This window comes from Amblyraja radiata, chromosome 27 (genome assembly GCF_010909765.2).
Source record: "Amblyraja radiata isolate CabotCenter1 chromosome 27, sAmbRad1.1.pri, whole genome shotgun sequence".
In the NCBI taxonomy this organism is placed as follows: Eukaryota; Metazoa; Chordata; class Chondrichthyes; order Rajiformes; family Rajidae; genus Amblyraja; species Amblyraja radiata.
In genome coordinates this window covers 24,566,223-24,624,808 of record NC_045982.1, presented here as the reverse complement: position 1 = coordinate 24,624,808, position 58,586 = coordinate 24,566,223, and the positions used below count along the sequence as shown (strand labels likewise).

Here is a 58,586-nt window from a genome sequence, read left to right as displayed (position 1 = left end):
CAGTTTCTCATCCCCCTCACTGACAGGGTAATGGGTTCAAACTCAGTACACAAGAGTCTCGGCCATTCTCCGTCACACATTGAGAGAGGGATGGGGAGTAGGGAACCATGGTGATGACTACATGGATCAGCAGGGTGTAAACCCCAGGGCACTGCCTCACACACTGACCCTTGACTGATGCCCAGGGACTGCTCAGAACAGACAAGTTCGCCCTCTTTAACCAGACTCCCCTCCTCGTCCATTCTGCTGGAGCCCTTCCTCAAATCCCACTGGGAACAGTTGGGCATTCCAGTTAAAAGATGTAGCAGTACAGAGCAGTGTCCAGGGCATTTGGTGCCATCTCTCTGACACACACATGTAGACAAGAAAGCATCAGGGGCACGGGGGTGGTGGTGATGGGCAGACACGGACTGTGGGAAAGTCCCTGTCGTGGAGGCTGATCCTGTCTTGATTTAGATTGTGCTGATTGGAATTATTACTGTCTCTCTCTGTATTTAACCTCTTGATTTCACATTATTTGTTACACCAAGGTTTGGAAAGCTCACAATGTGTTCTGTGCTACCAGTGATTGTGATTGGACTGCAACATTGCAGTTTCATCTGCTTAATAAATGAGCATCAAAACAGAATGTATTATGTGTTTGCGTACGTCAATGACTGTGTTTGAGTATCCGGGTTCCAAGTAAGGTTCACTGCATTCAGTGTCCATTACTAAGTCTTAAAAACATCCCTAAATACACCTATCAAATTCTGCACCATCTAAGCCTTTTGCACAAAGTTCAGTAGAATCTTGATCAGCAAGGCAAGTAGGCAATGGAATGGTTAATGGAGTTGAATGCAGATAAGTGTGAGGTGTTGCATTTTTAGAAGTTGAATCAGGACAGGATCTTCACCATAAATGGAAGAGCCTTTGGGAGTGTTGTAGAGCAGAGGGATCTAGGAGTGCAGGTACATAGTTCCCCTAAAGAGGCACAGTGTAACAGGTAGAAGGGGTAGAAAATAAGACTTTTGGTACATGTTTTTAATACATTTGGTACATTTTGGTAATAGGTCAAATAGAAACATTAAACGAGAACTTGCCATTTGAAATTTGATTTTGATTTTATGAGAAGTTGCGATGAGGGATAACGTGAAGAAGCCCACCAGCCCGCATGCACGTCAACCTTTAAAGCAGCCATATGAAATCACAGAACAATCGCTGACCTAACTATAGGAAGATTTAAGATACTAGAACTACCGATGATCTTTCTGAGAATAGGGTTGGGAGTGGAGGGCACGTAATTCCTCATCGCAATTTCTCATAAAATAAAGATCAAACTTCAAACGGCAAGTTCTCGTTTAATCTTTCTATTTTATTTCGAAGTCACGTGAGTGACTACGTGAAGATTTCAAAGCTCTGTGATTTCATGCCGTGAACCCGAGTCCATGCAAACACACTGCATCAGTTGACCAGATATGGTTGAAAAGATAGTGCATTCAGACATGATATAGATTAAAAACATGCTGATGCTATTAATGAAAGTAATAATAATAATAGTGGTCGCTTACATCCAGGAAAATAAAAATGTATTTAACAGAATTCAAAATTGTGTTGGCAAACGAACCAGGCCTGGCAATAGGCATTTTGTAAAAGGCTTGGAAAGTCTGCTCATTCGACCATCCTGCTGTCGCTAGGATGCGGTCCAGCGGAACCTCCATGAACCTCGCTGCTGATGTTGTTGCAGCCCTGGTGGAGTGAGATTTAAAAACATCAGTGTCCACTCCTGCGAAAGCCAATACATGTCTCAACCACCTAGAGATGGTCTGCACCGATACCCTCTTGTGTGGTTTCCTATGAGTGATGAACATAGCCAGTTCAGTGCCTCTAAGGTTCTTTGTAGCCTTTATATATTGTTGAATATATGTGACAACACATAATCTACGATCCGTTGGATATGCTAAAAACTCCAGCTTCAGACCCAAGACTCCTAGGTCTTCTTTGCTTAATTAACTCATTTATATAGAACGTTATCTTATTGGTAGACATAACCGTCCTGTCCAGCCTTAGCTTTTGCAACGACTGGACGTTGCGCTGAAACTAGCGCCATGATCATTATTACCTTATAGGTGAGCCGGACCAAAGATAATTGATAATAAAGATAATAAAGACCTGGAATTCTCTGCCACAGAAGGTAGTTGAGGCCAGTTCATTGGCTATATTTAAGAGGGAGTTAGATGTGGCCTTTGTGGCTAAAGGGATCAGGGGATATGGAGAGAAGGCAGGTACAGGATACTGAGTTGGATGATCAGCCATGATCATATTGAATGGCGGTGCAGGCTCGAAGGGCCGAATGGCCTACTCCTGCACCTATTTTCTATGTTTCTATGTTTCTATAAAGGTGCAGCTGGAGCCCAACTGCGAAGCAATGTTAACACAACGTTAACGTCCCATACTTCCACGTACCTGGGCCTGGGAGGATTTATGTTAAAGATACCCTTCATGAATTTGGATATCAAAGGTTGAGAACCAACAGAGTGGTGTCCCGATCCCAGCAGCAAGTACGATGATAAGGCACTTTTGGCAGTGTTGATGGCACTATAACTTATTCTTTTATCAAAAAAATAACATTGATAGAAACTCTAGGACATCAGCTATACGTGCAGTATTATAAGTTATATTTGAATTTACACAAAACACTTCCCATCTCTTGATGTAGGAAATGTATTGCTTCTTGGTATTGTCCAGCCAAGCTGCAGTGATCACGTCCACCATTTGGTCGGATAATCTCAGCCCCAGTAAAAGTCTTCTTAAACTCTGCAAATTAATATGTTGATTTTTATCATGCAGAGGGTGAGATTCCAGAGTCATGGGATGAACAAGCAAATCTTTATGCTTACTAATAACCATATATGGTTCCGTTAACATTCCTAACATCAACGGGAACCATGGCTGCGTAGGCCAGTCAGGCACTACTAAAATACCTGAAGCTGAATCTTGCTTGATTTTTTGCATGAGGCAAAATGGAGGAAAGGCATAAAAGAACATTCCTCCCCAGTGTAACGAGAATGCATCTATCGCTACTGCCCCTGGGTCTGGCTACCATGCAACATATTTTGGTAACTGGTAATTAAGCCCAGATGCAGGTGCAGCAGGCAGTGAAGAAAGCAAATGGTATGTTAGCATTCATAGCAAAAGGATTTGAGTATAAGAGCAGGGAGGTTCTATTGCAGTTGTACAGGGTCTTGGTGAGACCACACCTGGTGTATTGCATACAGTTTTGGTCTCCTAATCTGAGGAAATACATTCTTGCCATAGAGGGAGTATAGAGAAGGTTCACCAGACTGATTCCTGGGATGGCAGGACTTTCATATGAAAAAAAAGACTGGATGGCTTGTACACGCTAGAATTTAGAAGATTGAGGGGGGATCTTATAGAAACTTACAAAATTCGTAAGGGGTTGGACAGGCTAGATGCAGGAAGATTATTCCCGAAGTTGGGGAAGTCCAGAACTAGGGGTCACAGTTTAAGAATAAGAGGGAAGTCTTTTAGGACTGAGATGAGAAAATCATTTTTTACACAGAGAGTGGTGAATCTGTGGAATTCTCTGCCACAGAAGGTAGTTGAGGCCAGTTCATTGGCTATATTTAAGAGGGAGTTAGATGTGGCCCTTGTGGCTAAAGGGATCAGGGGGTATGGAGAGAAGGCAGGGATGGGATACCGAGTTGGATGATCAGCCATGATCATATTGAATGGCGGTGCAGGCTCGAAGGGTCGAATGGCCTACTCCTGCACCTATTTTCTATGTTTCTATGTTTCTATGCTACTTGTTTTAACTACTTCCTCCGGCAGCTCATTCCATATATCCACCACCCATTGTGTAAAAGAGTTACCCCTCAAGTTTCCATTAGATCTTAGAGGACCAAGAAACCAAGAAACTGACAAGATAACTTGACAGCTCGACGATGGATGTGGGAGGTCAGCAGTCGGTAGCACAGGCTTCATCATGTAAGATGCAGCGTAAACAAGAGCAGCGAGTTCGTCTTTTTGTCCCGTCTTTTTCAACCACCTGTCTGCTAAAAAATGCTTCAAAGCTTTGACTTTCCATTGCAGAAAATCATCAGGTGTCATTTGGTCATAATTTGTGTCAGCCATAACCAATATAAGATTCAAAGAAGACAAAAACACAGACTGAAAATGTACTCACAGTTTATACAGCGCTGCATTTGTTTTTTTTTTAAATCCCGATGACCTTTGACAAATCCCATGATTCCTTGCATTTATCGAGATACTGAACTCGTTTAACCTCGGTCAATTAGCTCACCTTGGATCCCCTGACATTTAACCTTCCAGAGTCACCTGCAAATGCCCTTATCAAATGCACTGCTGATGTCCGTATCAACAACATATATGTCTTTGTCCTTGTCAAAATTTTTGGTTACTTCTTCAAAAAAGATTCATAAAATACTTTCTTCCACTTACAAAATCATGCTGATTATCCCTAATCAACCTTTGTCTCTCCAAATGCATTTGTATCTAATCCCATAGAATCCTCACCAGAAACTTGTTTTCCACAGATGTTAGGTTCACTAATCTATAGTTCCCAGGCTTTTCCAGCCCCTTAAATAGAGAAAAACATTAGCACCCCTCCAGTCTTCTGGCACCTTACCCTTGTCTAATAATGATTCTTATCTCTCAATCAAGTTCTCCTGCCATTTCTTCTCTAGCTTCCAGTTCCAGTTGCTCTAGCTTCGCCATTCCAGTTACCGGTTTTTCAGGCGACTGCCGGCAACTTGACAGTCGCCGGCATTCTGCTAAAAAATTGCTTAAGTGGGACAGGCACATCAGGGACTCCAAAAAGTATACAGGGAGCAAAAGAGTAGCTGTGGAGGGAATATTGTTGCCCTGAAGGATCAACATCACTGTCAGTGGTCGGGATAGGATTTGCTTGCATTTGAATGAGAATAGGCTAAGTAGGGAAAATCAGCATGACTTTCTTGGCGGCATGTCATGTCTTGACATAGTTTTTTGTCAAAGGCAATTAATGAGGGTTGGGCAGTGGATCTTGTTTACATGGAATTTGATAAGGCACATGATAAAATTTCTCAGTCATAAGCTGGGGCAACACGAAGAACAGCCTGGGGACTAACTCCCTACATCAAGGCATGTCGAAGGAGGGGTATGAGATTTGAGGATCTAATCAAAATCCATGAGACAGGGGATGAAGCAGATGGATGGTCTCCTGGACTATCCTTGCTGATTAACCCTGGGAGTGATTCAGTGGGACTGGGGGCCAAATGTAGAGGGAAAGGCTGAGATCAGGAGTGGGCATCAACCATGGGATGGGTTCCCAGATGGAGGATGGATGAGGATCCACAAACCTGTCTATGACGACGGGACAATGGTGGAGTCAAAAGCTTCAAATTCCTGTGCGTGTATATTTCTGAAGATCTTTCCTGGACACAAGATAGACACAAAAAGCTGGAATAACTCAGTGGGACAGGCAGCATCCCTGGAGAGAAGGAATCGGTGATGTTTTGGGTCAAGTCCACACTAATGCAATTATAAAGAAAACCCATCAATGCCTCTGCTTCCTGAGGTGATCAGGGAGATTTGGTATGTCAGAGAGGATTCTCTTGAACTTCAACAGGTGTACAGTAGAGAGCATCACGGCCTGGTTCGGCAACTTGAATGCCCAGGAATGGAGAAGACTGCAAAAAGTTGTGAACACTGCCCATTCTATCACTGGTTCTGACCACCCCAACATCAAAAAGATTTACAGGTGTCGCTGCCTCAAAAAGGAAGCCAGCATCGTCAGAGACCAACACCACCCTGGCCACACACTCATTTCATCCATATCACCGGGAAGAAGAAAAAGTACCCTGAAAACTGTAACGTCCAAGTTCAGGAACAGTTCCATCAGGCTAGTAAACAGTACAACTGCCATTAAGCTCTGAATTACATAGATTATCATTGTTAGGATTGCTCTACTGTTGCTTGTTTTTTATGTACGTATATTTTATTGTATGGCAGTATGCAAAAACAAATTTCAGACCTCGCTTTGACAATAAAGTGTTATCCTATCGTATATGTGGTGTGTGAGTATATGTATACATATATATATATATATGTATATACATTTGTGTGTATGTGTGAATAAGTGTATACATACACACACTGAACTTGTCTTTCTCATTTATTATATTGCTTACAGTGCACTATGTTTATATATTCTTTGTGCTGCTGGAAGTAAAAATGATCTATCTGGGACACATGACAATAAAATATTCTTGATAATCTCCTGTTCTAGACTATTGAGCCGCAGCTCCATCCCCTTAGATTAAAAGTGTAAAAAAGGCAAAAGATTTTGAAATTAAAACCACCAGCTTCAAATGATGTCACAATGGCTCAGCTAGCAAGCACCTGCCTCAGCAAAGATATCATCCTGTATTTGACACGTTATTTGCGATTATAGCTTTAAAAACGCCAATTTTCACAAGATTGTTACATATTCTGATTCACATTTTCCCCCTCGAGGCAGCGACCACTTTCATTAAACCTTTTATGCTTTATTTCTTGACTTATTACTGATTAAAGTTTAATAAAATCAAAATACCTTTAATTTCAAACAGAACAGCTTTAACTGATGACGTCATAATGGCCAGACTAGCAGGTGGAGGGCAACTTCCTATTGCAACAGTCAGGGCAGGTGCAATTGGAATTTTGTTTAAAGATCACTGTTGAGGAAGGCTAGGGGAGGGCTGGAATCTTACGTTCGGGAAAGGTTTGAGTTGGAGGACCACGCCTCCCGTGGGGGTTATGGGTAGGGAATGGGTGCGTTGGGGGAGTCTGCACTTGGTCTAGTCTCCTTTAAACTTTCTCTGTCCCACTGTAAACCTGTGCCCTCTGGTACTTGTCATTTCCAAGTAAAGACGCTCTACCCGAACTATGCTCCACGTCATTTGTGCTTCTTTAATGCTCCAGTGAAAACAACCTCAGATAGTCCAATCTCTCCTTGTACCTAACGCACAACATTGTGGCTAAAAGACATTGAGGTTTTTACTGATAGTGCTTGCAATGTGCATTTATCTGCACTGTAGGATACTGCATGGATAGTGGCCATTTAGCCCATGCTGTCCATACCTGCTCTCTCTGACCTTTCCCAGAATTTGCCTTTCATTTCCTGACCTACTCTCCTCTGGGGGAGTAGCAACAACCAAAGATCCTATAGCGAAGCAAGATAGACCACTTCTTCTAAATGCAATGGGCTGACGTGTAGTACGCAACGGAGCAGAATGTGGGCCTTTTTTTCATCCATTTCAGTAATCCGACCCGACCCGACTCGCAGTGTAATCAACGTTGCGGGGGAACAGTTTGTGTTAATAAATTATAATTCTGAAAATGAGGAGAAGATTTTTAACAAATAACTTTTATTTTTACGAGGATTTTTCCGTAACCGGCTTCCGTCTCCGCACTAGTATCTTTGCTCCGCCATGGGATCTTTGGTGCGGAGACGGAAGCCGGTTACGGAAATGGGTCCGAAAATTACCATGAATCTGCCCATGACCGTACTACGTCTTTTTCGTTGAGTGGTCTATCTTGCTTGCTATAGGATCTTTGGCAACAACCTCCATTTCTATGCACGGATCTGCATCCTGTTAACCTTTAGGACGCAGTAATCTCTGTTTCCAAGGTGCTCCATGATTTGCTCTACCAGTTCTGGCTAATTTACCAGAACAATTTCAGCAATGCTGCCTTCCTTGTAAACGAGAAACAGGCTGAAGAGCGGGTTCTGCAGAATGCACTTCTGAAACTCCATCCCTGTCCCTAAGATTTCAAGAAAAAATCTTTTTGCAGAAAACTGCGCCCTAATTATCCTGTGCTCCATCTCCGATGGCAAAGGTGCAATTTCAAACAGAGATTGAACATTCAAACTTCATATTTTACAGGTATACAAAAAAACTGGAGAAACTCAGCGGGTGCAGCAGCATTTATGGAGCGAAGGGAAAAGGCAAAGTTTCCTGCCGAAACTCTTCTTCGGACTGCAGTCTTCGATTTTCCAGCATCTGCAGTTCCTTCTTAAACACTTCATATTTTACAGGATTGATGAAGAAATCAGTGATATTCCCAAGCAAAACAGCCAACAGCTTTGTCAGGTTGGATGCACCCGATTTCTCTGATTTGACTGCGTTTACTGTCTGCCTCAGAGCAGCCTCAAAAAGGTGAGATAACAGTCTGGGTCAATGGGAGACATAGTCTTATGCCCCTGTCCCACTTAGGAAACCTGAACGGAAACCTCTGGAGACTTTGCACCCCACCCAAGGTTTCCGTGCGGTTCCCGGAGGTTGGAGGTGGTTGCCGGAGGTTGCAGGTAGTGGAAGCAGGTAGGGAGACTGACACAAACCTCCTGAAACCTACGGGAACTGCACGGAAACCTTGGGTGGGGCGCAAAGTCTCCTGAGGTTTCCGTTAAGGTTTCCTAAGTGGGACAGGGGCATAAGGAAGGCTGGTGGATTGGGTGGAGTTGTGAAAAACGGTGGCCAGTTCGATCTTCACCATAAATGGAAGAGCCTTTGGGAGTGTTGTAGAGCAGAGGGATCTAGGAGTACAGGTACATAGTTTAGTTTATTGTCACATGTATCAAGGTACTATGATGCTATCCCGTCAATGAAAAGACTATATATGTTCATACATGTTCACAATCCAGCTGCCCAGACTGTACAGAATAATGTTCAGAGCAAGATGGAGACGAGAAAAGTCGATTTAAGATAGTCTCTACAATGAAGTAGATGGTAGCTCAGGACCATTATAGGATGGTTCAGTTGCCTGACAGCAGCTGGGTAGACAATATCCCTGAATCTGAAGAATGCCTCAGCTATAAGGAAAGGTTGCACAGGCTCGGAACTGATTTCCTGCTCCGAAGTATGAGGGGTTATCGTATAGAGGTGTATAAAATCATGAGGGGAATAGTTAGGGTGAATACACGCAGTCTTTTACCCAGAGTAAGGGTATCAAGACCCATTGGACATGGGTCAAATGTGACAGAGGGAATATCTAATAGGAACCAGAGGAGCAACTTTTTCCCTCGGAGGGTGTTGGATGCACAGATCAAGCTGCCAGAGGAAGTGCAGGAAAAGTAAGTATCTCTATGAAGCTGAGGACAGGCACCAGCACTCAGACACCTCCTCATACCTACCCTTTGACCAGGAGCCCACAGTTGAAGACTAGGCCCTCTCTGGCGAGAAGGAATGGGTGACGTTTCGGAATGAGTCCACACTAATGCAATCATTTGTCAGAGAGATAACTGATGGTAATATGTGAGATCGTGTTCTAAAACCCAATGCGATTGAGTTGATCAGCCAGGGGTGTTACAGTGATGGAGGGAACATCATTGACTGGGGATCAACAACATTTACAACAGGAGGGAATGTCATAATTAAAGACAATAATGATTGTACACTTTAAATGTTTTGGCTACAAAAAGCATTTAAATGTGCAGAGGGGAACAAAATCTCCTCAAACTAATCTTGCTAAATATGGCCTCGCTTTGCGATCTTTCCTCTCTAAACCAGATCAGTAGTCGAAGTACTGATGTTGATTCCAGAATAAAGGGCTGCTTATGTCAGGGTAAGGGACAACTCACTGTCCTTCCAGTTTCTCATCACCCTCACTGACAGGGTAATGGCTTCAGACTCTGTACACAAGAGTCTCGGCCATTCTCCGTCACACATTGAGAGAGGGATGGTGAACGGGGAACCATGGTGGATGTCTACATGGATCAGCAGGGTGTAAACCCCAGGGCACTGCCCCACACACTGACCATTGACTGATGCCCAGGGACTGCTCAGAACAGACAAGCCCGCCCTCTTTAACCAGACTCCCCTCCTTATCCATTCTGCTGGAGCCCTTCCTCAAATCACTCCGGGAACAGTTGGGCATCCCAGTTAAAAGATGTAGCAGTACAGAGCGGTGTCCAGGGCATTTGGTGCCATCTCCCTGACACACACATGTAGACAAGAAAGCGTCAGGGGCTCGGGGGTGGTGGTGATGGGCAGACACGGACTGTGGGAAAGTTCCTGTGGTGGAGGCTGATCCTGTCTTAATTTAGACAGCTCACAATGTGTTCTGTGTTTCCAGTGATTGTGATTGGACTGTAACATTGCAGTTTCATCAGCTTAATAAATGAGCATCAAAACAGAATGTATTATGTGTTTGCGTACATCAATGACTGTGTTTGTGTATCCAGGTTCCAAGTAAGGTTCACTGCACTCAGTGTCCATTACTAAGTCTTAAAAACATCCCTAAATACACCTATCAAATTCTGCACCATCTAAGCCTTTTGCACAAAGTCCAGTAGAATCTTGATCAGCAAGGCAAGTAGACAATGGAATGGTTAATGGAGTTGAATGCAGATAAGTGTGAGGTGTTGCATTTTTAGAAGTTGAATCAGGACAGGATCTTCACCATAAATGGAAGAGCCTTTGGGAGTGTTGTACAGCAGAGGGATCTAGGAATTCAGGTACATAGTTCCCCTAAAGATGCATAGTTTAACAGGTAGAAGGGGTAGAAAATAAGACTTTTGGTACATGTTTTTTAATACATTTGGTACATTTTGGTAATAGGTCAAATAGAAAGATTAAACATCAGTTGACCAGATATGATTGAAAAGATAGTGCATTCAGACATGATATAGATTAAAAACATGCTGATGCTTTTAATGAAAGTAATAATAAAAGTGGTTCCTTACAATAGGGAAAAAAAAAATTATTTAACAGAACTGAAAATTGTGTTGGCAAACGAACCAGGCCTGGCAATAGGCTTATTGTAAAAGGCTTGGAAAGTCTGCTCATGCGACCATCCTGCTGTCATCTGCTAGGATGCGGTCCAGCGGAACCTCCATGAACCTCGCTGCTTATGTTGTTACAGCCCTGATGGAGTGAGATTTAAAAACATCAGTGTCCACTCCTGCGAAAGCCAATACATGTCTCAACCACCTAGAGATGGTCTGCACCGATACCCTCTTGTGTGGTTTACTATGAGTGATGAAAATAGCCAGTTCAGTGCCTCTAAGGTTCTTCGTAGCCTTTATATATTGTTGAATATATGTGACAACACATAATCTACGATCCGTTGGATATGCCAAAAATTCCAGCTTCAGACCCGGTCTTCTTTGCTTAATTAACTCATTTATATAGAACGCTATCTTATTGGTAGACATAACCGTCCTGTCCAGCCTTAGCTTATGCAATGACTGGACACGTTGCGCTGAAACTAGCGCCATGAGCATTATTAGCTTATAGGTGAGCCAGACCAAAGATAATTGAGAATAAAGATAATGAAGACCTGAAATTCTCTGCCACAGAAGGTAGTTGAGGCTAGTTCATTGGCTATATTTAAGAGGGAGTTAGATGTGTCCCTTGTGGCTAGAGGGATCAGGGGATATGGAGAGAAGGCAGGTACAGGATACTGAGTTGGATGATCAGCCATGTTCATATTGAATGGCGGTGCAGGCTCATAGGGCCAAATGGCCTAATCCTGCACCTATTTTCTATGTTTCTATAAAGATGCAGCTGGAGCCCAACCGCGAAACAGTGTTAACACAACGTTAACATCCCATACTTCCACGTACCTGGGCCTGGGAGGATTTATGTTAAAGATACCCTTCATGAATTTGGATATCAAAGGGTGAGACCCAACAGAGTGGTGTCCCGATCCCAGCAGCAAGTACGATGATAAGGCACTTTTGGCAGTGTTGATGGCACTATAACTTAATCTTTTATCAAAAAAATAACATTGAAAGAAACTCTGGGACATTCGCTATACGTGCCGTATTATAAGTTATATTTGAATTTACACAAAACACTTCCCATCTCTTGATGTAGGAAATGTCCTGCTTTTTGGTATTGTCCCGTCAAGCTGCAGTGATCACGTCCACTGTTCGGTCGGATAATCTGAGCCCCAGTAAAGGTCTTCTTAAACTCTGCAAATCAATAAGTTGATTTTTATCATGCAGAGGGTGAGATTCCTGAGTCATGGGATGAACAAGCAAAGCTTTATGCTTACTAATAACCATATATGGTTCCGTTAACATTCCTAACATCAACAGGAACCATGGGTGCGTAGGCCAGTCAGGCACTACTAAAATGCCTGATGCGGAATCTTGCTTGATTTTTAGCAAGCACCGGCTGATGAGGCAAAATGGAGGAAAGGCATAAAAGAACATTCCTCCCCAGTGTAATGAGAATGCATCTATCGCTACTGCCCCTGGGTCTGGCTACCATACAACATATTTTGGCAACTGGTAATTAAGCCTAGATGCAGGTGCAGCACGCAGTGAAGAAAGCAAATGGTATGTTAACATTCATAGCAAATGGATTTGAGTATAAGAGCAGGGAGGTTCTACTGCAGTTGTACAGGCCTTGGTGAGATCACACCAGGAGGATTGCATACAGTTTTGGTCTCCTAACCAGAGGAATGACATTCTGGCCAGGTTCACCTACTGGTGAGCATAATCTCCATTTTACTTCGGAGTCACGTGAGTGACTACGTGAAGAACCCGCTTCCAACGCATGCGTGTCATATCGCTACACGCATTGCACGAGTCAACAGAAGGGTGGAGGACATCCCCCAGTAACGGGAGAAGGAAAAAAGGTCCAGCAAAAGGCAGGTAAGGACTCTGCATTTTTATTCACAGAAAAATGGACAGAGTGAAAAGGAAGCGGTCTGCAAAAAAGCTGCCCGAGAAACGCGTTGTAAACGTGGATGAACGGCAGAGACAGCAGCCGTCGGCTCTAGAGGCCTCGGTAGAGGAATCAGCTGTGCCAGAAATCATTCTGGCACCGACGAAACTTACTCACCGGCCGGGAGGCAAAGTTCAAACAAAAACGCACCATCTAGCAGAGCCCGACTTGGAGCAGCAGCGGGCGACCAGCCCGTATCAATATCGGACCAGGGCTGAACGGGTGCGGGAGACGGAACAAACCCGTTATGAGTGGCTGCATACGAGCAGCCAGGAGAAACGGCTGACCGGGAACAGACATGGACCGACAGTCAGGACCGGTGTGGCCAGCGGCGGGACGAGGAAAGCCCGCAAACCAGCACCCGTGAGTACCGGGGACGGGAACAGCTGGGATACAGAGAAGAGCAGCACTCTGCTGAAAGGCTGCAGGAATGGGAGCAGCCAAAAATAGCAAGTGCAGCTCGCCGTCTAAAGGAGCTGCTGGAGGAGCTCCTTCACAGTGGCAGTCCCATGAATGTGGAGACTAGCCACAGTGGGCAGACAAGCCCCATATGGGTACCCCGTGAGGGACCCCCTGAAATCTCAACCTCTTCGGAGGAGAGTGGGCAGGACCCTGATGGGCCAGACCCTGATCACACAGCTTCCCATGATCCTGAATCTGCAGAAAAACATACACTGCTGGACATGGTGGCTGATTACTTCAAACCAAGTCAAACAGGGGCAGACTTGGATTCCAGGATGACAGCCAGTATTAACTACATGTCTGGCCATCAACTCCAACAACAAATATTCACAGAGACACTGGCCAGACATCTGCCACCTGGTAACTGTGATGTATTACAAATCCCCAGTGTCAACCAATGCATTTGGAAGCATATGGGGAAGGAAATCAGGAACCATGATCTCAAAATCCAGAAAGCCTTAAAGGGGCTTACGGCAGGGATCACAGCTTACATCTGCACCCTGGACAAAACAGAGCAAACTAAAGGCCACCAAGACGCACTAGCCCTGTTCTGTAATGTACAATATGAGCTGAATAGCATGCGGAGGGCAGCTATTCAGCCAGTACTGGATCCTAAATATGCAACAATTTGCAAACAAAGAGCCGTTAAAACCCCAACCCTTTTGTTTGGGGAAGGCAAGACACTGGGGCTCATCAAAACCAGCGCAAAGGCTTATTTTGGATCACGGTACCAGCCACATGGAAGACCGGAAAGTGTGACTTATATCAGTGGCAGTGCCAGAACCCAATATAACCCGCAGCAGCCTTCTTTTAGGGTATGGCCAGGGACGGCCACCCTGGAAGATGCGGAAGCCTAAACCTCCAGTACAACCACGAACACGAATAAAAACAAAACCCCCTTTTTTCAAAAAACAAAGAAAATAATACAACCACCAGTAACCATGGAGGTAGGTGGGTGTGGTTCTTTTGTAAAAAAGGGACCCACGACGGTGGGAGGGAGGTTGCAATACTACAGTGACGAATGGTGTAAAATCACTACAGACTCGTATGTTCTAAGCAGTATTCAGGGTTATCTGATAGAATTTACTCATCCCAATAACCCCCCAGTACAACATACACCAGAAAGGCATTTCGTCCTTACAAAAAACGAACGATCTAAAGCCCACATGGAGCTACAACGATTGTATACAAAAGGTGTGATTGAGCATACTACTCATGAACAATTAAAATTTGTATCAAACATATTTATTAAGAATAAAAAAGATGGGGGTTGCAGGATTATCATTGACCTTTCAACCCTAAACACATTCGTTCAATATGTTCATTTTAAGATGTATACCTTTATCACTGCTAAAGAATTAGTATCAGCTGGTTTCTATATGACAAGCATTGACTTAAAAGATGCATACTATACAGTACCCATCAGAGGGGAACACAGACGGTAGTTAAGTGTAAATTGATACCAGAAACGAATATGGATTATCTAGGATTCACCATTAACACGGTCAATATGTTAGTAACTTTACCAATAAATAAAGCCGCAGCCCTACAGGAGGATTGCAGCGAGCTTCTTAACACCAACAGACCCTCCATTAGACGGGTAGGCCGGATAATTGGGAAGATTGTGGCTTCATTCCCGGCCACACATTTTGGGCCATTACATTATCAAAATTTGCAAAGAGCAAAAATTAGAGCACTCAAATTTAACAAAGGTCATTTTGATAGACCTATGGAGCTGCCTACGGAAGCTATAATTGAACTACAGTGGTGGGAACATAGCATTAGGTATTGCTCCAACCCCATCATTATTGACAACTCGTCTATGGTATTACAAAATGGTGTATCCAAAGAAACATTTGGATATCGGCAACATACCTACCAGGTAAGCTAAATTCAGTGGCAGACACCAGCTCACGCAAATTTAATGAAAACACGGAATGGATGTTAAATAAAAATGTATTTGCTGAAATTACAGCAAAATATGGTAGACCAGATATTGATATTTTTGCGTCCAGGTTGAATCACCAATTACCAAGGTATGTTGCCTTTGGAACTAGACCCTGGGGCAGAAACTACAGATGCTTTCTCACTGCATTGGGGGAAATGGAGTTTTTTATGCTTTTCCCCCATTCTGCATCATCAATTGGGTACAAAGGAAAATTCAACAATATTCGGCATCTGGGATTCTCATAGTACCCGATTGGCCTACTCAACCGTGGTATTCGGTCATACAGGGGATGGTGTTAGAACCATGTTCCATTATTGGACATAGCCTGAATTTATTAATTCATCCAGTAACTGGAGGGGGGCAGTCACCCATGCCATAAGACTATGGATTTGTTGATTTGTAGAGTCTGAAAGACCCACTACACGGCATGGGGCTGTCAGACAGGACGATGAATCTCATCACATCCGCACAAAGACTGTCAACACGGAAGCAGTACCTCGGACACATCAAGAAATGGGGCATATACTGCTTTGACAACAACCTAGACCAAAGGGCCAAGAACATTCCGGCCGTATTGGAATTCTTAACAAACCTCCATTATGATAAACGATTGGGCTACAGTGCCATCAATAGTGCCAGAAGTGCACTCTCCAATTACCTATCACAAGGAACGGAGCGGCACACGGTGGGAACGCACCCCCTGGTAACAAAACTTATGAGGGGCATATTCAATGCAAATCCCCCTAAAACCAGGTACTCCAAAATCTGGGATGTGGGTGTCGTTTTAAACATGCTGAGGAGCTGGTCGCCCATAAACAGCATTATCACTGCAGAAACTGACCATGAAGATGGTTATGCTCATGGCGTTAGTTACTGCACAACGAGTCCAGTCATTAAGCAAACTGAGCCTGGACTCCTTGATCATCTCACGAGAGAAACTGGTGTTTGTCATACATGAGTTAATAAAACAAACAGACCAGGTTCATCGGGTCAAGTGATTGAATTTATGGCATATCCATATGACGAACGTCTGTGTATAGCAAGACATATCCAATTATACATGGAATATACTAAGAGCATTCGAGGTCAGGAAATGGCTTTGTTAATTTTCTTACAAGAAACCGCACAAAAGGGTCACGACCCAAACTATCTCAAGGTGGCTCAAATGTGTCCTAAAGATGGCAGGAATAGACACTAATGGTTTTAAATCTCATTCCACCAGGGCTGCAGCAACATCCGCAGCAAAAATTCTGAGGTACCCACGGACCAAATCCTCAGAATAGCAGGATGGTCATCCGAAAGGACTTTCCAAAGGTTTTATAATAAACCAGTTTTGGAGCCATCATCATTTTCGGAAAGCATTTTACGTTCAATATTATAATTTGCCCGAAGGGTTACAGGGCTATGATTTCAATTAATAAATGTATTTTCTCGTTATATCACACAAGTCTTTGTATAAGTGTGTCTAAAATTGCTAATGATACTCTCTCCCGATACCCAAGGCAGTTGTGAAGCATGGACTCGTTCCACGGCATGAGGTCACAGAGCTTTGAAATCTTCACGTAGTCACTCACGTGACTCCGAAGTAAAATAGTAAGATTAAACGAGAACTTACCAGTTTGAAGTTTGATCTGTATTTTATGAGGAGGAACGTTGAGGGAATACGTGCCCTCCGCTCCCACCCTCCTATGATCATATCAAAACTGGTATCTCTTTGATAATCTTACTATGTTAGGTCATTATAGTTTCTGTGACCTCACACCGCTGCTTTGAAGAATGACACGCATGCGTTGGAAGCGGGTTCTTCACGTATTCCCTCAACGTTCCTCCTCATAAAATACAGATCAAACTTCAAACTGGTAAGTTCTCGTTTAATCTTACTATTTTTATCCATTCTGTCTGTTGGGCACCCATAGTCAAGATCGAACCTGGGTCTCTGGTATGAGGCTGCAACTCTACCGCTGCAGCACAACAAAATATGTAATTTGTTTGTTTATTATGTTATCTATGAGCACTGCATTTACAGACCTGTTATGCTGCTACAGTCACATAGTGTATATGACAAATAAACAGTACATATGACAAATAAACATTTTTGACGCTCTTGACTCTTGAAGGCTTCACAATCAGGTATTGAATATTTATCACAGTTATTGCCATCTTTGTTCATATATTTATGATTTTTTGCTGTTGCTAAGAAAGCATCTTGGGATCTTTTACTGTCAATATATAGACTTGGGAACTTCACAGTGGCTCCGCTGCTGCCTCACATTGCCAGAGAACCTCGGTTGTTATTGGTGTGGAGTTTGCACGTTCTCCCTGTGACCGTGTGGGTTTCCTCAAGGTGCTCCGGTTTCCTCCCACAGCAGAAGACACATGGGTTTGTAGGTTAATTGATCCTCTCTAACATTGCCACTGGTGTGTAGGGACCGGATGGAAAAGTTGGATGACATAGAACTATTGTCTTGAGGACATTAAGTCCTGGATGGCCTTAAACTTTCTGGGACTTAATGAAGAGAAGACAGAGGTGATTTTGTTTGGCCCCAATGGCTGCCGTGAACCTCCCTTTGTTGACTTGGGTCCACTGGCATTGTCTGTAAAGCCAACTGTCTTGAACCTGGGTTTTAGGATGGACGGTGATTTTAAACTAGACAAACAAATAGGCGCGGTGGTTAAGTTCAGCTTCTTTCACCTAAGGAAGCTGGCAAAGGTGAAGCCCATTCTCGAGCGGGAGCATTTTGAAACAGTAATCCATGCCTTTATTACATCTAGGCTGGATTACTGTAACGCACTCTACTCTGGAGTCGCACGAGCTTCATTGGCTCGTCTCCAGCTTGTTCAAAATGCTGCCGCTCGCCTTTTGACTGGAACTCGAAAGAGGGAGCACATTACGCCAATTTTGGCCTCCCTACACTGGCTCCCAGTGCACTTTCGAGTTCATTTCAAAATTATTTTATTTGTTTTAAAATCGTTGAATGGGCTCGCCCCGCCTTACCTCTCTGAGCTGCTCCACCTATATGCTCCTGCCCGGTGCCTCAGGTCAGCTGATCAGCTGCTCCTTGAGGTACCAAGGTCTAAGCGGAAGCTCAGAGGGGATAGAGCCTTTTCTGTTGCTGCTCCGGCACTCTGGAACACCTTGCCGCTGCACATCAGACAGGCCCCCTTCACTGTCCATCTTCAAATCCTCCCTAAAAACATATTTTTATTCTTTGGCTTTCGACACTGGCTGAGGCATTGCTCCTGTTTTTAGTGCTTTTAATGTCTTTTAATTTTTAGTGTGTTTTTTATAGTCCTTCGTTTTACGGTTTTTAATGGTTTTTAATTGTTTGTAATAGCTTTTTGTTCATGATTTCTCATGTACAGCACTTTGTGGCAACTGTAGTTGTTTAAAGTGCTTTATAAATAAAGTTATTATTATTATTATTATTATTATTGTGAACGAGTAATAGTTGGCTGGTGTAGACTCGATGGGCAGAAGGGCCAGTTTCCATGCTGTATCTCTGAGTTACATTAAATATGTCGACTTGGATTTCACACAGCTAACCAAGTGCTAACTATCTAATAAGAGTAGAAAATGCAAATTTGAATGGGAAATGTTGACATAACATACAAAGGCAAATGTTGATAGAAAATCATGACCAGAGATTTGAATGTCAAGAAATATTTTTTTATTGTCAATTAGAACTTTACAATAAGTGACATGCGAATATTTACACAGATTTCCAGACTTCAAACATGCAACGCATTGTTCTCAAAATGCAAAAATATGGCAACCAGTGATAGCTGACCCGTGCAATATTATTACAACTTAAGTAAATCCAAATGTGTTAGCAGCATAGTCTTCCTGTGACGGAAAGCAGTTTATGAATATTGAAGGATTTAAGAGAATTTTGATGAACGTTAGGACATGAAATAGCAGTAAAACTGAGCCATATAACCTCTCAAACCTACTCTGTGATGGAATAAGACCATGAATGATCTAATCTTGGTCCAAAGTTTCACTTTCCTTCCTTTTCCCTTGACGATTCTTGGATCAAAAATATGTCGACTATGACCTTGAACATAATCAATGATTCTGCTTTCACTACATTCATTGGTAAAAACCCCCCAAAGATTTGCAATTCACTGAGAGAAAAATCCCTAATTTTAATCTCATACTGAAGCTATGTGTCCTAGTTCTACCTTTGAGGGGAAGCCTTCTTTAGTTTAGTTTAGTTTTAGTTTATAGATACAGTGCGGAAAAAGGTCCTTCGCATTGTCACCTAGCCCACAGCTAAGAATGGCCTGTTTCCTTTATCGTGGTTACTTTTTTGCATATCTTTCATTCATTTGTTCTGTATCTCTCTATATCACCGTCTGTATCACTCGTTTCCCTTTCACCTGACTCAGTTTGAAGAAGGGTCTTGACCTGAAACTTCACCTATTCCTTTTCTCCAGAGATGCTGTCTGACCCGCTGAGTTACTCCAGCTTTTTGTGTCTACCTGGGATGTTTGTTAATCGGTTACTAAAACTGGAGAATTCAATGTTCATACCGTTGAGTTGTAAGCTACCATCAAGCTCTCTCTGAATTATATATGCTTCAAAAAAGCTCTCAATCCTCTACACTCCAATTACTAAAAATTTGCCATCCTAATTATTTGCTGTAACTGCATGTTAACTTACTGAACGTTGTGTAAATGGAAATCCAGCAACTTTGTGTCCAGCAGAGGGCTTTCTTTCATGGACAAGTTGATAATGGGCACGAAAAGCTCGGGGTATAAATGAATCTCAGAGATTTTATGACCGACACAGTCACTAATGAATTTAGACCAGATGTGGAATGAAAAGTGAAATCACATCTGGTTAACAGATTAAACGTAATGGTACACAGAATAGTACTACCAGCACTCAAAACTGCAGACTAGAGGAATTGGTTTCTGCAGCGTGAACTCTTTTCTCTGATATATTTAGCCAGGCTGTGCTGGTGTTTGATGCAAAGACTGGATCCCATCATTACACTAGTCATCCAAACTTTACAAACAAACACAATCACACACAAAATTGATAAATATGAACAAAACAGTGGATTTATATAGAAGGGTCCCGATCTGAAACGTCACCTATCCATATTCTCCAGAGATGCTGAGTTACTCCAGTACTTGGTGTACACTTTATCCTTTATCTGTGCACTGATTTGATTTGATTTGATTGATTTGATTCAACTTTATTGTCATTGTGCAGAGTACAAGTACTGAGACAAGAAAATACTTTTTCCCATACAGCCATATGAATAAAAAAAATAAAAGCACAGAACACAATAGTCTATGACATAAACATCCCCACATTGGTATCAACGTTTCCAACTGTGAGGGAAGGCACCAAAGTTCAGTCAACCTCCTCGTTGATACTCTTTGATGTTCTTTGATGTTCACCTGTGGTCGGGGCCTCCCGAGCCCCCCGCAGTCGCCGCTACGGGTGGCCCGATGTTCAGGCCCTCTCGCCGGGATGATCGAACTCCGACGTCGGAACGGAAGAACATCCTCAGCGGCTTGGACCGAATCGGCTACTTCCTACCGGAGGAGCCCGCGGCTCCCGAAGTCCACAGGCCGAGCTGGGCAGAGATTCAACGCTGGCGGCCCTCGGCAAAGGGTCACAGGACTCCGCGATGTTGGTCAGCTCCGCCCGCGCTGGGAGCTCTGCAAACCACAGTTCTGCGATGTTGATGCAAGCAGGCCCAACACTCCAGAGCTTCAAACGGCGATCCCAGGTGAGGCATCGCCCGCTCCCCGATGTATCCAACGTTGCGCCGCCATTGAAAAAGATTTTTCTCACCTCAGTCTTAAATGACCTTCCCTTTATTCTAAGACTGTGGGCCCCTGGTTCTGGACTTGCCCAACATTGGGAACATTTTTCCTGCATCTAGCTTGTCCAGTCCTTTTATAATTGTATATGTTTCTATAAGATTCCCCCTCCTCCTTCTAACGCCAGTGAAACAAGCCTAGTCTTTTCAATCTTTCCTCATATGACAGTCCCGCCATCTCAGGGATCAATCTCGTGAACCTACGCTGCACTGCCTCAATCACAAGGATGTCCCTCAAATTAGGAGACCAAAACTGTACACAATACTCCAGATGTGGTCTCACCAGAGCCCTATACAACTGCAGAAGAACCTCTTTTGCTCCTAATTTGAAATCCTCTTGTTATGAAGGCCACCATTCCATTAGCTTTCTTCACTGCCTGCTGTACCTGTAAGCCAACATTTAGTGACCGGTGTACAAGAACACCCAGGTCTCGCTGCACCTCCCCCTTAACCTAACCTAACCCCATTGAGAAACCCAAATATATAGACCAGCAAATGTGACTCCAGTGGTGTTATCTAATTGGCAATGGTCCACACATCATGTCAGAATGGGTCTGGCAGGATGGCCCCATGTACAGTGAGGCTGTATAAACACTGGGATCATTCGATTAAAATAACAAACAACCTCCCCCATTTCACATCAAGGAATTACAACAGAAATGCATGGTAAATACATTTATTATTGTTAAGAACATGCTAATATTAATATTATTACTACTCTTCGAAAAAAAGTAAAAAATTAAAACATAGCAGCTAAAGAGTAAAACATTGCTGTCTGAAGAAGGGTGTCGACCCGAAACATCGCCTATTACTTCGCTCCATAGATGCTGACTCACCCGCTGAGTTTCTCCAGCATTTTTGTCTCCCTTCGATTTTTCCAGCATCTGCAGTTATTTCTTAAACAGCTAAACTAAAAGATGTTTGCACTCTCATCTTCTCCATCGATCAGCTTCTCTCTCGTATATTTATCAAAGTAATGTAGCCAGGTCTCCTCCAGGTGCTGAATCCAATTGCAATACATTGCAACCGGATACTGTGCTTCACTGCTCCTTTGAGCACTGATGTCTGCTTTGTCGTGGGTCAGTAGAAGATGGCGGGATTCGGTTTTGGATGCTTAAACATGGTGGTGCTTTCATCTATTGGCCTTCAAAGTGGAGCGCAGTCGATGCTGCTCTCCGCGATTGTTGGTGCGTTTGTATCGGTCACTGTCACTGCCAGTTGCTCCACGATGTCACGTTGCTTCCTGGGCTGCAGCATTGGCTCGGCAGAACGTTCTTTGGCTTCTCTCATCTCCCAACAGTTCAATGATTGTATAGTATACAACAAATGACAGAGAGCCATTCTCAGGCTAACCCTCTGCCATTGGCTTGGATGGTCCTGCCACCTCCTGAGGCATTTTTGCATCGTCTCCAACTGCTGTGTTTTCACCACGCTCCATTGCTGGATTGCTGCTGCTGGAGTGGTGTTGTGCTGTTCAGTACTTGCACCCAGTACGATCTTCCCATCGTCAGGGAGTGCGGCTGCTTCACATTCACAGCGGTCATCAGGTACGCAAGCCAAGAGGAGAAAATCATCCCCGATGTTTAGTGACACACAGCAGAGATGGAGCTGTGTCTTAATGCAGGATCTTCAGCTGTTGCCGCTATTTATTGGTTGGGGAACAATTCCATTGTGATGAAGTTTCACATCGACATTGGTCACCGTTGATCATATTTGGTATTAAGGCATCACCATGAATGGTTCAGGGCTTTGACTTCATCCTCGTTAAAAATTAAAACATTGCTGTCTGAAGAAGGGTGTCGACCCGAAACAACGCCTATTCCTTCGCTCCATAGATGCTGACTCACTCGCTGAGTATCTCCAGCATTTGTGCCTCCCTTCAATTTTTCCAGCATCTGCAGTTCTTTCTTAAACAGCTAAACTAAAAGATGTTTGCACTCTCATCTTCTCCATCGATCAGCTTCTCTCTCGTTTATTTATCAAAGTAATGTAGCCAGGTCTCCTCCAGGTGCTGAATCCAATTGCAATACATTGCAACCGGATACTGTGCTTCACTGGTCCTTTGAGCACTGATGTCTGCTTTGTCGTGGGTCAGTAGAAGATGGCGGGATTCGGTTTTGGAGGCTCAAACGTGGTGGTGCTTTCATCTATTCGCCTTGAAAGTGGAGCGCAGTCGATGCTGCTCTCCGCGATTGTTGGTGCGTTTGTGTCGGTCACTGTCCCTGTCAGTTACTCCACAATGTCACGTTGCTTCCTGGGCTGCAGCATTGGCTTGGCAGAACATTCTTTGGCTTCTCTCATCTCCAACAGTTCAATGATTGAATAGTGTACACCAAATGACAGAGAGCCATTCTCAGCCTGACCCTCTGCCATTGGCTTGGATGGTCCTGCCACCTCCTGAGGCATTTTTGCATCGTCTCCAACTGCTGTGTTTCCTCCACTCTCCATTGCTGCTGCTGGAGTGGTGTTGTGCTGTTCAGTACTTGCACCCAGTACGATCTTCCCATCGTCAGGGAGTGCGGCTGCTTCACATTCACAGCGGTCATCAGGTACGCAAGCCAAGAGGAGAAAATCATCCCTGATATTTAGTGACACACAGCAGAGATGGAGCTGTGTCTGAATGCAGGATCTTCAGCTGTTGCTGCTATTTATTGGTTGGGGAACAATTCCATTGTGATGAAGTTTCACATCGACAATGGTCACCGTTGATCATAATTGGTATTAAGGCATCACCATGAATGACAGGCTGGTTCAGGGCTTTGACTTAATCTTAACCATGGCTGATTATTTTACGTTTTTTCAGGGATCTGATAGAAAATGATAATTTTAATACCTAATTCCTGACAACTCCAATCAATCATTGATTTTGGAAGCTTCTGTTCCTATAAATTAATTTTGTTGATGGTTTCACCAGTCCCTGCATAGTTGCCTATTTTTCACATCCCCTGAAACCTTGTAAAATGATTACCCATGTTTAGGATGAAGTCAAAGCCCTGAACCATCCTGTCATTCATGGTGATGCCTTAATACCAAATATGATCAAAGGTGACCAATGTTGATGTGAAACTTCATCACAATGGAATTGTTCCCCAACCAATAAATAGCAGCAACAGCTGAAGATCCTGCATTCAGACACAGCTCCATCTCTGCTGTGTGTCACTAAACATCGGGGGTGATTTTCTCCTCTTGGCTTGCGTACCTGATGACCACTGTGAATGTGAAGCAGCCGCACTCCCTGCCGATGGGAAGATCGTACTGGGTGCAAGTACTGAACAGCACAACACCACTCCAGCAGCAGCAATCCAGCAATGGAGAGTGGAGAAAACACAGCAGTTGGAGACGATGCAAAAATGCCTCTGGAGGTGGCAGGACCATCAAAGCCAATGGCAGAGGGTCAGGCTGAGAATGGCTCTCTGTCATTTGTTGTATACTATTCAATCATTGAACTGTTGGGAGATGAGAGAAGCCAAAGAACGTTCTGCCGAGCCAATGCTGCAGCCCAATCCAACGTGACATCGTGGAGCAACTGGCAGGGACAGTGACCGACATCAATGGCCTTACCTGAAAGATGTCAAAATATCAAAGATAAATTCTGATATTGACTTACTTATTGGAACGAATGCTCTGAGAGCATTAGAACCTGTACAGATAATTAGGAGCCAAGGGGATGGGGACCATATGCTATGAAGACCCTACTAGGATGGGTTATCTATGGCTCCTTGTGTAAGAATAAGGAAAGCACCAGCAAAATGAATTGCCGTGCTGTTGCTGTTAACCAAATATCTACAGGTAAATTGGAAAAGCTGTTAATGAAGCAATATAACCATGACTTCAATGAAAGTACCAGCCAGGAACATGAAGAAATGTCTAGAGAAGAATTAAAATTCTTAGATATTATGAACCATTCAGTTAAGATTGGCCAGTCTATCTTGGCCAATTCACGCCTCATACCATCAAAATCACCTTTCTTTAAGTTCTTTAAGTACTATCGCAACGTTTAAGAAACATTTAGACAGGCACATGGATAGGATAGGTTTAGAGGGATATGGGCCTAACACAGGTAGGTGGGACTAATGTTGGTCGGTGTGGGCAAGTTGGGCCGAAGGGTCTGCTTCCATGCTATATTTCTCTGTGAAACAGAAGTGGAATATTATTGGTGTGACTTCAGCTGGAGGTACACCAACAGGATTGGTGTCTCACCACGGCAGTGTCTGAAATATAATAATGCAGCCCCAGAGTTATCAGACTGAGGACAAACATGGGATGTGAAATAACACATGCTATGTTTTTGGCTCCAGTGTTGGGAACAGGACCAGCAAGGTAACACAGGGGAAAAAGCTCCCTCTAGTGTCGTAAGATGACAATGTTCTCTAAGTGAGCTGAGCGGCAACTTGAAAACAAGCTGATCAGCCAGATACTTGTGAAAGACCAACACGAGGAACTGCTTTAGATTCACAGTCACACAGCACTGAAACCGGCCCTTCAGCCAACCTTACACATGTCAACCAAGATGGCACATCTATGCAAATCCCAACTGGCCACGTTTGGCCCATATCCCTCTAAACCTTTCCTATCCATGTACATGCCCAAATGTCTTTTAATTCCACACATAACTAAAACTCTCAATTTGTTATCTTCCGGTTTGGGACGTTTTAACATTTGCGCAAAAACAGTACACGATACGCAACAATTGTTTGCCACCTTACTCACCGTTGTTCTGTGCTGCAAATGCACCAAGTTTTATCCCGATTGGTGGTATATTTTAAAAGTTATTATGCCACTTTCAGGAAATGATGTACCTGCACTCTGCTCCACACCACTCTCCAGGGTGTTCCCATTCACTGTGGAGTTTGTCAAAGTTTACAATGGGATATAGATCAGCCACAGAAATGCACTGAGAAATGGCACATGGAGTTTAATTTGACTAACTGTGAGAAGTTGTGTTTTGGGAGGTCAAAAGTGATGAGAAAGTTAATGACAAAATCCTTAGCAGCATTGATTTACAGAGGGTTCTTGGGATCCAAGTTCTTAACTCAGTGAAAGTGGCAACACAAGTACATAGTGTGGTATACAAGGCAAATAGTAAGATTTTTATTTAGCGAATGCAAAGTCCTTTAGCCAAGCAGTTGCCTCTTGATCTGCTGTATGAAGGGTGACAAGTCCTCCTTTGAGTCTTTGTTGAGGGCATGCTTCAATGATGTGTTGCATTGTTTGCTGCTCTCCACAAGCACACCGTGGGGTTGGGCTGCTGCCCCATTTGTGAAGGCTGGCCAAGCAGGGGCCATGTCCAGTCCTGAATCTATTCAGCGTCGTCCACTGCTTCCTTGGGAGATTGGTGCCAGGGTGGGGTCTGACACCAGATGTTTATTTGGGACGTCCTTGGACTCCCATTCCTTTTTCCAAGCTGATTGGATGGTGAAATCAGCTGGTGGTGGGTTCTTCCAAATTGGTCATCTAGATGGAAGTCGAGCAGTGGGTGGGTTGAAGATGTCCATGTGAATTGGCAGGTGAGGGGAGTTTTTGGTATTTTGGAGCATCCTTTGAGTGAGGACTACTCACCGGATGTGTGGAGGGGCTATGTTGGATAGGACAGGGAGTCAGGGGAGTGGTGTTGAGCGGATTGTTCCTGTGATGATCCTCATTGTTGTGTTCAATTGGGTGTCCACATGGTGTGTGTGGGATAACCTGGACCAAACAGGGGCACAATATTCGGCTGACGATTCGACTTACGATGAGCGATTACGTGAAGAACCTCGCCAGTCCGCATGCGCGTCAATCTTCAAAGCAGCGGTGTGAAATCACAGATAACAGTAACTGAAGTAACATAGTACGATTATAACCCAGACATACCAGATGACCTTTATGATATGAGGGCCGGGAGCGGTGGGCACGTAATCGCTCATCGTAACTCCTCATAAAATAAGGATCAAACTTCAAACTGGTAAGTTCTCGTTTAATCTTACTATTTTACTTCAGACTCACGTGAATGATTCCGTAAAGATTTCAAATCTCTGTGATTTCATGCCGTAGATACGAATTCAGGCGTCATCAGTTGACTCAGGATGAGTGAATAATGAGCAATGCATTGAAACATGGTACAGATTAACATGTTGATGCTTTAAACCCCTGTCTCACGGTGCGAGTTGACACACGAGGTACTCCGAGTTAAAACTCGTGGTAATAACGTACTGTAACGTCGGAATTTGTGGACGCAACTTAGAGACTCGTGGCGCTAATGGCAGGTACCCGTGAAACTTGTTAACTCTTGAAAAAAATCAACATGTTTAAAGTTTTCCACAATTCAAATTTACTCTTGTGGTTAAGAATTGAAACATTTTAACTCGTTGTAAGAACGTAGTGGCCCATGCGTTTACCTTAGTGTATCGTGAGTCTACCGTGGGAATTCTTTAACTCAGCGGGCAGGCAGCAGTTGATTGTCACTCCCTTCAGTTTCCCAGAGGGTCGGGACACGACTGGACTTGGGAGGGAAAGGTGGGGGGTGGAGAGTCAAGGGAGAGGAGAGGGAGACAGATGGGGGTGTCTTCATTCACTGTTGGCCGGTGCCTGTCACTGAAACAGGCAGGTGAGATTTCACATCCACCTTGTGTGTGTGTGTCTCTCCCTCTCTCCCTCCCTCTCGCACAGGCTGAGAGACTCTGCCTCTGTGAGTGTACGTCTCTTTCTCCCCCTCTCCCACACACAGTAAGACTGAGGTACTGTGCTCAGTCCATCTGTGTCTCCCACATACACAGTAAAACTCTGCTTTGTGTGTGTATATACGTCTCCCCCCCATTTCTCTCTTTCTCCCCCCACCTCTCTCTTTCTCCCCCCCCCACCGCTCTCTTTCTCCCCCCACACACAATAAGACCGATGTATTCTGCTTAGTCTCTCTTCCCTCCCACACACACAGATAGACCTAGGTCCTGTGCGCTCTTTCTCTTCCCCTAGTCACGCCGAAGTACATCACACTGCCTCTGTGCCTCTCTCTGTCTCTCTCCCCCTCTCTCCTTCCTACACAGTCAGAGGTCCACACTGTCTCTGTGTCTCTCTCTCCCCTACACACACACACCTACAGAGGTACACACTGCCCATTGTGTGTGTGTGTCTGCCTCTGTCTCCCACACACACAGTTAAAGGTATTCCACGCTGCCTGTGTGTGTGTGTGTGTGTCTCTCTCTCTCTCTCTGTCCCACTCCCCACACCCACACACAGACAGTCAGTCAGTCAGAGGAACTCCACACTGTGTGTGTGTGTGTGTGCGTGTTCGCCTCTGTCTCTCCCCATCACAGTCAGAGTGAGGTACTCCCCCCGCAGTCTCTCTGCGGCCACTCCACAGGCAGGGTGCATCTGCCACCCTCAGGCTGCCCAGGCAGTCATACACGACTCTGGTGGCAGGCTCCATGCACAGCTGCTTAACCTGACCCCCCCCCCCCCCCCAGTTGTTTGTCGCTCCCTTCAGTTTCCCAGGGGGTCGGGACGGGACTGGAGTTGGGAGGGAAAGGTGGGGGGGGGGGGGGTGGGATGGGTGGGTTAGGTGAGCAGGAGAGTGGGGTTGTTTGCACTTGCAGAGGGAGGGGGCAAGGGTGGTACAGTTCCCAGTCTCAGCTCCTGTTCCACCGAGCGTGTGGACGTGGATGGGTGGCTTGGTTGGCGGCGGCCCATGGTGTGGCAGAGCCGGCATGCCTGCTGACTCCCACCCCCACCCCCCGGTCTGGGGCCACTCTGGGAGAGAGCCGCCGAGCACCTGCCCCGGGGCGAATGATCCCAGCCTAACCCAAGAGCCATGTCACCCCAGACAGATTAATGACGCCCGTGCATCCCCACCCCCCCCCCCCCCCCCCAACCTCTCTCCACCTCAACTCACGCCTGGGCACCAAAGCAGCTCAGGAGGCGAACCCTGAGCTCCGTCTCCCAACAATCTGATGTGCACATCCGTCCATATTCAAAGATTTCATCTCCCGTCTCCCCACAGGGTGTAGACATGGCAGTAAATTTAATTAAAATATATCAAACCTGTGTATAACTGCTCTGGCACTGGACGGTGCGCTTTTTCCCTTTGTAGGTCACATCAATAGATGCGGCCGCGCTGAATTCTATCTTTAAATCAAAGCCGCAGGATGGAGATGTCTTCTTTAACACTGTTGCTTATTAGACCTTCAATCAGGATTGGCTCATGAGTAACTCGGGAGACGAACTTGGAACATCGCAGAAATGACAAGTAAACGGCAAACTTGTCATACCCGTGGGAACTCGGTTAAACTCTTGATCACACACTTGGGATTTCGTACACATCCACGAGTCTTTCACTCGGGGTACCTCGTGGGTCAGCTACCGTGAGACAGGGCTTTTAATTCACAAAAATAAAGAAAACACAATAGCGACCCCTCTCTCCCAGGTGGAAGCTATAAAACAGAATTTAAAATGGAATGGGTGAATACCCCGGGTTCGATAAGTGGTTTGTTATAAAACCTCTGAAAAGTCAGTTCATTTGACCATCCTGCAGCCGCGAGGAAATGGTCTAGAGGGACGTCCATTGCCCTCACTGCTGACGTTGATACCGCCCTGGTGGAGTGAGATTTAAAATTATCAGTATTAACTCCTGCACAAACCAACACTTGTTTCAGCCATCTAGAAATGGTCTGAATCGACACTTTCATATGTGGCATTTTGTGACTAATAAACAATGCTACTTCCGAACCTCTGAGGCTCTTGGTGACCTCCATATAATATTGCAAGTGCTCCACTACACACAGTCGTAAATCCATGGGATATGCTGACAGTACAAGCTTGAATCCTGACAACCCTGGTCTGTTCTGTTTAATTAAATCCTAGATGTAAAACATAACGTCATTCCCAGATGACACCATCCTGTCCAGTCGCAGCTTCTGCAAAGTCTGAACCCGTTGCGCTGAAACCAGCGCCATGAGCATGACAAACTTATGGGTAATTTTGACCAAAGACAGGGATGTGGCTGGACCCCACTGTTGAAGCAGCGTGAGTACCACACTCACATCCCAGATTTCAGAGTATCTGGGCCTGGGGGGATTGGAATTAAAAACACCCTTCATAAACCGGGATATTAACGGATGAGATCCTACAGACTGTAGTTCTGACCACAACCATAAGTTAGATGACAGGGCACTCCTGGCACTATTGATGGCACTATAGCTCAACCCTTCATCAAAATACAGCGTGGACAGAAATTCTAGCACATCTGAGATGCATGCTGTGTGATATGTAATGTTCCCACGTAAACAAAACTCCTCCCATTTCCTGACATGAGAGATGTACTGCTTTTTGGTACTATCCCTCCAGGACGATGTGATGGCATCCACGGTACGATTGGATAGTCCCTGACCCAGGTATGGCCTCCTCAGAATCTGCAAATTAACAGATTAATACGATCATACAACGGGTGTTGATCCCCAGTCACAGAGTGCACTAATAGGTCATTACGTTTTGGGACCGCCATAATAGGCTGTGTTATTATCTCCGAAATGAGGGTACCACCAAAACTCCTGAGGCAGAGTCCTGCTTGATCTTGAGCAAGCACCGACTGATCAGGCAGATGGGGGGAATGCATATAAAAACACTCTGCCCCAGTGTAGCGAGAACGCATCTACCGCTACTGCCCCTGGGTCTGGTTCCCATGAAACATACTTCGGTAACTGGTGATTGAGTCTGGATGCAAACAAATCGATATCTGGCATCTCTTACCGAACAACAATATCATTAAATACATCATGATTCAAAATCCATTCTGTGTTGTCATTGAATTTACATGACCTGGTGTCTGCCACCATGCTGAATCTGCCTGGCAAGTAGACAGCTGAAACCCAAATGTTTCTTTGAATGCACCAGTGCCAAATAAGGTTAGCCAATCTATCACAAGATTCCGACTTGATTCCACCCATGTGATTAACATACGCCACTGCCGTGGTGTTGTCAATCTGAAGCTGAACATGTAAGTGATGCTTGGTGGTACAATAAGCCTCAAGCCCATAAAATGCTCGCAATAGCTCTAAATAATTAATTCCATGTGATTGGAGAATACATGCCTCATGCGTATTCCATCTGCCTCCACAGCTAGAGATGGTATCAGTAGCACCCCAACCTAGGGCACTAACATCAGTCTGTAAAACAACTGAAGGTTCTTCAATCAGAATTTTGCTGGAGCTATTTGAAATGTTCCTAATCCACCACTGTACTTCAGCAATAGCTTCAGCTGGTAAAATGGCAATGCCCTGTCGAAATGACCTGCATGTATCCTGAGTGCCTGTACCTTTGCCCGTTGTAAATTTTGGTAATGCAAAGGTCCATACTGTGCAGCTGGAAAGGCAGCCACTAATTTGCCAATCAAGCTGGCCACATGTCTAATTAGGTGAGCAGGAGAGTGGGGTTGTTTGCAGTTGCAGAGGGAGGGGGCAAGGGTGGTACAGTTCCCAGTCTCAGCTCCTGTTCCGCCGAGCGTGTGGACGTGGATGGGTGGCTTGGTTGGCGGTGGCCCATGGTGTGGCAGAGCCGGCATGCCTGCTGACTCCCACCCCGACCCCCCGGTCTGGGGCCAGTCTGGGAGACAGCCGCCGAGCACCTGCCCCGGGGCGAATGATCCCAGCCTAACCCAAGAGCCATGTCACCCCAGACAGATTAATGACGCCCGCGCATCCCCCCCCCCCCCCCCCCCAACCTCTCTCCACCTCAACTCACGCCTGGGCACCAAAGCAGCTCAGGAGGCAAACCCTGAGCTCCGTCTCCCAACAATCTGATGTGCACATCCGTCCATATTCAAAGATTTCATCTCCCATCTCCCCGCAGTGTGTAGACATGGCAGTAAATTTAATTAAAATATATCAAACCTGTGTATAACTGCTCTGTCACTGGACGGTGCGCTTTTTCCCTTTGTAGGTCACATCAATAGATGCGGCCGCGCTGAATTCTATCTTTAAATCTTTACACTTGGGATCTCGTACACATCCACGAGTCTTTCACTCGGGGTACCTCATGGGTCAGCTACCGTGAGACAGGGCTTTTAATTCACAAAAAGAAAGAAAACACAATAGCGACCCCTCTCTCCCAGGTGGAAGCTATAAAACAGAATTTAAAATGGAATGGGTGAATACCCCGGGTTCGATAAGTGATTTGTTATAAAACCTCTGAAAAGTCAGTTCATTTGACCATCCTGCAGCCGCGAGGAAATGGTCTAGAGGGACGCCCATTGCTGACGTTGATACCGCCCTGGTGGAGTGAGATTTAAAATTATCAGTATTAACTCCTGCACAAACCAACAACATGTGCATTCAACCTGACGAAGCTGTTGTCTGTCTCTGTTTCGAATTTCACTGATTTTCCATACAATCCTGTAAAATTGAAGAGTAAAAATTTTAAATCTCAGTTTGAAATGGTAACTTTCCCATCTGAGATGGAACACAAGGTCGCTAGTGAGCAGTGATTTGCAAAAGGATGTTTTTTTTAAATGTGAGAGACAGAATGGCATCTGAAGACTGGCAGGTTTGGAGAGAGTGTTGAAGGTTTTACCAGGATTGGAGCACCTTCGGTACAAGGAGAGGTGGGACAAACATGGATTATTTTGTCTGGAGTGTTGGAGGTTGAGGGGCAAACTGTAGAAGTACAAAATGACAGGCAGCATAGTTAGTGTAGATAGTCAGAGTCTGTTTTATCCCCCAGGGTGGAAATGACAAGTAGCAGAAGGCACAGATTGATAGTGAGAGGGATCAAGTTAAAAGGAGATGTGAAAGGCAAGTTCCTGTTTCCACAGTGGTGGGTGCCTGGAACACACTGCCAGGGGTGGTGGTAGAAACAGATACAATAGCAGTGTTTAAGGGGCATTTAGACAGACACATGCACATTGAGGAATAGATGTGAGATGGGATTAGTTCAGACTGACATCATGGTCAGTACAGACACACACTCTCCAAACCTACATGTAAATCTCATACAAACCTGCACTGTCCGATCCTGACAGGTAAATGCACATCACAAGCACAATTGTTGCGAAGGGCTTCATCCTGTCTCCAACCTGTTAAAACAAAGAATTCCCAATTCATTTCATTTCACTTGTCGATCCATTGAAACAGAGAACCAGCAGCCAGTCCCGTGTGTCAGCAACACACAAACAGTCCCTCTGGTACTCACTGTGTCCGTCTCCAACAAGCCGGTTTCACCTCAGGGGGGGTCCAATACCCTGGGCACAAGATGCTGCAATTTATATTCTGCTGAACCCAGTCACTGCCAATCGCAGGATGGAACTGAGGGGGTGGAGCAAACTCTGCTGCCATCCAATACTCAGAGAGCTGCCATTGATCTGTGTGCTGACATCAGTCAGCATCAGGTGATGAGGGAGAGGGAGTGGAGTGAGAGGGGGAGGTGATGAAGTTCACCTCCCCCGACCGATCAGAGCTATCTTCCCTACCCCACTGTGGCTCTGATCTGTGACACAACTTCATGTTGAGAGGGAGAAGTGCACGTACATGTATTGGATGCTTGCCATGAGGTTGTGGTCAGGACCGCTGACAGCTGATTCCTGGAATACATGTAAAGAAGTTTGGTTACTGCCTCGATTCATCCCATGGGAAAGTGTCCAATGAGTGAATGAGTGGGCACAACTTGGAGTCATGAGTCATCGCATCATACAGCACAGAAACATACCCTTCAGTCCAACTTGTCAATGCTAACCAAGATGCCCTGTCTACACTAGTCCCACCTGCCTGCATTTAGCCCATATCCAATTATACCTTCCGTATCCATCTTCCCTATCCATCTTCCTATCCAAAATTCCCACCACCCTCAGTGAGAATACGTTGCCCCTCAGGTTTCTTTTCATCCTACCCTCTCACCTTGAACCTATGTCCCCTGGTTCTTGATTACCCTACTGTGTCTAAAAGACTGTACATTTGCCCTATCTATTCCATTCATGACATTATACACTTTTATAAAATCAGCCCTCAGCATTCTGCACACCAAGGCATAAAGTCCTGGCCTGCTCATCCTCCTCATATCTTCTCTGCACTTTTCCAAGCTTAATGACAACCTTCCTATAACTGGGTGACAAAGACAATGCACCAAATGTGACCTCACACATGTGTAGTACATCTGAAGGGTGTTGTACCGAAAGCCTTCTTGACCATGTTATACACCTGTGATAACAATTTCAGGGAACTATGTACCTTCACTCATAAATCCCACTGCTCAACAACACTCCCTGGGCCTGCCATTCACTTTCAAGGTCCTGCCCTGATTTGACTTCATAAAAAGCAACACCTTGCTCTTATCTACGTTGAACTCCACTAAACATTCCTCAGTCCACTTAGCTGATCAAGACCCTGCTGTAATTTTTAATAACCATCTTCACTATCTATAATACCACCCACTTTAGTGTCACCTGTAAACTTACCTTACACAATCCAATTGAAAATTGTTGATGTAAACCACATACAGCTATGGGCTCAGCACCAATCGTTGAGGCACACTACTAGTCACAGGCCTTCAGTCCGAGAAACAAAACTGTTCCATCATCCTCTGCTTCCTTAATCTAAGCGAAAAAGCGAGTTCGATATTACAACTGCACATGCCCAGGTCATGGGTCATCCGGGATAAACATTCTCGCCAACGGAGCTACTGTGTTTGTATGGACCTGCGTTTCATACGTATTTTCCAGTTTTACTTCTTCGAGGTAAGAAAATACTGCTTTCAAAACTATTAACTAGGAATATTTATGGTTCATTTATACAAAACCACAATGATTTTGGTGGTTTTATTGCTATATGCTTCGGTAAGTGAGTGAGATTGTGTTGATGAATAACAACCATTTTTTATTGTTGACTTGTTTGTTGACTTCTGAATGAGTTCTGCATGTACATGTGTGGGTAAAGTTGTGAAAGAAGACTTCTTTCAGCCATCTTGAATCAAAATGGCTATAGGCCTTGCCTGCTTTGTAGTCGCTAAGCAGGCGAGACTTCAGTGAAGTGACTGGCTGGTTAGCCTCATCATAACTGGCAAGATGACTTGACAGCTCGACGATGGATGTGGGAGGTCAGCGGTCGGTAGCACGGGCTTCTTCGTGTACGATGCGGCGTAAGCAAGAGAAGCAAGTTATTTTTCAACCGCCTGTCTGCTAAAAAATGCTTCAAAGCTTCGACTTTCCATTGCAGAAAATCATCCAGTGAAACATGATCGTAATTTGGGTCAGCCATAACCAATATAAGATTCAAAGAAGAACAAAACAGACCGAAAATGTACACAGTTTATACAGCGCTGCATTCGCTTCTTTTAAATCTCGATGACCTTTGACAAATCCCATAATTCCTTGCGTTTATCGAGATACTGAACTCGCTTTTTCTCAATCAATTTGACTAGCTCACCTTGGGTCCCCTGACATTTAACCTTCCAGAGTCACCTGCAAAGCGGACCCTTATCAAATGCCCTGCTGAAGTCCGTATAGACAACGTATATGTCTTTGCCCTTGTCAACATTTTTGGTAACTTCTTCAAAAAGGATTCATAAGATACTTTCTTCCACCTACAAAACCATGCTGATTATCCCTAATCAACCTTTGTCTATCCAAAGCCATATGTATATAATCCCTCAGAATCCTCACCAGTAACTTGTTTTCCACAGATGTTAGGCTCACTAATCTATATTTCTCAGGATTTTCCAGCCCCTTAAATAGAGGAAAACATTAGCCCCCCCCACTCCCCCTCCAGCTTCTGGCACTTCACCCATGTCTAATGTTGATTCATATCTCTCAATCAAGTTTTCCTGCCATTTCTTCTCTTGCTTCCCACATTGTCCTTGTCTATATCTAATTAAGCTCGGGAGATTTATGTACCATCATATGCCTTAGGACGTCCAGCATCTTCTCAACCCTGGTACGGACTGTCCTCAAGACATCACCATTAATTGGCCTATGTTCCCCAATCCAGTTAACTGCATCCAGGAATTTTTTCTCAACCAATATGTAGATTGCCCTACTCATCAGATGACATCACAGGACCTCAGTGGGAAAAGTGCTGGGCAAGTCACTGATATGTAAGTGGGGGAACTAATACTATCAGTTTTAAGGAGAGGGGCAACGTTGAAAGTATTTTACACTGTGAGTGGAGGGTGATTGTTGGTGTTGTCAGAGGTGGTGATGGAGGCAGATGAGATAGTGTTGTTTAAGAGGCTTTTAGATAGGCACATGGATCTGTAGGAAATGGAGGGATAGGCACTACATGCAGGCAGAGAAGATTAGTTTATCCTAACACCGTGTTCAGGATGAACATTATGGGCCGAAGGGCCTTTACCTGTGCTGTGTTGGTTTATGTTCTGATTGGGGAATCCTGGCAGATGAGGGATAATGAGGCACTGGTCAGAAAATAGGAGGCATGCATCAAGTGTAAGCAGCTGCGATCAAACAAAACCTTAGAGTGGAATAAGCAATGGTGGATTACTCTGTGTGTGAATATCAGGAAGGCTGAAAGAGGACATTTAATATCTTTGGCCAACAAGGTAAATGTGAATTCTAATGGGCCTGTCCCACTTAGGTGACTTTTTAGGCGACTGTAGGAGACTATGCCACATGGTCGCCACATGTTCGCGGGTGATTGCCAGGGAGTCGCCTTCACGGTCATGATGAGCACCCGCATTCTGGAAACTAGTCCTGGCCTCATTAGTCAAGTCAAGTCAAGTTTATTCGCCACATACGCATATGAGATGTGCAGTGAAATGAAAAGTGGCAATGCTTGCGGATTGTGCAAAAAACTACAAAACAGAATGGAACAGAATCAGAATTACATAATTGTGGGGGGTAAAAAAAGAAACAGCAATTTAAAAAGACACCACACAACAGTAAATTGGTACATTATGGTCCAATTTAGACTAGAATGAAGGACTAGACTAGAATGGACTAGAATGAAGCCGCCTTGGACAGTAGCGAGAATTCTCAAGCCGTAGGTGGGTCGCGAGGAGGTCCTAATGGGTTGCCAGGAGGTAGAAGGTTCTGGAAGGTTCACGGAGGTTCTTGTTGGTTGTAGCCGGTGCTGACCGGTGAATTTCATTGGCTCATTGGGAAAGAAAAAGGTAAGCAGTAGTTTTTAGAACCAACCAGTAATGTTAAATGTCCGCCGAGCTTCACAGCCGTGTATTTCTAGCTTCTTAAAAGTTGTCTCCACTCCTTCTCTCCCCTGCTCCCCCCCCTCTCTCCCCTCTCTTTTAAAGGACTTACCGTGCACCGTGCTTTAGTCATCTTTTTACAGCGTCAATCTTCCTGTTCATCCCGGTGTGCGTCTGTTTCACCTTGGCTTTGCAACGTGTGAATTTTTTAGACAGCACTCCCCCCGCTTGCCCTGTCCCTCACCCGCATAACGGGCTGGTGAAGGAAGCGATGTGTTTGTGTGTGTTCCACTCTGACAGTTGCCATTCCAGTTGCCAGTTTTTCAGGCAACTGCCGGCAACTTGACAGTCGCCAGCAGTCCGCTGAAAAGTCGCCTAAGTGGGACAGGCCCATCAGGGACTCCAAAAAGTATACAGGGAGTAAAAGAGTAGCTGTGGAGAGGATATTGTTGCCCTGAAGGATCAACATCATTGTCCCTGTGTTGGATCTTGATGGATGGGCAAGGTGTTAAATGAATATTCCTCATCAGTATTTACTGTGGCGAAGGTCATGAAGGTAGGGAATTAAGGAACAAGAACATCTTGAAACATATCCATATTACAAAAGAGGGGTCTTTGGACAACAGTACAGCATAGGAAAAGGCTCTTCGGCCCACAATGTCTGTGCTGAGCATGATGCCAAGTTAAACTAATCTTCTCTGTCTGCAAATAAATCATATTGGTCATTTCCTAAATCAACGCAAATAATGCCAAAGGCCATAACCTTGCTTCTATTTTAGTAGGGGAATTAAGGTGGCCAAACATGATGCCAAGTTAATCTAAATTCAATTGCCTGTACGTGATCTGTCCCTCCATTCCCTGCATAACCATGTGCTTATCTAAAAGCTTCTTACATGCTCCTTGTGAACCGGACTCCACCTACACTCCTAGCAAGGCATTCCAGACACCCATGACTCTTTGTGTAAAAACCTGTTCTGCACATCTCCTTTAAACTTTGTTCCACTCGCTTTGAAGCTATCCCCTCTAATCTTTGACATTGCCACCCTGCGGAAATAGGTTCCCAACAGAGGTCCCAGATGCAATGTGTTCATTTAGCATCTCACCTACATCCTCTGACCCCAAGCACAAATTCCTTCCTTTATCCTTGAGTGATTCTACCTTCTCCACATTTTGATCCTTGAAAATTCACAGCGGGTGCGAGGGGGTGGGGTGTCGTTGGAGGGATATTAGAAATCTGCTTAACTAATTGACAAGGCAAATCAGTTGACCATGTCACCAGTATCTGGGATTTGCATACACCAGCAACTTCCAAGTAAGTAGGCAAATCGAGTTGACCACAGGTGAGGTCAGTCTGTTCCTGCTCCAGGCAGCAGCCCTCGTTAACATGCATCATGGCGATGAAATGAGCAACATCTGGCAGTGAGGTGTAAAGAAGGGGACAACAGAAGCTGATTGTCCAGACAACAGAGCTGTCAAAATGGAGGTGTAAGAGAGTGAAGCTATCACTGGAGCTGACTGTTAAACCTCTGGGCTCACAGTCTGTGACTATCAGCAGCTTAATGTTCCATGGGGTAAAAGAGTCTATGTTTGGTCTCTCAGGTGTAAGGGAGGCCACACTGGGAACACCGGATAGAGGGGTTGAGCTTAGGGGAGGTGCACGTAAATCTTTATCTCACCCGGAAAGTCTGCCATTGTCCCTGAGTTTATAGAAATGGAGAAAATAAAATCAACAATAAAACCTGCAGATTCTGGGCATCTGAAATAAAGCCGGTCACAAGTCAGGTGGCAAACGTGGAAAGATAAACAGTTAAAGTTTCAGAACTGCGCAGTGGTCGAGCTGGGAGAGGTGCAAAGACCCGGGTTCGATCCTGACCGTGGGTGCTGTCTGTGTGGTGTTTGCATGTTCTCCCTGTGACCGTGTGGGTTTCCTCCAGGGGGTTCGGTTTCGTCCCACATCACAAAGACAGGCGGGTTTTAAGGTTAATTGGCCTCAGTAAATTACCTGGATAGGGAGTGGATGAGAAAGCATTATAACATTGAACCAGTGTCAACAGGTGATCGTTGGTCGGTGCAGACTCCATGCTGCACCTTCAAGTCCATCAATCAAAACTGGAAGAGATAATAAGGCAACTTTCAGCAGCAGACACGCTGGGGGTGGGTTGTTTAGAGGAATAATGGTCTCAGAACCATACAGCATGGAGACAGATGCTGTGACCCAACTTGACCACATCAACTGACGTATGTAATTTGCCCATGTTTGGCCCGTATCACTCCAAGTCTTTGCTGTCCATGTACCTGTCTAAATATATTTTAAATGTTGTGATTTAATCATACACCTGCTGTGTAAAACATTGCCCCTCAGGTCCCTATTAGTATACCTCTCTCAGGCCTCTCAGAGTTTTATATACTTCTGTCACATCTCCAAATACCTGAATCTTCTCAGATGCAAAAGAAAATAAATGTGCCATTCCACATTTTGTTCACCAAATAAGTTTGAAAGGAAGGAATGAAAAATGGAAGGAAGGAATTAAGGAAGAAAGAATAAAGAAAGGAAAGCAGTGAGAAAAGATGGAAGCAGAAGCAAGGAACTGCTACTCACAGGTCAGGCAGCATTCCTGGTGAACATGGGTAAGTGACATTTTAGGTCGGTCCCTCCTTCAAGCTGATTTTGGGGAGGGGAGGGGAACGAAAGTCTGACTTAGTAAGTCCCATTCATTATTGGGGATGTTAAAGTCACCCACTACGACAAATCTGTTACTTTTGTATCTTTTGGTAATCTACGTATCTCCCACTTCCTATTAGGAGCCTACAATACAATGCTATTAGACTGATTGCACCTCACCTATTTTTAAATTCTACCCATATTGCCTCGATGAAGGAACACTCCAGATATCGATCAGTTACATATATGAGCAGAGAAATGGCAGATGGAGTTTAATCCTGTCAAGTGTGAGGGGTTGCATCTGACAGGTCAAATATTATGGAAAGGTGTTCAAAGTGTTGAAATAACTCAGCAGGCCAGGCAGCATCACTGGAGAACATAGATAGATGGCGTTTAATTCTGGAGCCAGGCTTAAAAAAGGTCCCAATCCAAAACGTCACCTATGTTTATATCTATGTTTCCCTCTGCAACTGGATACTGGACTTATTAACTAACAGACCCCAGTCTGTTAGGTCAGACAACCACACCTCTTCAACCCTCACCCTGAACACCGGCGTTCCACAGGGCTGCATGCTGAGCCCCCTCCTCTACTCCCTCTTCACCCTCTTCACCTACGACTGCACACCTGTATATGGTACTAACACCATCATCAAGTATGCAGATGATACAACGGTGATTGGCCTCATCAGCAACAACGATGAGTCGACCTATAGGGAGGAGGTCCAGCTCCTAACAGCATGGTGCGCTGACAACAACCTGGCCCTTAACTCCAAGAAGACCAAGGAGCTCATTGTGGACTTCAGAAGGTCTAGGGGCGGCACGCACACCCCCATCCATATTAACGGGACGGAGGTGGAATGTGTTTCCAGCTTCAGGTTTCTGGGGGTCAACATCTCCGATGACCTCTCTTGGACCCACAATACCTCAACACTGGTCAAGAAGCTCACCAGCGTCTCTTCTTCCTGAGGAGACTAAAGAAGGTCCATCTGTCTACTCAGATTCTGGTGAACTTCTACCGCTGCACCATCGAGAGCATCCTTACCAACTGTATCACAGTATGGTATGGCAACTGCTCTGTCTCCGACCCGAAAGCACTGCAGAGGGTGGTGAAAACTGTCCAACGCATCACCGGTTCCTCACTCCCCTCCATTGAGTCTGTCCAAAGCAAGCGATGTCTGCGAAGGGCGCGCAGCATCGTCAAGGACTGCTCTCACTCCAACCACAGACTGTTTACCCTCCTCCCATCCGGGAGGCGCTACAGGTCCCTCCATTGCCGGACTAACAGGTTCAGGAACAGCTTCTTCCCTGCGGCTGTTACACTACTTAACTCTGCACCTTGGTGATTGCCAGTCACCCCCTCACCCCCCGGACACTCCTTCCCCCAGAAAAATTGCACTCCTACTGTTTGTACATATATATATTTTACTGCTCATTATTCTATGTTAGCTCTTCTGGGTGAGATGCTAACTGCATTTCGTTGTCTCTGTACTGTACACTGCACAATGACAATAAAGATTGAATCTGAATCTGAATCAGAATCTGAATGTTCTTCGGGGATATCCAGTAAATTTGTCTTTTTTGTAAAGCAGGCTCTGCAGGTCCTAGTTGTAAAGTAAAGGGAAAGAATACCATTAATGGTAGGACCCTTAACAGCATTGGCGCACAGACAGATCTTGAGATCCAAGCTTTGAGTTGAGAGGGTACCAGTTTAAAGGAGATGTGCAGGACATGTTCTTCACAGAAAGTGGTGGATACCTGGAATGGACTTTGGGTGCGGGGGTGGGGGGGAGGGGGGCTGGGTGTGGAGCTGACTTCAAGACCAACATTGTTTTCCATGTGGAATATTCCATGATTTACATCTTCTCTTGCTCCTAATACTGTACTACCTTTTGAAATGCAAGTTGGAAGTGATGGGAAGTTCTAAGTTGTTTGGAAAACCAGGATAGAAAAAGTATTTTTCCCACAGTGGAAATGTCCAATACCAGAAGTCGAAGATTTAAGATGAGAAGGGAAAAGTTTAAAGGAGATGTGTAGGGCAAGTTATTTTACACAATGTATGGTGGTACATGGAATGTGCAGTCAAGCAATTGGTGGAAACAGATACAACAGCAATGTTTAAAAGACATTTAGACATGAAGTGGCAGGAAATGCAGAGATGTGGATCATGTGCAGGGAGATGGCATTAGTTTATCTTGGCATCATGATTGGAGTAACTCACGAAACAGGCAGCATCTCTGGATAGGGGGAATGGGTGACATTTCATGCCGAGACCCTTCTTCAGACTCCAGTCAGAGATGCTGCCTGTCCCACTGAGTTACTCCGGCATTTTGTGTCCATCTTCAGTGTAAACCAGCATCTGCAGTTTCTTTCTCCACACCGTACTGTTCCAGATTCTGTGTGTGTGAGCATTTCTCTGGTTCCAGACATCATAGAAACATAGAAACATAGAAAATAGGTGCAGGAGTAGGCCATTCGGCCCTTCGAGCCTGCACCGCCATTCAATATGATCATGGCTGATCATCCAACTCAGTATCCTGTACCTGCCTTCTCTCCATACCCCCTGATCCCTTTAGCCACAAGGGCCACATCTAACTCCCTCTTAAATATAGCCAATAAACTGGCCTCAACTACCTTCTGCGGGAGAGAATTCCAGTGATTCACCACTCTCTGTGTGAAAAAAGTTTTCCTCATCTCGGTCCTAAAAGATTTCCCCCTTAAGCGGCCTTTTCACGGGGCGACTTGACGCAAGAGTTAACCAGAGTTTAACATCGTGGGAACCTCGTGCGATAACAGTACGGCATTCGTGGACCACCGTGGACCACCGCTAACGGCAGGTAATCGTGTAACTTGGTCACTCGGGAGAAAATTCAAGAAAGTTTGAATTTCTCCAAGAGTGACTTGTACACTTGTGGTTGAGCATTGCAACATTATATGGACGTAGTGGCCAGTGCGATATCCGTAATAACTCTTGCGGGTACCGTGGGAACTCCTGCGAACGGTGAACCCGGAAGCTGGACAGAGGGGACAGAAGGTGAGTAAAAATTGTCTTCTGTGGGATTGAATTTAAAAAATAAATAAAAATAAAGATTTGCATCCGCATATGGACATCAACTTATTCATGAGTTATGTTAATGAGATTCAAGAAAATAACTATAATCTTTAAAAGGGACTTTAAAAGGGACTTTACTGAAAGGTTACGCGTTTTTATGGTCCGTGAGAAATTTTTCACATGTACTTCTTTGAGAGATACAGGTCGGAGTCCTCGCCGACTAGCGATCGATGCCTTTCCGAAGCAGGGTCCGGAACGCTACCAATCAATGTTGTACAGAGACCCGTGTAAGGAGTGAACTGCACATGCTGGTTTAAACCGAAGACAGACACAAAAAGCTGGAGTAACTCAGCGAGTCAAGCAGCATCTCTGGAGAAAAATAGCTGATGTTTCGGGACGATACACATCTTCAGACTCAATTCCGATTAGGCTGTCTGAAGAAGGGTTCCGATTAGAATCGCCACCTATTATTATTTAAATTATGTAAAGCGCTTTGGGGTCAATGCAAATTGGCTTAAAATGCGCTATATAAATAAAGTTTACTAGTTTACTTACTATTCTTTTTCTCCAGAGATGCTGCCTGACCCGCTGACTTACTCCAGCTTGTTATGTTTTTCTTCTCAGATCTGACTTACCTGCTGAGTTACACCAACATTTTGTGTCCTTCTGTGCGTATTAACCAGCATTAACCAGCGTCTGCAGTTCCTTTAGACATTACCTAACTTCAGATTTTAGAGATATAGCGCGTGGGAACTCCTGCGAACGGTAAACCCGGAAGCTGGACAGAGGGGACAGAAGGTGAGTAAAAAAGGTGGTCTCAATATCGACAAGGGAACATGTGTCCTTCGAGGACGTCCCACCTAATTGTCATTGTTGGATAATCTTTTTAACAGGAACACTTGCAGAGATGGCTCCCAGAAAATCTCAAAGAAAGGGGGTAAAGCGTGTCAGAGATGTTTTTGCCATGTTGCTCTATTCAGTTTCTATATTGTTTCAGTTTCTATATCTATATTGTTGCTCTGTTCAGTTTCCCAGGGGGTCGGGACGGGACTGGAGTTGGGAGGGAAAGGTGGGGGAGTCGAGGGAGAGGAGGGGGAGACAGATGGGGGTGTCTTCATTTACTGGCGGCGGGTGTCTGTCACTGAAACAGGCAGGTGAGATTTCACATCCACCTTGTGTGTGCCTCTCTCTCTCTCTCCCTCCCTCTTACACAGGCTGAGAGACTCTGCCTCTGTGAGTGTACGTCTCTTTCTCCCCCTCTCCCACACACAATAAGACCGAGGTACTGTGCTCAGTCCATCTGTGTCTCCCACATACACAGTGAAACATGTCTCCAAATGAGCCAATTCAACCAAGGGAGGATATTTATAGTGTGTGAAAAAAAAGCTACATCATTTGTGTCACGTGTAGTTCACGATGTTCATTCAAGATTTAACGCGAAAGCTCGGGAGACGGACAAGTCACTCGCACAAATAACAGAAATGCCGAGTACCGTGGGAACTCTTTATCTACCCCCCGTTATATCGTGCGAGACTCGTGCTGGACCACGACCACTTCACTCTGGTGACACCTTGCGTCAACTCGCCCCGTGAAAAAGCCCCATTATCCTTAAACTGTGACCCGGTGTGACCCAATCATGTCTGTCTTGATCTGGTGTCAAGTTTTTGGAAGTAATTGATGTGACACTGAATACTTTCCTCGTTCCTGTTGCAACAGAGAATGACAACAAGATGGCTTTGTTCCACCCCATCCCTGATGTGACACACAGCTCAGTACTTCACCCAGCCTGACATACCCACAGCCACGGCTGAAAAACACAGCTCCTGTTACAGACATTCTGCATGTGGTCCTGGGAACAATGACATTAATGGGGAGCTTATCCCATCTCATTCAGTGGACACAACTTCCCCAGTAACATGATCAAGACATCAAGAGTCAAGATTCAACAGTCAAGAGTGTTTAATCATCATATTACCAAAACAGAACAACAAAGTTCTGACTTTCAGCAGCATAACTTTTCTGTAAACACAGATTTGAATAGATCACATAATAAACAAAGTAGGAAGTTCAATAAATAAAACCCCCCAATATTTGTGCAAAACAAAAGTACAAAGTCCCTCGGGCAACTGACAGTTCACAGTTCAAAGGTTAGTTGGTGCTTTTAGTATTGAATAGCCTGATGGTTGTTGGGAAGAAGCTGTTCCTGAACTTGTAGGTCATGGTTTTCTGACTCCTGCACCTTCTTACTGATGGCAGGAGTGAAATGAGAGCGTGGCCAGGGATCCTTGAAGATGCTGCTGCCAATTTAAAGCAGCGCCCCCTGTAGATTACTTCACTGGTGGGGAGGTCAGTACCTGTGATGGACCGGACAGTGTTCACCACTTTGTGTAATCTCCTTCATTCCTGGTAGTGTGAGTTGCCGAACCAGGCTGTGATGTAACCAGTCAATATACTCTCTACATCTGTAGAATTTCAAGAGAGTATTTGTCGACATACTGAATCTTCTCAGTCTTCTGAGGAAGTGGAACGTTGAAGGGCTTTCTATATCATTGTATCAATTTTGTTGGGTCCAGTTCAGATCTTCAGAGATATGCATGGCCAGGGATTTGAGGTTGTTGACTCATCACCAACCCATTGATGAAGACAGGTTAGTGGATCCTCGACCTTCCTATTCCAAAGTCAACAAACAGCTCCTTGGTCTTACTGATGTTGGGAGCAAGGTTGCTGTTCTTGCATCATTCAGTCAGATGATCGACTTCCCTCCTCTAACTCATCATTACCTGTAATGCGTCCAACAATGGAGGTGTTGTCAGGATATTGAAATATGGTGTAGAAACTGCAATGGCTACACAATAATGAGCATAGAGTGAGTACGGAGTCTTTATGGTTTTTGTACATTCTCACATGTGGTCGCAAGGATTTTCTCTGGTGGCTCTGATTTCCTTCCACATTCCAAAGACATGCAGGTTTGTAGGTTAATTGCCTGGTAATTTATAAATTGTCCCTAGTGTGTACGATAGTGTTAATGCACGGGTTGATCGCAGGTCAGCACGGACTCGGTGGGCTGAAGAGCTGTATATCAAAAGCTAAACACTGAAGTCTAAAAGAATTGAGCGGAAAGCTAAGCACGTGGCCTTGAGGTGCCCCAGTATTGATGGCTATCAGCGAAGAAGTGGTGTTGCCAATTTGTGCTGATTGTGTTCCGTTGATGAGGAAGTTGAGGATCCAGTGGCAAAGGGATTCGCAGAGATTCAGTTTGGAGGGGATGCTGGTGTCGAATGCCGAGCTATAGTCTATGAACAACAGTGTGACGTTATGTATGTGTTTTTATTGCCCAAGTGTTCCAATGTAGAGTAGAGAGTCAGAGAGATCGCATCTCGTGTTGATCTATCATGGCGCTAGGCAAATTGTAGTGGGTCCAGCTTCTTGCTGAGGTAGGAAGGGCCTGTTCCTGCACTGTACTGTACAATATTCTATGTGTGTGGATGTTCTGCTGCCTTCAAACTAACCAACCTCTCAAAGCACTTAGACACCAGGGACATTAGTGCCCTAGATCGGGAGTCATTAAGAGTATCTTCTGGCGTCAACCTGAGATACCATCAACCTGAGATATCAATACCAGCACAGGTGACGGGAGTCTGAGAAGGCACATCAGTGGTCCCCCTATCAAACCAAGCGTAGAACACATTGAGCTGATCTGGGTGTGATGCCATGCCGTCGCTTGAACTGCCACTTAGTTTCACCTTGTAGGAAGTAATGTCATGCATAATCTCCTACCCAGTCTATGCACCTTCTCCCTGGTCATCTGGTTCACGCACTGAATGAAGACCTGGCACCAGATCGAAAGCGGTCTGGAAATAGCAAGATGGCGGCATCTTTAAAATGACATGGAGCAAGCAGCCAATCTTTCTGTCTCTGTGTGTACGTGCCGACTGCTAAATCTCAAAGACTATGTGAAGATTTAGCATACTGTATCTTTTCACTATTGCTACATTGTCCTCTGGGCAAGATGTCTGTGGTTCCTGGTATCAGTGAGCTCAAGAACATCTCCTTGGTGGTGGAGTTCATGGGTTTGGGAAGTGCTGTCATATTGGCCTGACTGAGCATCTGCATTGTATTGTGTAGAGGTACACACTGCAGCCACTGTGTGCGGTGGTGGAGGGAATTAATGTTTAGGTTTACAGATAGCCTATCGATCGAGCAGTTTGCTTTGACTGGTGGTGTTGAGCTTCTTGACCCACCACAGGACATGCATCCTCTGACCCTGTGGCCACAGTGGAAGTGGGTAGACCCACTGGCTGTGGAGTCATTGATGGTGAAGGACTCGACAGCGGTAATGTCAGTGATGGCACCATGTGTGTCGGGACTCTCTCTTGTTGAACTTGCCCATTGTCTGCCACTTCTGTGGTGCCAACACTACTGGTCACTCACCAACCCACACCTCAATGTAGTCGAGGTCCAGTGATAGGTGGACATGGGTCAAGTCTCTTAGAATCACAGTGAGAAGCTGCCAGCAACGGCAGGCAGAGATCATCTAATTCTGGGCGACGCAGAGGAGAAGCCCTTGGGATCAGCTCCCTGAGATAAGTCAGTGAATGACAGTTGTAACGTGCTGTAACTCAGTCAGATCTGTATTTACTGTGGTCACCCCTCAATATGCAACCTTTCACCACAGGCCATGAAGAAATCAATTTTACACATCTGCACGACGACCGGATTCCTGAGAGCATCTGACAGCTTTCCAAAAGCCCGATGCAAAATAGGAGAAATCAATAATTCATCTTCTCCAGAAACAAACGGAAGTGTAATATTTAGGTAGTAAGGAACTGCAGATGCTGGTTTACACTGAATGGGACAGGCAGCATGTCTGGAGAGAAGGAATGGGTGACGTTTCAGGTCAAGAACATTCTTCACCAGAAAAAGCACCGATTCCTTCTCTCTAAAGATGCTGCCTGTCCCGCTGAGTTACTCCAGCAATTTGTGCTATCTTCGGAAGTGTAATACTGTCGGTGTGACTTCAGCTGGAAATATAGAAACATATAAACAGCGAAAACTGGTGCAGAAGTAGGCCATTTAGCCCTTCAAGCCAGCACCGCCATTCAATATGATCATGGCTGATCATCCAAAAACAGTAGACTGTTTTAGATTTTCCCCCGTATCCCTCGATTCCTTAAATCTAACTCTCTTGAAAACATCCAGAGAAGTGGCTTCCACTGCCATCTGTGGCAGAGAATTCCACAGATTCACAACTCTCTGGGTGAAAAAGTTTTTCTTCATCTCAGTCCTAAATGGCCTACCCCTTATGCTTAAACTGTGACCCCTGGTTCTGGACTCCCCCCCCCAACATGGGGAACTTTTTAAATGCATCAAGCCTGTCCAATCCCTTATGAATTTTATATGGTTCTATAAGATTCCCTCTCGTCTTTCTAAATTCCAGCTTATACAAGCCCAGTCGACCAATTCTTTCATCATACGTCAGCCCCGCCATCCCGGAAATTAACTCCCTCAAAAGCAAGAATGTCCTTCCTGAAATTAGGAGACCAAAATTGCACAGCATACTCGAGGTGCGGTCTCACCAAGGCCCTGTACAAATGCAGTAGGACCTCCTTGCTCCTATACGCAAATCCTCTCGCAATGAAGGCCAACATGCCATTAGCTTTCTTCACTGCCTGCTGTACCTGCATGCTTACTTTCAGTGACTGATATACAAGCAGACCCAGGTCTCGTTGCACCTCCCCTTCTCCTAATCAGACACCATTCAGATAATAACCTTCCTTCCTGTTCTTGCCGCCAAAGTGGAGGTTCACCAACAGGATTGGTGTCTCACCATGGCAGTGTCTGAAATATAATGATGCAGCCCCAGAGTTATCAGACTGAGGACAAACATGGGATGGGAAATAACACACGCTATGTTTTTGACTCCAGTGGTGGGAACAGGACAATCAAGGTAACACGGGGAAGGAGCTCCCTCTGGTGTTGTAAACTGATAACGCTCTCAGTGTTGAGGAACAGCACCTCATATTCCGCCTGGGGACCTTGCGTCCGGATGGCATTAACATTGAATTCTCCCAATTTTGCTAGCCCTTGCTGTCTCCTCCCCTTCCTTAACCCTCTAGCTGTCTCCTCCCACCCTCCCATCCGCCCATCCTCGGGCTCCTCCTCCTCCTCCCCTTTTCCTTCCTTCTCCCCCCCCCACCCCCCATCAGTCTGAAGAAGGGTTTCGGCCCGAAACGTCGCCTATTTCCTTCGCTCCATAGATGCTGCTACACCCGCTGAGTTTCCCCAGCAATTTTGTGTACCTTCGATATTCCAGCATCTGCAGTTCCCTTTTGAACACGCTCTCAGTGTGCTGCCCGGCAGCTGGTGAACAAGTTGATCAGTCAGATACCCGTGAAAGAGCAACACCAGGAATAGCTTTGCTCTTCATGTTTTTTTCTTTTTTTCTTTATGAATTTATGCTATTTCTTTTTGTTGTTTATTATGATATCTGCTTATAGCTGGATACTGTTATACATCCTCTAAATAATAGAGGATGTATAACTAAATAATATTTTGGGCCATTCTTTGGAAAGTGAACCAAAATGTCACACACGTTACCAAATAGCATCACATAAAGTAATACATTAAAAAATTATTGTAAGAGATTATTTTTATTCATTGCTATTTTCCTATCAAAATAACTATAAAGCATGCCTGCTAAAGATAAGAACATTCTAGATTTCAAAATTCACAAGGGTTTGTGAGATAAAACAGAGTTATGAAATAAATCTTCCATGTGATGTCACACACGTGACCAATCATATTTGACCTCTGACCCTAAACAAACATTTTCAGCATAACATAAATATTTCACTTGATAAACTTTGAAAAAAAATATGAATCATATATGCAGTACAAAACAATATACCTGTAATGCTTTCAGAATTAGAAGAGAATCTTCTCTTTTTTTCTGGTCACACACGTGACTAAGAATTGGCCTTTTGCTGCTGTAGGTATGAACATTTCATTGTTCTGTTTCGGGACGTTTCTCAATAAAATATTCTTGTCTCTCGACACATTCACCCAGTGGTCTCCCACCATCATGTTAAGGCCTGATAGGTCTGTAATCGATACATCATTAGTCTTCAGAAACAGCCCATCCAGTCTCTGTCTGGGATACGACAACCACTCATTGAACGCCCAGAGTGTACGTCACTCATTGATCTTACGCCCAGCTCTACATTTTGATACAACAGTTAGTGACCCCACGCCACACTGTTTTCTGGTTCATTAGAGCATAAAACCTTTATGTTCCCTTCCTGAACTATCTCGAGTAAGAAATAAAACTTTACTAAAAAGCATGTGCTTCTGTCACTATATTACATACAACACAGAGCATGGATCAGTACAGCACAGGGTCAGGCCCTTTGGCCCCAATCTCTGTGCCAACATAATTTCAACATAATCTAATAACATCTCCTGTGTATGATCCAAATAACTCCATTCCTTGACAATAGACATTAGGTGCAGGAGTAGGCCACTGTGATCGTGGCTGATCATCCACAATCAGTACCTAGTTCCTGCCTTCTCGCCATATCCCCTGACTTCGCTATCTTTAAGAGCTCTATCTAACTCTCTCTTGGAAACATCCAGAGAATTGGCCTCCACTGCCTTCTGAGGCAGAGAATTCCACAGATTCACAACTCTATGCGTGCAAAAGTGTTTCCTCATCTCAGTTCTAAATGGCTTACCTCTTATTCTTAAACGGTGGCACCTGGTTCTGGACATTGGGAACGTTTCCTGCCTCTAGCATGTCCAAACCCTTAATAATCTTGTATGTTTCAATAAGATATCCTCTCATCCTTCCAAATACAAGCCCATCTCCAGTTTAAATTCCATTTGGAATATTTTGGAGGATCAAGAAACCAAGACCAAGGCCAAGCCCAGCCACTCCATTCAATCAACATATGACAGTCAAATCCATGTGTTTATTTAAAAGCCGAATAAACGCCACGGATGTATCTACTTCCACCACCACTGGCAGCGAATTCTTGGCACGCACCCTAGTCTGTGTAAAAAAACTTGTCTCACACATCTCCTTTAAACTTTGGTGTTCTCACCTTAAAGCTATGCCCTCTAGTCTTTGACATTTTCAGTTTGGGAATAAGGTTCTGTGACTGTCTGCCCTATCTATGCCTCTCACCATTTTATATGCATCTATTAGGTCTCCCCACAACTCCGTTGTTCCAGAAAAAACAATCCAAGTTTGTCCAAACTCTCTTTGTGGCTAATACTCCTTAATCTAGGCAGGATGCTTGTAAACCTCTTTTGTCTCTTCCAGAACAAGGGGTCACAGTTTAAGGATAAGGGGGAAATCTTTTAGGACCGAGATAAGAAAAACATTTTTCACACACAGAGTGGTGAATCTCTGGAATTCTCTGCCACAGAAGGTAGTTGAGGCCAGTTCATTGGCTATATTTAAGAGGGAGTTAGATGTGGCCCTTGTGGCTAAAGGTATCAGGGGGTATGGAGAGAAGGCAGGTAAAGGATACTGAGTTGGATGATCAGCCATGATCATATTGAATGGCGGTGCAGGCTCGAAGGGCCGAATGGCTACTCCTGCACCTATTTTCTATGTTTCTATGTTTCTATGTACCCTCCAAAGCCTCAACGTTCTTCCCATATTGTGGTACCAGATCTGCACACAATGCTTCAAAAGTGAACCAACCAAGGTCTTATTGAGCTGCATCCTTGAGGGTGGGAGAACAATGAACAATAGAGGACCCGGTGTGGGGACCAGCCGGAGGGGGGCATGGGGGGGAGAAGGTAACAGAGGGGGCACATAGTAACTTTGTCAGCGGCATTTATATGACGACTATTTACATACTTTGAGTATGCAAGCAAAGAATTTCATTGTGCCGTGTCACACTGCGACAATAAAGTATTCCATTCCATGATTCCTGACTCTTGTGCACAATTTCCTGACCAAAGGAAGCAAGCATACCGCACACCTTCTGATCATCTTGAATTGCCACTTTCAGGAAGTTATGCACCTGGACCCCACACTTCCTCTGTACAGGTCACACTGATGCATCTCAACAAGGCATCCAATTTTGGGAGCAAACCCACCCCCTACATTTCTTAAATACAGGTCAAGTTGTGCATTATGCTTTTGCCAAATCAGCAGCTCATTATTGGATCTGCATGTGGCGTAGGAGAACAAAGTATAATTACGGTTCTCTTCAGAGGATAACAGTAATGTTGGTCAAATCGGTGAAATCAGATGCATCCAACCTGACGAAGCTGGTGTCTGTTTTGGTTGGGAATATCACTGATTTCCCATCCAATCCTGTAAAATGTGAAGAGTGAGATTGCTAGATCTCAGTGTAAAGTTGTACCTTTCAGCTAGTGTGAACAGGTTTCTGTGAAAGGCTGTTTTATTTAAACACAAAAGACAGAATGGGAGAAGTTTCAGAAACACACTCTGCAGAACCTGCTGTAGTTAACAAGGAAGGCAGCATTGCAGCAAATGTAAAAACATCGCAAACCGGAAGATAACAAGATGAGAGTTTTAGTTATATACTAGACCAAGTGCAGACCCGTTGGGTCTGTTTCCCCAACGGCGTTTGCGGGGGGGGGGGGTGAGAAGAGGGGAGGGAGGGGAGAGGAGGAGGAGGAAACGGGATAGATTTGGGAGGGAAAGGAGAGCGGGGTAGGGGGTGAGTGATGGGGAGAGAGATGTGGGGGAGGGGGGATGGGGAAGATGGGGAGGAGGGAGGGAGGGGGAGAGGAGTGGGGGAGAGAGGGGGAAGAGTGGGAAGGGAGAGTGGAGGGGAAGGGGGAGTGAAGTGGAAGAGTGGGGAGGGAGGAGGAGAGGGGTAGGGGGAGTGATGGAAGAGGGACAGAGGAATAGGGGGAAGGGGGTGGGGGGGGGGAGAGGGAAGGGGGTGGGGGGGAGAGGGAAGGGGGAGGGGTAGAGAGGGAAGGGGGGTGGGGGAGAGAGGGATGGGAGAGGGAGAGGGGTGAGGAGAGAAATTATTAGTCTTTAAAAGTAATGTTAAGTGAGAAATAAATCAATTCAATGAAATACAAATATTGAATTTAACAATAAAATGTTAATGTTAAAAATGAAATGCACTCCTGAAGATTTATAATGAACAGTTAAATTAGTAAATTCAAATTGATAAAAATAAAGAAAATAACAATGAAATGCAATAAAATGTTTTTTTTTAAAAATAAGCTTGTAAATTAAATTGACTTTTTAAGATTTATATAATGATCAGGTTGATGTGAAACAAATAAATTCTATCCAATAAAAATAAAGCTGATTATTATTGTCAGACAAATGCAATCCACGACTCCTGTCTTCACAAGCAAAGTCAGAATGACGGTTAGTGAAGAATTCAAACATTTGCTGAGCGTTCAAGATGCTGTGCGCGCGCCTCCTGCACCAAAGGGGGGGGGGGGGGTGGTGCGTTTGTCGTCACACACAAAGATGAGGAGGGAGAGGGGGAAGAGTGTGGAGGGAGGGGGGGTGTGGGATCGGAGGTGGAGAGGGGTGTGGGGGTCTAAGCTATTGCAGTAAAGTAAACAGTGTCACTAATGCCAGCGTGTTGTAGAGTAATTAGTCGTTAAGAAATAAGCTCGGTGCTTCCTGTGAAAACCTACCGGTACTCGCGGTAAAGTGAAGAAGCGGTCTCAATTAATAAGCGGCCGATTGGCGATCGTGGAGGCGAGGATCATATCTGTGGCCGGGCAGGGGGGGGGGGGGGGGGTGGTCGTCAGTATTGTTAGTTTGCTCGTTTTCGGACCATGATAACGGGAGAAAAAGGGAGTGAAATTGATTGCTATTTGCCGCGAGTTCGTAAGTTACGCGATCGGAGCATTTTGTCCCTGCATGTTTTCGCATGAAGCTCCGAGATTATCTGTTATAGACTAATAACTGTACAACAGGCTGGCATTAGTGACAATGTTCAATTCACCGCGTTATAGTTCAGGCCCTCAATTTCATGAATGAATGTCTGAGTAAGTGAGTGAGTGAGTGAATGAATAAGGAATGAATGAATGAATGAATGAATCTATTAACGTTATAAAGGGTGCAATTAGATTAATTAAAGTCCATACAGTTAGATGTTCATAAATTCCGGCCTTTAGTCTTTCCTTTCAGGTAGGTGATTCATGGGTTCATTTGTGTTCCAGCACATCAGCATGGACCTTGTTCTCTTGCATTTTTATCCACTTCGCAGCACTTTCTTCTGTCTTTTTTTATGTTTTTTGCACTAAATACAATGAAGCTGCTGCAAGTTTCCATGACATTTATTCCACAGAACAACACATTTGAATCTCCAGTAAAACAGGCATCTGTGAAGCCCTCTCAGCCATTTTGTGTGCTGGCCTGAAACAAAGCGCGTGATTGGCCAACTGGCAGACAACTCAATGTCAAACGTGCATTGATTGGAATATTAAAATCTCGACATATTGTTCGTTCTTCTCTAATTTAATTAAGTTGTGCATGTGTTGTTCATATCGAGTTTCAGGGGTTTGAAACACGTTAATATTTTTACACAATATGTGAACATCTCATGTTGTTTTGAAAGCTCCTCGGCTCACAGGCTATTCTCTGTACGGTAACTATGGCAACGATGTCTTTGAGCATCGGGGCTTGTGTGGGTGATAAGCCAGTTTAGTTTTGAAGTATTGGGGGGGGGGGGGGGGGTATGTTATCCATTAAAAACGTGCGCTTAAACACGACGGAATGAAATGAGAAGCGCATACTTAGAAAGAAAAGCGAAATCTCTGACGAAGTGGAAAAGACGTGGGCGGTCCTGCGGCCCCCAATAGCCCCCAATGGGGGGGGGGGGGGGGGGCCACACACACACAAACCACCCCCACACACAGAGTTGGAAAAGTGCATAAAGACCGTTCCCTACCTGTAGCCCCCAGGGGAGATTTGGTCGTCGAAGTCGGGTCCCTGCCGTCTTAAAATAGCGTATCTTGAAGTCGGCGAAGTCGGGTCCGTCTCGGCAACGCGTGGGGGGGGTGGGGGGGGGGTTTGCGGTGCGGCATCACACACACGAAGCTTCGACACACACAGAGCCTTAAAAGTGTAAATGCCCGACCTCTTTTCCGTTTTTCTCTAATTTAATTAAGATGTGCAGGTGGTGTTCTTATCGAGGTTCAGGGGTGAATGACGTAAATATTTTCACACAATATGGGAACATCTCATGTTGTCTTGAAGGCTCCTCGGCCCACATCTGACTCTCTGTACTGTCACTATGGCAACGATGTCTATGAGCACTGGGCATTGTGACATCACACGATGGAACGTTCACCATTGGCTGGGGCTCCTGCATAGGCATATGTAAATGGGTCCATTCCGATTGGGCATCTGTGAGCATCGGGCATTGTGACATCACACGATGGAATGTTCTCCAATGGCTGGGGCTGGTGATGGCATATGTAAATGGATCCATTCCGATTGGTCATCTGTGAGCATTGGGCATTGTGACATCACACGATGGAATGTTCAGCAGGGGCTGGTGCTGGTGAGGCTTGTGTGGGTGAGAAGCCAGTTTAGTTGTGAGATTTTTGGGGGGGGGGGGGGGGGGTGGGTAAGGTTTTGATTTAAAACGTGCGCTTAAACACGACGGAATGGAATGAGAAGCGCATACTTAGAAAGAAAAGCGAAATCTCTGCCGAAGTTGAAAAGACGCGGGCGGTCCTGCGTCCGGTTTTGGAGTTGCGGAGAATCAAAGGGAGCGCGCCAGCAAAGGGAGTGGGCCAGGCTGCCGGACGGACGGCCGGACGGAGTTCCGTTTCGGAATCTGGGGCGAGAGTTTTATATAATAACTAGACCAAGTGCAGACCCGTTGGGTCTGTTCCCCCACCGGCGTTTTGCGGGGGGGGGGGGGGGCTGCGGCATTAAACTCATATTAACCAACCCCCAAACACACAGGTGGGGGGATGGGATGAGGGGAGGGAGGGGAGAGGAGGTGGAGGAAATGGGACAGATTTGGGTGGGAAAGGAGAGCGGGGTAGGGGGTGAGAGAGGGGGATTGGGGAGAGAGATGTGGGGGAGGGGGAGGATGGGGAGGTAGGGGAGGAGGGAGGGAGGGGGAGAGGGGTGGGGGAGAGAGGGGAAAGAGTGGGGAGGGAGAGTGGAGGGGGAAGGGGGAGAGGGGGAAGAGTGGGGAGGGAGGTGGAGAGGGGTAGGGGGAGTGAGGGAAGAGGGACAGAGGGGTAGGAGGAAGGGGGTGGCGTAGAGAGGGAAGGGGGGGGGGGAAGAGAGGGATGGGTGGGCGAGGGGTGCGGAGAGGGAAACATAGAACCATTGAAATTAAGTGCTGGAGTAGGCCATTCGGACCTTCGAGCCTGCACCACCATTCAATATGATCGTGGCTGATCATCCAACTCAGTATCCTGTACCTGCCTTCTCTCCATACCCCCTGATCCCTTTAGCCACAAAGACCACATCTAACTCCCTCTTAAATACAGCCAATGAACAGGCCTCAACTACCTTCTGTGCCAGTGAATTCCAGAGATTCACCACTCTCTGTGTGAAAAATGTATTTCTCATCTCGGTCCTAAAAGATTTACCCCTTATCCTTAAACTGTGACCCCTTGTTCTGGACTTCCCCAACATCTGGAACAATCTTCCTGCATCTAGCCTGTCCAACCCGTTAAGAATTTTGTAAGTTTCTATAAGATACCCCCTCAATCTTCTAAAATCTAGCGAGTACAAGCCGAGTCTATCCAGTCTTTCTTCATATGAAAGTCCTGACATCCAGGAATCAGTCTGGTGAACCTTCTCTGTACTCCCTCTATGGCAACGATGTATTTGAACATTGGGCATTGTGACATCACACAATGGAACGTTCACCAAGTGCTTGTGCTCCTGCAAAGGCATATGTAAATGAATCCATTCCGATTGGACATCTGTGAGCATAGGGCATTGTGACATCACACGATGGAACGTTCACCAGGGGCTGGGGCTGGTGCTGATTCTATGGGTGAGAAGCCAGTTTATTTTTGAAATATTGGGGGGGGGGTGAAGGATCTGATTAAAAACGTGCACTTAAACACGACGACCAATGGCAAACCCGTTGGGTCTGATCCCCCAACGCAGCCGTTCCCTACCCGTAGCCCCCACTGTGGGGGGGCGGCATCACACACACTAACCACCCCCACACACAGAGTTGGAAAAGTGTATAAACACCATTCCCAACCTGTAGCCCTCAGGGGAGACGTGTCGTCGAAGTCGGGTCCCGGCCGTCTTAAAAGAGCGTATCTTGAAGTCGTCGAAGTCGGGTCCGTCTCGGCAACTCGGGGGGGGGGGGGGTGGCGGGGCGGCATCACACACACGAAGCATCCCCACACACAGAGCCTTAAAAGTGTAATGCCCCAACGCAGCCGTTGCCTACCCGCAGCCCCCACGGGAGACGTGGTCCTCGAAGTAGAGCAGTTCCCGAAAGGCCGTTTTTAAATAGCGTTGCGTGTGGTTGTGCTGTGGGCGCCAGCAACCGTTATGGTCGCTGGCCAGCAGGAGGCGACAAAATGAGTGGGGGGAGGGGGGGGGGGGAGGAGAAGGTACATAAACATAACGAAATGTAATGAGGAGTGGATAGCTGGAAGGGAAAGTGAAATGTCTACCGAAATGGCTGCTTGTATGGGTGAGAAGCCAGTTTTTATTTGAAAAACTGGGGGGGGGGAGGAGGCATTACACTTTTGCGTTGGGGCATTACACTTTTAAGTGGTGAAAGTTCTGACATAACAGGAATCAGTCTGGTGAACCTTCTCTGTAATCCCTCTCTATGGCAACGATGTCTTTGAGCTTCGGGCATTGTGACATCACACGATGGAACATTCACCATTGGCTGGGGCTCCTGCATAGGCATATGTAAATGGATCCATTCCGATTGGACGTATGTGAAGATTGGGCATTGTGACATCACACGATGGAACGTTCAGCAGGGGCTGGGGCTGGTGAAGCTTCTGTGGGTGTGAAGCCAGTTTAGTTTTGAAATATTGGGGGAGGGGGGGGGGGGGTTAGGATTTGATTTAAAACGTACACTTAAACACGTCGAAATGTAATGAGGAACGGATACTTAGAAAGAAAAGTGAAATCTCTACCAAAATGGAAAAGATGTCGGCGATTCAGCGTTCCCCCTTATCCTTAAACTTTGACCCCTTGTTCTGGTCTTCCCCAACATCCGGAACAATCTTCCTGCATCTAGCCTGTCCAACCCCTTAAGAATTTTAAACGTTTCTATAAGATACCCCCTCAATCTTCTAAAATCTAGTGAGTACAAGGCGAGTCTATCCAGTCTTTCTTCATATGAAAGTTCTGACATCCCAGGAATCAGTCTGGTGAACCTTCTCTGTACTCCCTCTCTATGGCAATAATGTATTTGAGCATTGGGCATTGTGACATCACACGATGGAACGTTCACCATGGGCTTGGGCTCCTGCATAGGCATATGTAAATGAATCCATTCCGATTGGACATCTGTGAGCATTGGGCATTGTGACATCACACGATGGAACGTTCAGCAGGGGCTGGTGCTGAAGCTGAATCTATGAGTGAGAAGCCAGTTTAGTTTTGAAATATTTGGGGGGGGGGGGAAGGATTTGATTAAAAACGTGTACTTAAACACGACGGAATGTAATGAGGAGCGGATACTTAGAAAGAAAAGTGAAATCTCTACCGAAATGGAAAAGATGTCGGCGATTCTGCGTCCGGTTTCGGAGTTGCAGGGAATCAATGGAAGAAATGTGGCCGGAAGCCAGGCCGGAAGCCGTACATGTAAATGGATCCATTCCG

At 45.2% G+C, this 58,586-nt stretch overlaps 2 long non-coding RNA genes across 2 annotated transcripts; both read right to left on the bottom strand.

The window, feature by feature from the left end:
• Nucleotides 1–30,641: 30,641 nt before the first annotated feature.
• Nucleotides 30,642–49,341, bottom strand: LOC116988245. Its single transcript, XR_004415895.1, has 3 exons — nt 49,329–49,341; nt 35,492–35,494; nt 30,642–31,136 (listed from the first exon to the last, which is right to left on the bottom strand). It is a non-coding gene; the product is annotated as an uncharacterized LOC116988245 (long non-coding RNA).
• On the bottom strand, nt 32,279–33,237 carry LOC116988244. Its single transcript, XR_004415894.1, has 3 exons — nt 33,120–33,237; nt 32,928–33,003; nt 32,279–32,323 (listed from the first exon to the last, which is right to left on the bottom strand). It is a non-coding gene; the product is annotated as an uncharacterized LOC116988244 (long non-coding RNA).
• Nucleotides 49,342–58,586: the final 9,245 nt, after the last annotated feature.